This window comes from Ascaphus truei, chromosome 4 (genome assembly GCF_040206685.1).
Source record: "Ascaphus truei isolate aAscTru1 chromosome 4, aAscTru1.hap1, whole genome shotgun sequence".
Taxonomy (NCBI): Eukaryota; Metazoa; Chordata; class Amphibia; order Anura; family Ascaphidae; genus Ascaphus; species Ascaphus truei.
Window position 1 is genome coordinate 147353546 of NC_134486.1, and position 72089 is coordinate 147425634.

General features: G+C 42.4%; 1 protein-coding gene across 1 annotated transcript; it reads left to right on the plus strand.

Moving 5' to 3' along the window:
- Positions 1–33289: 33289 nt before the first annotated feature.
- Positions 33290–48349, plus strand: LOC142492330 (uncharacterized). The gene is made up of 3 exons (XM_075594983.1): positions 33290–33620; positions 46759–46836; positions 47202–48349. The coding sequence occupies exons 1-3, from the start codon at positions 33290–33292 to the stop codon at positions 48272–48274; spliced, it is 1482 nt and encodes a 493-aa protein (XP_075451098.1). The 3' UTR covers positions 48275–48349.
- The last annotated feature ends 23740 nt before the right edge of the window (positions 48350–72089 follow it).

Below are 72089 nucleotides of genomic sequence, written 5' to 3' on the forward strand. Positions count from 1 at the left end.
ACAAACTGTCCAAAAGCTGAAAACAAAAAAACATAAAAAACTTATTCTTAAGAGGCAGTGATACTGTATATGAACATTTATACTGATTGTGGATACCGTGGAAAACAAATCAAAAACCCATTGTGCAGTGAATAATTATTAATTATCACCACCACCTAGATGTCAAAGTCAATCTACAGTTTGTTCTTGTACAGTGTTTGTTACCGTGGTGACCAATTTATTTACATTTTAAATATTTATTTTCTAATACAGTTCAAGCAAATTATCTGAAAATGTAGTACAAGTTACAAAACATTAAATGTATTATTTTGCATCAAGAATCCGATCAAAGAGATGTACATTTAATTTTTTTTTTTTATCACTTAAAAAAACTAAAAATTCTTTCCAAGATGGCGGCTGCACCGATTCGGTTAAAATGTCTGGCAGATTTAAATTAGGATAGCAGAAAGGTGCCCTGAAAATTTCATCAGAATTTGTCGAGGCGTTTGTCCTGTAGAGAGAGAAACTGAACAAAATAAAAGAGACAAAAAAAACCACCACTCAAAGTGGCCACAAAGTCTAGTTAATGTCTTTGCTTTACTTGCTCATCCAATTATACTGCTTGGATTTTTTTTTTTTTCCACAAAAAGGTTTTTATTATTGGGTTACAGTACATTGCATACAGTGTCTACCAACCCGTTGTCTTTCTTTAATGTACCAAAAACCCAATTTTTCTCTTTTCCAACTTCCTCCGTTTCAACAAAGACATACTGGGTAGACTCACTTACCTAACAAACCATACAGACACAGAAGGGGGGGTGGGGGGAGGGGGGGTGTGGAGAGCTCAATGTCTGCTGTGTGTTCACCATCTCGACTCTGGCCTACCCTCTGAGGAGCAGCTAGTCGCTGCGGAAGCTCTATTACAGTCTATCCTACCTGTCCCCTTTTTACGCCCTGTCCGTACTGGCTCTTCGAAGGAGAATGCATTTAGTTATATTATGGCATGATGGTGGTGGCATTCACCCCCGGGATATCCGAGTGGTCTAGCCACTTGGTCCAGATTTTAAGGAAATTTGTGCCGGTGTCGTTGACCAGACTTGTCAACTGTTCCATCCGGCAAATATACCAGATTCTATTCCGAATTTTTGTAATTGTGGGTAAGTCTGGTAGCTTCCACAAAGCTGCGAGTTCGCACCTCATGGCTGTTGCAAAATGTGCAATCAGTTTTTGTGCCGGTCTGCCTATTCCCCGAGTGCGCCTGCCCAGCAGGAACAACCAAGGGTCCAGGGGGACCGACTGTCCGAGAATACTCGTTAGCCAATCTTGGATTTCCTCCCATAAAGGAGCCACTTTGGGGCAACCCCACAGCATGTGAAGCAAGTCTGCCTGTTCCCCACATTGTTTTGGGCACAATGGGGGGTAACCTTTGATGAACTTTGCTAATCGTGTGGGGGTGAGATACCACCTCATTAGGACTTTATATGCATTCTCCTTCAAGGTGGTGCATATAGAGCTTTTCGCTGCTGCCAGTACTATTGTGGACCAGTCCTTGTCTTCTAAAGTCTCCCCTAAGTCTGTTTCCCATTTGATTCTATAGATAAGTTTAGTGTCAATGCCCTGTCTAGGGCAGACCACCTCTCTGTATATCCGAGAAGTGAGTCCCGAAGTGTCCGTGCCTCTGGAACACAGCTGCTCAAAATTTGTGCGTTTGGGGCGTTTGGGAATTTTCGTATAAAATGCTCGCACCTGGAGGTATCTAAAAAATTCAGAATTGGGCATCTCTGTTTCTGATCGAATTTGTTCGAATGTTTTGAAAGCTTGGTGTCCCTCCAGGTGTAGTAGTCTAGTAATGCCTTTTGCTTTCCAGACCGCTAGGTTCTTGCTTAACACACCCGGAGCGAAATCAGGGTTCGCCGTAATCGGGGTCATAAGTGTGTGCTGGGTTGTCAGGGCACACTTGTGTTTGGTGTTCTCCCAAGTAGCCAACGAGCAATTCACTGCGGCCAGCGGTTCACTCAAGGTCTGATATATCTTTTTGGGTAGCCAAATTAGATCTTGTATCTCTACGGGGTCACAGCATGCCATTTCTAACTCAACCCACCTTCGCAGGCTGGGATGCATGTGCCACTGAATAATTTGGGTTAATTGTGCCGCTTTGAAGTACGATATCAAGCAAGGTACCCCTAGACCTCCTCTAACTGTCGGCCTAGTGAGGATGCTATTTTTTATACGTGGTTTTTTATTACCCCAGACAAATTTCACCATAGAAGACTGTAAAGGGAGGATGTCGTCTCTGATCACTTGTATCGGAAGGGTCTGAAATAGATACAAGATTCGGGGGAGGAGATTCATCTTAAGGCATTGGAACCTGCCGATCCATGAGATTGTGTGGCCTGACCAGATCCGTAGATCCTCCTTCAGAGTCCTAATTAGTCTGGGGTAATTGGCTTTATAGAGGGCCTTGTAGTCTTTGGTTATATAGATACCTAAATACTTGATGGAGGAGGCTTGCCATTTGAAATTAAAATTCAGTTCGATTAATTTTTCTGTGACCTTTGGCAGGTTGATGTTTAAGGCTTCTGATTTTGTCTGATTGATTTTAAAACCCGAAATCTTATTAAAATCGTCTAGCAAGCTGAAGACATTTGGCAGGGAGGTAAGGGGTTTGGATAACATTAATATAATGTCATCTGCATGCAGGGCCACTTTGTGTGACTGATCCTTAATCTGTATACCTGTTATATCGGGGGAGTTGCGGATATGTGCCGCCAGGGGTTCTATACATAATGCAAAAATAAGTGGGGACAGGGGGCATCCCTGTCTGGTGCCGCTCTTTATTGGGAAATCTGCCGATGGGAAGCCCTGGTGTCTGACCTTCGCCTTCGGTTCCCTGTAAAGAGCCAGAATGGTGCCCAACATTCTCCCCCCTATGCCAAACTCTCGCAGCGTCTCTGTAAGATAGGGCCAATCAATGCGGTCGAAGGCCTTTTCAGCGTCCAGACTCAATGCCATAGACGGGATATGTTTTCTATGTGCCAAATCGATTAGGTCTATTATCCGTCTGGTATTGTCTGTAGCTTGCCTTCCGCATATAAACCCTACTTGATCGGGGTGGACCAGCTTCGGCATGACTGAATTCAGTCGATTCGCTAATAATTTGGAAAAAAAATTGGTGTCTGAATTAATGAGAGATATTGGCCGGTAGCTTTTGAAATCTGCTGGGTCCTTTCCTGGTTTGGGGATCACTGTTATAGACGCTTGGAGCATTTGGCTAGGAATAGGGGCACCATCTAAAAATGAGTTAAATAATCGGACCAGGTGAGGTACTAAGGTTTTTCTGAATTTTTTATAATACAGGTTAGAGAAGCCATCCGGGCCTGGGGCTTTGGATGGCTTTAGTGCTTTTATTACCTCTGATAACTCCTCACCTGAAAAGTCCTTCTGTAATGCTTCCCTTTCCAATCTGCTCAGGCTGGGTAGTTTTGCCTCAGTTAGAAATGTCTTCAGACGCCTATGAGTGCTCTCACAATGGGAGACCTTCGCCCCGTCATACAGGGTCTCATAGTAAGTTTTAAATTCCTCCACAATTTGTTTGGGATCAGAAGTAAGGTCACCTTTCTTGGTTCGAATGGCTTGAATATGGAAATTATGGTTACTATTTTTGAGTTTATTGGCAAGTGGGGTATCTGGCTTGTTCGCTTTCTCATAGAATTGTCGTCTGGACCAGGTCAACTCCTTCTCCGCTCGGGAGGACATCAATAGATTAAGTTTTGTTTTAGTATCGCGCCAGGCCTGTAGGGTCTGCGCTTTTTTGTTAATTTTGTGTAGGGCAGAAAGGGCTGATAATTCGGATTGGAGAATCTTAATTTTGTTTTCCCTTGCTTTTTTCCGCCTGCTTGCTATCCCTATGAGCTCTCCACGGAGAGTCGCCTTATGGGCCTCCCACAGGGTGGATTGGGATGTCACACTACCGACATTCTCCTCGAAATAGACCCTGATTTTATCCCTTATTTCCGTTTCAATTTCAGGGATTTTTAGCAGAAATTCATTAAGCTTCCATGTCGCTCCTGGTCTGTCTAGTTTGAAGTCTGTGCACCGCAGCTCAATTGGTGCATGATCTGACCATGAAATATCATGGATGCCCGTATGGGAGATCTGTGAAACCATTCTGTTGGACACAAAGAGGTAGTCTATCCTGCTGTATCTGTCGTGTGGATGCGAATAGAACGTGTACTCCTTCTCTCTCGGGTGCTGTTCCCGCCAAATATCTACCAACCTATTTGTCCTGAGACCCTGGTTCCAAATTGCTCTGCTTTGTGTGTGCTTCTGTACCCTGGGTGTGCACCTGTCAGCCTTGGGGTCTAATGTAAGGTTGAAATCACCACCTAGTATTATACAGCCTTTTGCCACTCTATGTAGGGTTGTAAATTTTTTTGTGAAGAAGGTATCAGCTCCCTCGTTGGGAGCGTATATATTGGCTATTGTGAGGGGTTGTCCTCCTACCTCACCTACTATTATTAGGAAGCGCCCATTTTTATCCTTTTTTGTTAGAGTTATGTTAAATGCAAGGCGATTGTGTAATAAGGTTGCTACCCCTCTTTTTTTTACATTGGCTGATGCCGAGATCCATGTTCTATATCTGTTATCCAGAAACTTGGGGGAACTGGTCCTCGAGAAGTGGGTCTCTTGGAGTAATATTATATCGGGGTCCTGTCGTCGGTAGTCTGTGAATGCTAGTTTTCTTTTCAGGGGGCTATTAAAACCTTTTATGTTGTGTGATAATAAAATCCTTACCCATTGTTGTTTTCAGTATGAAATGCTGCGTTACCTCTTTCTATTTGGGTCACGATTTTCTTCAGAGTGTGATTCTGTGAACTGCTTTGTACACTGCTCATCTGTACAGGGGAGAAACATTGGGGTACACACATTGGGAACATGGGGGAGACAACAAAAAAACTTTGGTAACTTTCGGCGATCTCAGGGGACCAAGTCCTCCTGGACGCCTGAACTGCCCCATGCGGGATTCCGGTTCGGGAGGGCCCATCTCTGGCCATGCCAGGTTGAGCTTGACCCGTTTTCACCGGCCCACCGGGGTCTTGCATGGATCCCTTGGGGTCTAACCCCCAAGTATCCATGAGGAGACTCATGGCGACGGCAAGAGGGCAACCACCCCCCCCACCACCACTTTTAATCATTGTTTATGGCAAATCATTATAGCCATTGTAATCGTCCTGCATCTCCAGGGCCGCGGGCAGATTTGTTTTGTATGTACCCTATCTATGTGGGGAACTTTTCTCATTTCTCTGCTCTTGTCTGCCTTGCCATCCCTTTGTGTCCTATTACCCTTATGAGCCTTGGGGTATTCTACTCCTCATTTCTTTGTTCTTGCTATTGTAGGGAGTCTGCCCTCTAGGCCCCTATCTCTAGTGCGTGTGACTAGTTGGACCTTTTCCCCCTTTTAACTGCTCTCACAGCTGGTGCCTGCTGTGTGATAATACCAGGACCTATCTGGTCTTTCTTGGGTACTCTCCCTTTCCCTACCTCTTTTCACGCTCACTAACTTTGTGTCCGGGTTATGTGTGGGTCGTATGCCCCTGCGGTCTGCCCGGGCTAGGTGTTTTTGCCGGTCCTGATGCGGTTCCGGCGCTTCCGCGTGACGTGGGTGTTCGTTTCCCCATCGGGCGCCTCTACCAAGATGGCCGCGCGGCCATATCCGGTGACGTCCTTCCGGTCTGTGCTCTTTCGCAACCGGACGTCGGCGGAGGTGGTCGTCTTCCCGCGCTGGGCTCTTCTTCCGGCCGTGCAGTTTACTTCCCGCCACGAGTCGCGATGCCTCCATCTTCCCTGGGTGCGTACCACGCGCCGCTTCCGGGTTGCGGGGCAGCCAATGTCCCCGGGATTGCAGGTAAGTCTCTTATTTTTGCAGGTTTGGGCTGCAACCATGGGATAGGTTGTACAAGTCCCTCATTAGATAGGTGGTGTTGTGGCACTTTTGTAATCGTATTCTGCTGCTCAGCACTGCCAAACTCTAGCGGTCCTGTAAGTCCAAACTATACACCATAACTTGTAGGCAACCAAAACTGAAAACTGTACACTTTATTTGGGGGGAACACGCCTTGTTCAGTCCTTCTCCGACTCGGTGGCGGCTCGGGTCTGCCAGGATGTGCCGGCCTGTTGCCACTCATTGTCCGGTTCTACTTCTTTCCGGGGGCTCCTGGCTTCTCCGGTCATCACCCCCAGTCTGCGCAGGAATTCATCCCCCTCCTCCAGATTTTTCATTGAGGTGGCCCTTCCGTTCCTGATGACTAGTAGTCCAAACGGAAAGGTCCACCGATAGCGAATAGCTCTGTCTCTGAGGAGGCGGGTGATGGGTTGTAGCTTCAGGCGTCTGGCCAGGGTCAGGGGGGACAGATCTTGAAAGAGCTGTATGGAGATACCCTCAAATTTGCAGGCTTCTTCCCCCCGGGCTTTTGTGAAAATGGCCTGCCTGGTGCGGTAGTAGTGCAACCGGGCAATCACGTCTCTTGGTTGTGTATTTGCCAGCGGCTTGCTCCTTAGGGCGCTATGGCACCTATCTAGCATTAGTTCTGCCGCTGGGGTGTCAGGGAGCAGATTCGCTATCCATCTTGTGAGGAAATCTTCAATCTCCATTATATCTTCAGGTATGCCGCGGATACGGATGTTGCTCCGGCGGTCCCGGTTCTCGGCATCTTCCTGGCGCTCGGCCAATTCCGTTATTTGATTTTGTAGGTGGGAGGAACGTTTTTCAGATTTTTTAATTGTTGAGGAGACCGCCACCATTTTGTCCTCCAGGGCCCCAGTTCTTTCTCCCAGGCCCTGTACCTCTTTCCGGAGTTCCTGAATTTCGGCTCTAAACAACGACTGCATATCGTTATATAGCCTGTCGAAATCACAGCGACGTACGGGCCGCTGTTCTGGCCTCTCTTCCTGATCCTCCTCGGGTTACGACCCCGATCCTGGTGCTGAGCCGGGCGCCATTTCTGCCCTCCCGTCTCTAGATGTGGATCTGCTTAGATATCTTCGGAGATCCCCCGTATTCTTCTTTTTTGTGGATGGCGGGGCCATCTCTGTATGTTCCGACGTCGGAGGCAGTTATTTGTGGATGTGATCTGTGGGTTTGATTTGCCTTTTTTTTTAATATTGCTTTGGCGGGGGTAGGAGCTACTGAATTAGGCAGCTATTCCCCTCACCATCGCGCATGCGCCTCCACTGCTTGCATTTTTATGATCTAACTGTTTCTATATGTATTCTAATTATTTTAGTATCATCCTTTTGGCTATTGATTTATTAATAATTGACATTTTTTATATAACCGATTTGTAAATACGCTGATTGTTTATACTGATCATATTTTAATACAGTTTGTATCCTTCATAAGTCCACCTACGAGGCATTTTTTAGACAAGATGTTATACCTTTAATGGACTACTACTTAATCTAATGTGCTGATTACATCGTTGAAGATTTTGAGAATAAATATGAAGGAAACTTAGATGGGGAACATCTCTGAAGAATCCATCTAATGCCAAAATGCATTGGAATTCTGTGGTCAGCCAGCCCATCTGTGACTGCATTGAGCTCCGTTGACTGATTGGAACCTGAACCAGAAGTGACACCGTGGCACAGAAACACTGAGGAGGTCTCTGTCATCCTGTATTTCTCTCATCAAGGCTTGCTGCATGTTTATGAGTGGTACCATTGTTTTTAAACTATATGTCGGTTGGGAGAATAATTATTCATAGGCCATGTATGAGATGAGAGCAGAGGAACAACCAGGAAGACATAGATTGGGGAAATGAACAGTGGCATTTATTTAGCCCGTAGCTTCAAAACAATACAGCTTCATGTCAGCAAAAACAAATCAAACAGGCCTATCCCTTTGTAAGGGTTGGCTCACACTTTCCAGTCTCCATCTGCAGGGCTGGGAGGCTTGGCCTCTTGCCAACCTCTGACCCCAAAGTCCAAAGAGGTAGCGGTAAGCAGGGGGCTCTTTATATAAGTCTCCGGGTCGGGGTTAGTGTCCATGGGGTGCACCCTTTGGCGGGTTCCAGTGACTGCTGTGTCCTGGAATAGAGGGGCTGGGTCCTTCTATGCTCAAGACAACCCTGTGCAGTTTGTGCAGCACACCTTTAACCCTGCTTGATGAGCCAGGTGGAGACTGGTTAATTGACTCTAGCTGGCATTAACCAGCTTCTTGCTGGACTCATCAGCTACAGATAGGCTTTTGGTATGCTGCCTTTTTAAACTGAGCATTCAGAGGCCTGTTTTCTTTTCTCTACCTGGAAGTGTAAAATGCAGTTCTCCCATATAGCATTACTGAAGATCGCTGCACAATTGGGTTTCTTGTATTTGTTTTATCTTTTATGTCTTTGCCACAATGTTTGGAGAATTTGTTAATTCTATTTATCTCTCCTTCCCCCACAACTCTCTTTGCTAGACAGTTTCCCTTTTATACTCTCAAATGGAACATGGAGAAACAGGACCCCAAAAGGAGAGCACTCAGTCACTGTGTGATCACAGATACAGATGACACAGTGGAGATCAAATGGATGTATAATGAGTGTAAGTGGTGAGGAGTGAGGTGAATGAATTAAAACACTTTAATTGGAGTATTTCTCAAATAAAATAGAACGCTAAAGGTCCAAGTGTAGATGAGACTCGTAGAATGAGCCAAGATATGACAGCAAAATATTAAAATAACCGACCGGATACAGAGCGTGGGTAGTACCAGTAGGCTGTGCACATGTGAGAGATAGCTGTACCCGTATGATACTGTATAAGTAGTACATCTATGTGTGTCCTGCCTAGAACCTCAGGATGAGACGTCCCCTGTGAAGTAGTGAGCTCACTAGTAGTAAGCTCATAGATGGACCATCGGGTCACAGGGGATAGTGAGGGGCTAGGATGCAACTACTTGCAAACTACCACAGCTGGTAAGGGCTGGGTGATAAGGTCCGATCAATAGACAGTGCACTCACTCGGAGGTAAGCGCACTTCCGGTATGAGTGAGTGACTAGCCCATATGAGCTGCAGGGGTTCCCATAGAGGAGGAAAGAATCCTATGTGTATACCCCCGCTTCTATTGAGATCCAGGTGAGATCTTGCTAAACAAAGGCACAAGGCAGTGGGAGGTCCTCAGCTAGTGCTAATAGTGGCTTCAAGGTGCATCTAGATCAATACTAGTAGCCAGCCCATAAATGATAGATGGCTGACAGATTAGCGTTCTATTTTATTTGAGTAATACTCTGTAAGAGACGTGTTCAGAGGTACGCAATGGAGACTGTTTTTAAGGTGAAATTAAAATTAGGCTTTATTGCGCCTGTCCCTTTAACACAGCAAAACATATGAAAATAAGCGAAACAAAAGCTTATCTCCGCTTTGGAGACTATCTACACATGTAGCTCAGCCCTCTCTGACTGGGTTGGTTAGCTAAGCTATTTACAGTAGCAGCCCCAAAATATAAACATATATACAGATATATAACAGTTCTAAAAGAAAGTCTTATCTGTCTCCTGAAGCTGTAGGGGAAGTCCTCTCTGCTCTCTTGGGTAAGCACCTTTGTGTGCTACAGCAATATCTGTCCAGGTTTTGAGGTCTGGTCCCCTTGTCTTGCTATCAGCATACAGTTCAGTCCTTCTGCAGCTCAAGACAGCCGTTCCTCTGGGCATTCCCCCCAATTGTGAGACTCAGGAATCTCTCTTCCTGTCTCAAAGGCAGGCTTTTCTAACAAACCTCTAATCAGCCAGGTGGTGTTTGTTAATTGACTAGCAGCAGTTAACCACCACACTGCTGGATTAGAGGCACATTTTTGAACAGGGACAAGTCCCCTGTTACAATCTTAAAATTAAAGTGTTTTAATTCATTCACCTCACTCCTCACCACTTACAATCATTATACATCCATTTGATCTCCACTGTGTCATCTGTATCTGTAATCACACAGTGAGTGCTCTCCTTTTGGGGTCCTGTTTCTCCATGTTCTTATTGTATCTTTTACCCCTGATTGTAGCACCTTCACCTTGATATCCACATAGCAGTAGCGAGGGTTCCTGTCCCCTTCCCCTGTCCCACCCATCCCCTTGAGTTCGTATACTCTCAAATGGTAATGTTTTCATATTTGAAAATGCACGGCTAATTATAGGCTGAAACTCTGATATTAGATTGTAAGCTCTCAGAGGCATGGATTTTCTTTCCTATTGTCTGACTTTGTTTTGTTTATTATATTATAATCCCCCGTACTGTATTGTCTTTGTAAAGCACTGAGCACACTGTGGGTGCTATATAAATAAAGATATACATACATACTGTACATATATATTCCCTTTAGTCTGAAAGCTGATTGGCTGATTTCAGTGCATTATTCATCCAGTAATGCCTTGAATGTTTGGCACCTTTCCATGTTTTAACTTGTAGCCAACCAGCTTTGAGAGCACAGCACTTTTCATACAGTGTGTGTGTGTGTGTGTGTGTGTGTGTGTGTGTGTGTGTGTGTGTGTGTGTGTGTGTGTGTGTGTGTGTGTGTGTGTGTGTGTGTGTGTGTGTGTGTGTGTGTTTTATGTATGGAGAAAGGGAGCTGTATTCGTTTAACAGTTTTATTTTAATAAACAAGTAGAGTAAAATTTTAAAAGAAATGTAGAACGGTTTATCCCTGGTGCGCATTTGTGCATTTTTTATTCTCTTGTATTTCAGGGTGCCCTCCCCCCTTTTTTAAGGGGGGTTCACCTAGATTTGAGAGTTTCTGGGGAGACGCTTTATGTACATGCTGCAAAGGGATCATCCACACCATCATACAGCACGAGCGCTGAATATCCTGTTTTTTCTACCTTGTATGGAGAAAGGGAGCTGTATTCGTTTAACAGTTTTATTTTAATAAACAAGTAGAGTAAAATTTTAAAAGAAATGTAGAACGGTTTAAGATAAAAAAGGTTCAAGGAAATGAAGAACATCAAGTTTATAAAAAATAAATATGAATATACAAAATTGTCTATTAAATTTATGAAAAATAAAAAAAACATATGGCTAGTCTATAATAGTAATTATCCCGTTACCATAGGGTATTATTGGCCAGTATTGCCCTGTTCTTTGGGGATTACTTAACCCTTTAGTCACTACATCATGGGGGTGGCACTCTGGGGGCTGCATCACAATGACTACGTCATGCTCAAGGGACTTGCTTTTTCCAAGTTAGATCGTGTTCTGAGTTCCCGCAGAACACATGACATGATCCAACCAGTGAGAAAACGGAGGAGGCGGATCCTCCAAAGTGGCCACCGTGGTCACATGATCCCTGAAAGCTGTCATGTGACCACACAGTGCCAGAGAGGCCGTGGCACTCAGGCACCACAGCTCCTCCTGCACTCAAAGGGTTAAATAAAGCACTGTAATATCTGCAAGTTCAAGTTTTTTTGTTTTTTTTTTACTTGTAGTTTTTATTATTTTTGAAAATACAGCATTAATACATCTTATAACCAGTACTGCGTCATGCGCTATCAGTATCTCATGTGCATCTTGGCTGAACACAAACATTGCTCATTAACAAGGTAACATAGACATAGACATAAATAATAAATAAAAAATAAAACATAATACATAATTAAGGAGAAAGGGGAGGGGATGAGGGGGGGATGGGAGGCCACGACACCGTTCAACGCCCAAGGAACAGCTGTCCACGTGTTTTTTTGGGTTTTTTTGGTGGTGAACAATAGTAATTTATCTATTAGTCATCCTCTGGTATCCCTTTTAACGACGAGTGAGCTACCGCATCACAGGAGAACGCATTTACCGATTATTAAAGCAATATGGTGGATTTCTCAACCCCTGGGATGTCTGTCTGGGCCAGCCAAGGCGTCCAGACTTTTAGAAAAATTTCGCCAGTGTCATTAACTAAACTCGTCAATTTTTCCATCTGGCATACGTACCAAATTCTGTTCCGAATCTTGGGGATAACAGGAATTTCACTTTGTTTCCATAATGCTGCGATCTCACACCTCAGAGCAGTAGCAAAATGAGCTATTCGTTTGAGATCTGTTTTTGCGAAGCCCTGTCGTGCTCTGCCCAGTAGGAAAAGACCGGGATCGAATGGAATTTCGAGGCCCAAAATCCTCTGTAGCCAATCGTTGATCTTCTTCCATAATGGAACCAACCGGGGGCAAGACCACAGCATATGTAACAGATCAGCGGGTTCTCCACATTGTCTGGGACACAATGGGGAGCTTCCATTTACAAATTTAGATAGTCTAAGCGGGGTAAGATACCATCTCATTAGGACCTTATATGCGTTCTCCTTTAATGTTGTACAAATCGAGCTCTTGGCAGCAGCAGTTGCTATTTGAGTCCATTCATCTAATTCTAGGGTCTCCCCCAGATCTGCTTCCCATTTTAGCATATAACCTAACTTGTGGGTGACTTTAACGCCAGAACTGACCACTTCTCTATACATCTGCGATGTAAGTCCCTTAGTATTTGTCTCTCTCAGACAGAGCTTTTCGAATGTTGTCAATGGTGGGTGTGGGTTCAAGTTATTGTAGAAGGCTCTGATCTGGAGGTATCTGTAAAACTCTGAGTGTGGGATATTTTTATATTCTCTAATTTGTGCAAATGTTATGATTTTGTTGTCCTCCTCCAGATCTTTTAATCTCGTTATATTATTATGTTTCCAAATTTGAAAGTTTGCGCTATGCATACCTGGAGCAAAGTGAGGGTTTCCCCATAAAGGTGTCATCAAGGTATTTTTGGATGTAAGTCCACATCTAAATTTGGTAGCGTCCCAGATTGCTAATGAATTGGTCATTGAGGATAGCGGCCGTTGTATAGCATATTTTCTTGCTATTTTTGGGGACCACAATAAATTGCTTAGCTCCAGTGGGGAGCAAGCCTTGTTCTCCAATGCAACCCATCTCTTCAAATCAGGGTGTGTCTGCCATTGGGAAAGTTGGCATAATTGGGCCGCACGATAGTATGATATCAAGCAAGGTACTGCCAAGCCTCCTTCTGATGGTTGTTTTAGTAGGGTCTGTTTTTTAATTCTAGCTTTTTTACCCCCCCATATAAATGTGAAAATGGAGGCTTGTAGCTCACTAATTTCTTTCAGATTCAACGGCACTGGGAGTGTTTGGAACAAATATAAGATGCGTGGGAGAATATTCATTTTTACACTATATACAGTATTTTGCCTATCCAGGAGATATTGAATTTCGCCCACCGCCTTATGTCCTCCTTCAGTGTTTTGATTAACTTGGGATAATTTGCCTTATAAATTGATTTAAAATTGCTAGTGATGAATACCCCTAGATATTTGATCGCCGTATGCTGCCAGCGGAAGTTAAAGTTTAGGGAAATTAGTTTCTCATCTGGTTTTGGTATGGTGACGTTCAGGGCCTCTGATTTTGACTGATTTATTTTGAACCCTGAGATTTTGTTGAACCTATCCAGCAAGCTGAAAAGATTAGGGAGAGAGGTGAGTGGTTTTGACAAGACCATTAGTACATCGTCCGCGTATAGGGCTATTTTGTGGGCTTGATCATCTATTTTAAGTCCGGAAATATCCGGATTATCTCTCACTTGTGCCGCTAGAGGCTCCATGCACATGGCGAATAGTAGGGGTGAAAGGGGACAGCCTTGTCTAGTACAACTTTTGATCTTAAATAGGTTCGAAGGGAAGCCTTGGTGGATAACGTTAGCTGTCGGACCAGCATATAGAGCCATAATAGCTGATATTAATTTATTCTCGAAACCAAATGCTTCAAGCGTAGCTTTTAAATAGGCCCAGTCGATCCTATCAAAGGCCTTTTCTGCATCTAGACTTAACACCATAATTTGTACTTTTTGTGATTTGGCTATTTCTAGCAGATCAATGATTCGTCGGATGTTGTCTCCCGCTTGTCTATCTTTAATGAATCCGACTTGATCTGGGAGTATCAGTCTAGGTAGGATCTGACTTAATCTATTGGCAATCAATTTAGCATAGATTTTTATGTCCGTATTAATAAGCGAGATGGGCCTGTAGCTTTTACAATCTAGGGGGTCTTTACCAGGTTTATGAATTATGGAGATTGACGCTTGGAGCATGTTTTCCGGGAAGGGTTCTCCTGCCAACACCGCATTAAACATGTTAAGCAGGTATGGGGCCAGGGCTTTACTAAATTTTTTATAATATAGACCTGAAAAGCCATCCGGTCCCGGGGCCTTCGAGGTGTTTAGATTTTCAACAACTAAGGTTAGCTCTTCCATGGTAAAGTCATGACTCAGTCGCTCTCTCTCCTCCTCTGTCAGCCTTGGCAGCTTTGAGCTTGTAAGGAAGGACTCGCGAGCTCGTTCTGTATTCTGGTTATGTACTATTTTATCCCCATTATATAATTTCTCGTAAAAGGATTTAAATTCTTCCAAGATTACAGTCGGGTTTCCGGATATGGAGCCCGAGGATTTTCTAATAGCTGGTATACTATAATTAGGGGGTCTGTGTCTCAATTTGTTGGCGAGCATAGTATCTGGCTTGTTTGCCTTATCGAAAAATTTCCTCTTTGACCAATTCAGGGATATATCAGCCTGGGAAGTTAATAGTAGGTTTAATTCTATTTTGGCATCTTTTATAGGTTTGAGTAAGATGGGGTTATTGGACTGCTTATGGTTGTCCGTGAGGGCTTTTAGTTTGGATTGTAATAACCCTATTTTAACCTCTCGTTCTTTTTTCTTTCTTGACGCAGTGCTAATTAATACGCCCCTTAGAGTGGCTTTGTGAGCCTCCCAAAGGGATAGAGAGGAGTTCACCGATCCTTGGTTTAACTGGAAGTATTGATCTATTTCATTGGCTACTATTTGGGCGGTGTCAGGGCTTTTCAAGAGGGCTTCATTAAGCTTCCAATTTGCTCTAGGTCTGTCTAGAATTAGCTGGGTGCACCTTAGCTCTATCGGCGCATGATCTGACCATGAAATATCATGGATCCCAGTGTGGGAGATCCTCGGGACCAGTCTGCTAGAGACAAAGAAGTAGTCGATTCTGCTATACGATGAGTGAGGATGCGAGAAAAAGGTGTAGTCTCTATCATGGGGATGTTGCTCCCTCCAGATGTCTAGGAGACTATTCTCTTTCAAGCCTTGACGTAACGTGTGGGAGGTTTGTTTGGTGTACCGAAGCTGAGGGCCTGATCGGTCCATGTTAGGGTTGAGGGTTGTGTTGAAGTCCCCCGCAACTATTATTGGGCCCGGCGCAACCTTACTCAGTTTATTAAAAACGCATGTAAAGAAGTTGGGTTCCATATCGCCCGGAGCGTAGATAGATGCTAATGTTAGTGTTTGACCATTTATGGAGCCTATTAGAATTATATATCTTCCATCTTTGTCTCTGCTTGTCTTTTCTGCCTTGAATGGACATTTATTATGAAATATAATCGCTACTCCCTATGTTTTCTTTGTGGCAGATGAGAGGTAGAATTGTTGGAACCGTTTGTCTAGATATTTTGGGGAGCTCTTTATGCTGAAATGCGTCTCTTGGAGTAGTATGATATCAGCTTGTTTTCGCTGATAGTCAGCGAATGCTACTCGACGCTTACTCGGGCTATTTAAGCCTTTTACATTATGAGATATAATTATCAACCCCATTGTAGTTTATCTAACCGGACTGCTCTATCCATAGAGTTTAGTGTACAGTGTATGTGATTGTGCTTTACCTGCTCTTCATCTGTCCGAGACCTCGGTGTCCCTCTGAGGGATCCTTCAGCGTGTCGCGAGTCCCGCGGCCGACCGGGAGGGGGAGGGGTAGGGAGAAAAAACATAGGGTGAGACATACAGTAAAATAACTTCTGAGATCCTTTTGGAGTCTGAGACTTCAGTGGATCTCTTGCCTTTGGAGGAAAGCTTGTAGCCCATACACCGAAACCTGGTGCATGGTTAACCGATCTTGTTCGGTCCTTTCCTTTCCAAAGGGCTTGAGTGAAAGTTTTGCGACTATGCAAGACGTTCCCTTTCGACAACATGGCGAGGGCCTGGGGTGGGAGACTCCTCCCCTCGGCTCTGCTTAAACTAAAATGTAAAATAACACTCATAAACTTTTATTAACATTAACTAAGAGATTAAATAAACCTGATTTGCATGACTCTAGGAAGGTATGTGGCGACCATTCCGGCACATACCCCGCAACAGATTGTCCTAACCTGCAATGATCCCTGCTTTTCGTGGGTAGCTTTACGAAACTTAGTAAAGTCTTGCTTGGTCTATTCCCATGCACCCCTCTATACTTCCCAGCTGTATCCCCTCATCTGTTTGCTTAGCTCACCTCTGCCCACCCCATCCCCTATGATGTGCCTCTGTGTTGGTGTTTCCCCGCCTGTCTCTTTGTTGGGCCGCATTCCGTTAGTCAGTCATGCTGGGTAGCGAGTTTTAAGCGGTCTAATCTAACTATCTCTAGTTCGCTTTATGTATGGATGCGCTGAGAAGTGCTGTGCTGTCGCTGAGTGAGCTCGTGGTATTCCAAAGGAGGAGTTAGAGCCAGGGCGCACATAATAGCTGACATAGGTATCTCTCTATTCCCTCACCTTTCACCTTTATTTTTAGCTCACTTCGATTGACCCCCCAGCGCTACTCAACTATCTGACACCCCCCGTGAGCCTCTGTGTGGTTCAGGTCTAGATCCCTAGGAGGTAGGGAAGCCTCTAGGCCTCCATCCCCCGTATGCCACCGCAGCCCAAATAAAATAGTTTGGTGAGTGTATAGGTAGGTATTAGCAACCGCTATGCGCATTGCAACCATCATTCATTCCCCAACCAATCTTGTATATTGCACACACACATAGTAGTTATAAAGCTTCCTGCCGATGAGTTAGACAGCGGGAGATATTATGTAGTCCTGGGCATGATGGGGTGAGGCCGGTGTCTAGGGTTAGATACTATAAACAAGGGGCTAGGGTAGAAAAGGGGTGTGTGTAAAGGGGGGGTTGCAAGGGGGGGGCTTCTCCGTTTCTTATTGCCTCCACAGTCACTCCGACAACGGGGAGAGAGGGGGGGTGGTGCCCGGTTGTGCTGCCCCCGCTGTGTAGTCTGCGTGGCGCTTATCTGCTGGTGAATTTCCCCTCTCCTCCTCGGTATTCAGCTCCGCCGCCGGGTGCACCAAGATGGACGCCAAGTCAGTATGCAGGTTTGAATTGTCCAACTTTATTCATGTGGTCCGCGGACAAATGGACAGACCGCTGGTATCACCCTTTTAAGACTTAATTGATCCTTAATTGGTATCAATTAAGGGTCTTGTCTAGAGATTTTCGCGCCGAATTCGTCACTCTGCTCCAGCTCGGCTCAGGGGAAGACGTTCCTGCCTCCACCAGGTCAGTAGAATCTCTCCGAAGGCCCAATTTTTTCAGAAATTGGCCCTTTTCGTCTAGGGAGCGTAGAGTGTGGGCTGCCCAGTTCCTTAGCACCATAAGACCGAAGGGGAACACCCAACGGTACCGTACACCTTTATCTCGGAGCAGCTTGGTAATGGCGAAGAGGGATCTCCGTTTGGCAAGGGTTGTAGGCGACAAGTCCTGGAATACAGGAGCTTAACCCCATCAAATTCCACTGATCCCGCTGCCCTGGAGATTTGGCAGACTGCCTCCTTTATTTTAAAATAATGGAGACAAACAATAATGTCTCTTGGGGGGTCATTAGGTTGCGGCTTTGACCGAAGGGCTCTATGGCATCTGTCCAGATGCAGGGCCGAGTCAGGCTTATCAGGGAAGATATGGAGACAAAAAAACAGCGCACAACGCAAATAGTGAAGTATGAAAGTAACAAGTGAATATTAAAATAGGGTATAAATATTCTGCGTACATCAAGGTATTAGGACATAAACATTGAGTGTGTTAAACACCCAAGTTACCACTCGGGAGTATGTTTCCCTTGGCAGGCGTCTGGGACAGCAGCTGCGATGCTTTTCCTTCCTAGGAACACCTCTGCATTCGGTCACCGTCTCTGTGGGAAACTCCCCTCTGGTCAGCTGGGCTCCAGACGGATCGAGCAATCTGCAGCCTGCAGACGCACTGGGAGGGTCCCCGGATTGGTCAGTGAGGACCTGGGGGGTTCGCAGAGCTCTCCGTTTAGTGCAGCCACAAGCAGGGGTGAACTGGCTGCGAAGTGACGTCACAGTGGCGATTTCAAAAGTACACAGCAAAAGCGGAAAAAAGTCTCTAAAGTGCCCAAATTGCACACATAGGATAGAGTAGCAATAAAACACTTGGACCAATTACATCCTACATGTTTCGTAGTCACAACTACTTCACCAGGTCCTCACTGACCAATCCGGGGACCCTCCCAGTGCGTCTGCAGGCTGCAGATTGCTCGATCCATCTGGAGCCCAGCTCCAGTTGAGTAAAAATTAGAAGGGTATATGTTAATACACATTGTATCACTGATTATTAGTTGCGCACGATATATTTTGTTTATCATTATCAGGGAAGAGGCTTGTCAGCCATCATGTAATGAAGTCCTCAGGGTCTGCAAACTCTTCAGGGACGCCACGCACCCTGATATTATTACGGCGGTCCCGGATCTCCGCATCCTCTTGTTTGCATGAAAGTTCATTTATTTGAGTCTGTAAATTGGCTGAGGTTTTATCCTGTTTGCGGACTGCCTTGATCGTAGAGTACAGTTTTGATTCTAATTCGTCCGTTCTGGCGCCAATACTGTTAATGTCCCGCTTCAGGTCTTCTAGCTCCATATGCATGTAGGCTTTCATTTCATTGCAAAACTCCCTCATCATCCTCCGTGTGATCGATTCAGTGTCCCCTGGGTCAGCTCTTTCCTCCAGTGGCCGATCCTCCTCTGATTCTGACTCTGCGGACGGCGTCTGCATTCCCGCTCCATCTTTGTGAGCCGGGTCCGCTTTATTAAAATATTTAGTGAGTTACGTGGCCTGACGGCCCGATTTTGGTCTCGTTGGCATCCTGAGATATTCCTTGTCTGATTTGTAGGTTTTGTTAATGTCTTTTCTTGTTTTTTGTGTTATTTGAGTGCTTTTGAATTGCCGAGGGGTGCGGAGCTCACACTCTAGGCATCCATGCACCTAGCCCTCGCACATGCGCCTCGTGATGTTCATTCTTAATAAATGTTGAGGAAACATTTTGATTTCAAGTGTCTCAAGAGTTAGACAATGACAAGACCAGTCAATAACAATCAATTGTCTGCCTTGCCAATTCACAACAAATGGCCACACGTACAGTAACTTCATCTAAAACGTACCTTGTCAGTCCTAAATCATGATGTGTCAGTGGAAGAAAATTAAAAATAGTCATTTGTGCATGGAAAAAAAGATGTCTTTATCTGACATTATTTTATCCTGGAAAAGAACATTTTTATTATGTGTAAGGAAGACAAGAAATGGAGTATATTTGTAACGACAACATGTCAGAATGAATTTTGCTACAAGTAATTTCTATCATCTTTTTTTAGAATATGTTTGGCCACATGGCATAAATCCTCTCATTATTTATTGAGACAGATGTCCTGAAATTCATTGAGGCTTTTCTGCATCTTATTAATTTCATCAATGTCAAATTAGATGTAGTAAATTGAACTACTGTAACGTGACCTCTAAACCTAATAATTAGATGGAGAGAAGATTAACGTAAAAGGACTGCAATAAAATCTTTGAAGACAATGGAAATGCAAAGGGAATTTCAATCAAGTAAATTACCGTATAAACTGTGGGCTTGATTCACTAAGCTCTATTAAATCAGGGCAAAAGTAATGTGCAAAAACACAAAATAAACCAGCGCTCCGTAAATCAGGGAATAATATAAATGTGTATTGAGCAAAGACTAGGACAAGGGATTGCATAATATATGGGAAAGGCAGCTCATCAAGGAAAAACTAATTCCTAATAACAAATAGAAAAACAAAAACTGTGAGCGCACACTCCTTTAAATAAAATATAATAACAATTTAATAAATGAACAACAGATAATTATGACCAATTAAGCAGATGTATCAGATCAAAGGTATAAAAATATGTATATAAAAAGAGGGTTGAGATTGCTGCAGCAAAAATTAAGAGGATACCCAAAGAGACATATAAAGTTCCACAAGGGACCTGTTCCTTATATAGTCCTCCTTAGAGAGGAGTGTATGTCTCCAATGACAATAATGTTGAACAAACAGTTCCACTGTGAAAGATGGTATACACAATCTAGCACTGTGCCCAGATGTACACTGAACAGGAATACACGCTGCCTGCGCGCCTGTCAGCTGGGAGCCTCGTGGTTAGGGTTAATGGAACCGGTATGAGACAGCATTAGAGAGAGTACCTGTTCGGTCGGTGTCGGGACCCGTGTGTCTCACTAGAACACATGCAGTGTGTTCAGCGGGTATGTAGCCCAGCTCAACCAGAAGAAAGGACAGGGACACTCAACCCCAGCTTCGGCTGTATGTAGGTGGAATCGGTCAAAACCACAGCAACAGCAGAGTAGTTAGATTCTTCACTCTGAAGCAGTGAAGGCAGGAACGTGCTCACTGTGGAACAGCTGACTCCATCTCAGGGGATCGTCGTGTAGCTCAACCCCCAACGTGATGATGCAGCCTACGCATTTCGTCAGTGATTGACTGACTTCATCAAGGCATGTCACAGGGGGGGGCTTGGTGAATATTTATAGCCCATTTTTGTATCCGATTGGTGGGTATATGATTGAAGTAATATCAATACAGATGCATGATATCAATACAAGTGCATGAATGTGATATTTAGCTTTAATATTTTTAAAGCCTCTAAGAGTGTACCACGGTCACCCAATATGCACTTGAATGTTTGGGATAATGCATATAAAATGTTGAATATGATTATAATTCAATAATTATTGATATTAAAATATGTAATAAAGGGGGAATTAAATTAAAAAATAGTAGAATGGATTACTATTTCACAGACGTGACTAAACCACTCCAAGTCAGAAAAAGGAATGACCAGGACAAATACGAGAATCTGAACTTCACACTATAGTGCTAGTGTCCAGGTTCTCATTGAGACCTCCTGGAACTAAGCTATGGAACTGGAAGATCCAATATGTCTCCCTACAGGAAAGGGATTTAAACCTGTCCCCTCCCAATACTGATGTTGGGATAACTTTAAGTCCCATGGTCTTTAGGCCATCAATTTTCTTGTCATGACACTGGAGAAAATGCCTAGAAACATAATGATTAGTAACACCATTCATTATGTTTCTCCTGTGCTCCAAGAACCTGACATATAAAGGCCGTGTAGTGCGGCCTACATATTGAAGGCCGCAACTACAGGACAGCATCTAAATCACATGTGAAGTTTGGCAGTTAATAAATCCCTTTACGGGAAAAAAATATCCGGTAACAGAGGAAGAGAATTGTTTCTTACTGTCAATAAATGAACAAGTAATACACCTCCCTCTGTTACATTTATAATTACCCGTGGGTCTAGGAAGAGATCAAATACTGGAGATAGATCTCAGTATTAAGAATAAGTTAGCCCCTACAAAATTAAGATCTATCTCCAGTATTGGATCTCTTCCTAGACCCACGGGTTGCAAAAATGTTATACAATAATCTAAAATTAATCATCCCAGGAACATATCAAATACATTCCCTTGAAAGGTTTCAATACATGTGAGATAATACAGATGTTGCCAGATCGACTTGTTAACCTACAGCATTATGATTAAATTAGGTTAACTTAACATTACAGAGGTTAACATTCAAACAGGGGAATTTCCCTTCCAATGGTGTCACAAAACAAATGTTCTCATTTATACAAAAGGAACTAGAGTAGCTCGAATTAGTTTGTCACTGATTAAGGAAGCTCTCATAATAGAAAATAAAGTTAACATCTTAAAAAGATGATCATACTGTATTTAATGTCACTCATCAGAATATCCCAATACATATTGTCAGTCCACATACGCTATCCTATTGAAAGAACAGCTTTTACTCCCCCCCTAAGAAAATTGTCTTTAAAGATATTTTGTCTGATGTAAAGCGGCACCCCCTAGCCATAGGCGGGGGGGCTTCATGACCGGGGGGGGTCCGGCCTTCCCCTCGCTGGCCCGCCCCCACACCTCCCTCCCCAGCACAGGGGAGGAGTTCATGGAAGGCCTACTTAAGGCCAGGCTGGCGGGCAGCACATCCTCTTTGGCTGCCCGCCAGACGATTTGGACGTCCCTCTCCTCCCTGCAGGTTAAATTAAGGTAAGGCCCCGAAAGGGGGGTCAATCCTGGGCACTCCCCCCTCCTGTATAGCCGCGATTTTTGAATCGGCGGTGAGGGGGGAGGCGGGATGCAGGGAGGAGAGGGACCCCGTAGTGTAGCGGCCCGTCCCCATCCTCCATCTGCGGCGCGCAGCATGGAGCTGGGGGGGTCGCATTTAAGCATGTGCCACGGCGGCTGCAGGCGGGGAGGGGTTGGTCTCGGGGGACAGAGGGGGTCTGGCGGGCAGAGGGGGCCGGACGGGTTTTCCCCCCGCTTCTTCTCCTGGGGGGGGGGGGGGCTATCTGCTCCCGGGGGGGGGGGGGGCTACCTGCTCCCGCGGCGTTGTGCGGGCGAGTGCCTCCATCTGCATAGCCCCGCGGCGGCTGCCATGGGTAGGGGCACCCCGGCGGGGAGGAGCAGAGGGATGCTGGTTGCGTGGAGAGGGGGGTCCGGCCGAGGCATGCGGCCGCGTGTGTCCCATGTGGGCGGCTGCTCGGGGCCCGTTCGGGGGCTGGGGCGCAGTCCCACGTGGCACGGGCAGAGGCCCCTCCCCCCCCCCGGTCGCCGGGATAAAGCTATAATAAATAAATAACGTGGTGGTATATATGTGTGGTATGGGCATATATGTATATATGTGTGGTATGGGCATATATGTATATATGTGTGGTATGGGCATATATGTATATATGTGTGGTATGGGCATATATGTATATATGTGTGGTATGGGCATATATATATATGTGTGGTATGGGTATATATATATATATGTGTGTGGTATGGGTATATATATATATGTGTGGTATGGGTATATATATGTATATATGTGTGGTATGGGTATATATATGTATATATGTGTGGTATGGGCATATATATATATGTGTGGTATGGGTATATATATATATGTGTGGTATGGGTATATATATATATATATGTGTGGTATGGGTGTATATATGTGTGGTATGGGTATATATATGTGGTATGGGTATATATATGTATATGGGTGTGTATATATATATATATATATATATGTATGGTATGGGTATATATATAGATGTATATGTATATGTGTATATATATATATATATATATATATATATATATATATATATGTATGTATATGTGTGTGGTATGGGTATATATATGTATATGTGCGTGGGTATATATGTGGATGTACGTACAGGTATTTATGGGTGTTATGTGCAGGTATGTGGGTGTGTATGTACATGTGTATATGGGTATGCATGTATACGTAGGTGGAGATATACGCATGTATAGGCTAGTGCAGCAGCTCTTAGTGGTTGCGGCCCTAGGCCGGGGGTAAGCGCGTAGGGGTGGGCGGCCAAGGTTGGCGCTTCACGGTCTGCCCCCGCAGTTAAAGTTTCGGCGCGGGGACACACGCTGATGCGCTCGGGACGATTATGTGCAGTTATGTGTGTGCAGGTATATATATATGTGTATAAGGGCACGTTATATGTGTACATGGGTGCATGTAAATCGGTGCATACGTATGGGTAGGTAGGCATGTATACTATAAGCTATAAATTAAAAAAAAAAAAAAAAAAAAAGGGCACACGTGGATGCCCGCGGGTGTATGGGCACACGTTGATGCCCGCGGGTGTATGGGCACACGTGGATGCGCGCGTGTGTATGGGCACACGTATATGCGCGCGTGTGTATGGGCACACATAGATGTCAATAGAGCTTTATCTAGTGTCATTATAAACTATATAAATATACTGTAGTAATTATTAGAGGATAAATACTTGTTAATGGGAATCACAATGTTTAGCATTTATGCTTGGTTACTTTTATCGGAATTCCCCAATTAATTCAGGCGGAAGGGCGCGAGTGCGGATGGGTGCACGTGGATGCGCGCGGGTGTATGGGCACACGTAGATGCGCAAGTGGGTATTGGCGCACATAAAGGCGCATGTGTATGGGCGCACATGGAGGCGCGTGGGTATTGGCGCACGTGGATGCGTGCGAGGTTATAGGGGCGCATGTGTATATGGGCTCACGGAAATGCGCTCGTGTATATGGGCACACGGAAATGCGCGCGTGTGTATATGGGCATACGGAAATGCGCGCGTGTGTATATGGGCACACGGAAATGCGCACGTGTGTATATGGGCACACGGAAATGCGCGCGTGTGTATACGGGCGCGCGCGTATGTATATGGGCACATGCAGGGCGCGCTTGTGTATATGGGCACACGCAGAGGCACGCGCGTGTGTATATGGGTGACTGTGTGGTTATTGGCGCACGTAAAGGCGCGTGTGTATGGGCGCACATGGAGGCGCGTGGGTATTGGCGCACGTGGATGCGTGCGAGTAGATGCGCACGTGTATAGGGGCACGCGTAGATGCGCGCGCGTGCATGGGCACACGTGGATGTGCGCGTGTGTATGGGCACACGTGGATGCTCGCGTGTGTATGGGCACACGTATATGCGCGCGTGTGTATGGGCACACATAGATGTCAATAGAGCTTTATCTAGTGTCATTATAAACTATATAAATATACTGTAGTAATTATTAGAGGATAAATACTTGTTAATAGGAATCACAATGTTTAGCATTTATGCTTGGTTACTTTTATCGGAATTCCCCAATTAATTCATGCGGAAGGGGTGCGAGTGCGGATGGGTGCACGTGGATGCGCGCGGGTGTATGGGCGCACGTAGATGCGCGAGTGGGTATTGGCGCACGTAGATGCGCGAGTGGGTATTGGCGCACGTAAAGGCGCGTGTGTATGGGCGCACATGGAGGCGCGTGGGTATTGGCGCACGTGGATGCGTGCGAGGTTATAGGGGCGCATGTGTATATGGGCTCACGGAAATGCGCTCGTGTATACGGGCATACGGAAATGCGCGCGTGTGTGTATATGGGCACACGGAAATGCGCGCGTGTATACGGGCGCACGCAGGGCGCGCGCGTATGTATATGGGCACATGCAGGGCGCGCGTGTGTATATGGGCACACGCAGAGGCACGCGCGTATGTATATGGGCACATGCAGGGCGCGCGTGTGTATATGGGCACACGCAGAGGCACGCGCGTGCCTCTGCGTGTGCCCATATACACACGCGCGTGCCTCTGCGTGTGCCCATATACACACGCGCGCCCTGCATGTGCCCATATACATACGCGCGTGCCTCTGCGTGTATATGGGTGACTGTGTGGGTATTGGCGCACGTAAAGGCGCGTGTGTATGGGCGCACATGGAGGCGCGTGGGTATTGGCGCACGTGGATGCGTGCGAGTAGATGTGCGCGTGTATAGGGGCACGCGTAGATGCGCGCGTGTATAGGGGCACACGGAGACGCGCATGTGTATATGGGCTCACGGAAATGCGCTCGTGTATATGGGCACACGGAAATGCGCTCGTGTATATGGGCACACGGAAATGCGCGCGTGTGTATATGGGCACACGGAAATGCGCGTGTGTATATGGGCACACGGAAATGCGCGCGTGTGTGTATATGGGCACACGGAAATGCGCGCGTGTGTATACGGGCACACGCAGGGCGCGCGCGTGTGTATATGGTTGACTGTGTGGGGACTGCGTAGCGGCGATAGGCTTAGAACAGCTTGGCGAGCGCACACGCAGCGCTTGAATAGCTCAGGGCCCAGCTAAGCACCGGAAGTTAAGCGAGAATCCCCCCCCCCCACCCCCCACACAGCAGCATGGCATCGATGGCAGAGCAGTTCTGCCTTCAAGTCGAGGCGGAAAACCATGACGAGGCATGGTTGGATCGGCGGCTGCAGGCGTTGTTCTCTGCGAAACCAGCACGTGGCACTAAGGCTGCTCCCCGCGGGAAGGGGAAGCAGAGGCCCTCGGTCACGGTACCACGAGGCAGGGCGTCACAGCGGCCAGGTCGGGCCTCAGCAATGGTGGGGAAGACTTCGACTGCTGGGACGCAGGGTGTGGGCGCGCGTGGGTATTGGCGCACGTGGATGCAGGCGAGTGTATGGGCGCGCGTGTATAGCTGCTTCCCGCGGGAAGAGGAAGCAGAGGGCACTGCAGCACAACGCGTCAGGCGACAGTCTCCAGGCAGCATTGCGCGCTAGACAGGCGGCAGGCAGAGAGGCCGCGCTCCACAGGAAAGGAGCGCGGAGTGTGCTGCAGTGCAAGGCGGCAGGCGAAGTTCAGCAACCGCACGCAGGGCGGCAGCCATCGGTCACGGTACCGCGAGGCAGGGCGTCACAGCGGCCAGGTCGGGCCTCAGCGATGGTGGGGAGGACTTCGACCGCTGGGACGCAGGACACGGCGGATCGGCACGCAGGTCGGCCCGCGAAGGAGGGGCGGCGACTTCCAGCCACCGTGACGCAGAACAGGGCGTCACGGCACGCCACACGGCCGCCCGTTGCTGACGCGGGCGGTGTCACTGTCAGGATTTCGCCTGCAGAGTCGGCAGGGCCAAGGAGACCAAGACGGCCAACCGCAACCGCGGTTGGTGCCAATGTGTTTCGGAGAGCAGAGAACCCAGCATGGTTCTACTACGCGGAGCTGGCATCGGGCGAAGGGCGAACCAAGTCGCGGCCCAGGTCTCTTCCTCACGAGAGGCCACAATGGCCACGGCCGGATGTCACTGGCACCGCGAATCCCACTCCAGTTCCATCAGCCGGACCCCGGTGTCTTTCAATTCTTCAGCCACGGCCGGGGTCAGGGGCACGGTAGCGGACCCACCCGGCAGCATCACGCACTGCACAGATGGTGGAACAGCCCCGGCGGGCGGTTGATGGGGACACGCCGTGGAAGGTACGGCATATGGCGTATCGGGTAATGGTAAGGAGTTGCGTGTAGGGCGGCATCGAGGAGATAGGGCAAGGCGTCAAGGCTTGCAGTGTGTGACACAGAGCGAGCAAGGGAGGAGGCGTGGCCCAGTCCACTGCCAGGGTCTATTCCCCAGGGGTTGCTGAGGGCGGGTAAGAAGCCTGCAGCAGTAAAAAAGGCGAAATCCCAGATAGCGCTGGGCAAAGGCGGCCTGCGGCTCCGGAGGTGGGTATGTCCGGGACCGGGTGAGGGATAGTGCAGCGAAAAAAGCGATTCTCAGGGCATCTTTAAAAACCATGGCAAGTTGAGTAATTACTTCTCCCGGCGCGATTGGCAGCCCCAGGTAAATGGTAAGGACAGGCTGGGCTGGTAGAGGAGCATGGGTCCCGCTGCTAGGCGTACCAGGCGGGATAGACTTATTTCAGTTTCCGGGAAGGCTTCGAGAGGGTCTGGAGGGTTGGCGGTACGGGCCTAGTTTAAGGGGGGTTAAATAGGCCCGTCGGTGGCGGCTCTTGGGGGGTAGGTGCTTGTTCTTGCCAGACTGGGAGCTGGGCCGTTTGAGCCCGGGGGGAGTACGAGTGGGCAAGGTCAGTTATCCATGACCTCGAGAGCCCGCTCGCGTAGGGGACACGAGGTCAGCGGTTCGAGGGCCGGCTGACCGTCCCCTCCCCCTCCTGACAAAGGAGCACACTCTGGCAGGGAGTGCATTTACCCCATTAGGTTTTCTGTATAAATAAATAGCCGCGGCCATTTTACCTCCAGCTCCCGTTTCCTGTCTTTATTTGTACGTTGCATGTGGGTACAAGGCGGGGGGAGAGGGGAACCGCCTGGAACCTCCCTGGTCAAGCGGCACCCCCTAGCCATAGGCGGGGGGGCTTCATGACCGGGGGGGGTCCGGCCTTCCCCTCGCTGGCCCGCCCCCACACCTCCCTCCCCAGCACAGGGGAGGAGTTCATGGAAGGCCTACTTAAGGCCAGGCTGGCGGGCAGCACATCCTCTTTGGCTGCCCGCCAGACGATTTCCCACCCACCCATCCCCTTAGTTAGTGATTGCAATCATGTAATGAACTGCAGTAGAAGGTTGAGCAGGGCAGGGTATTCCCAGGAATGTGGACATATGCATTGTATGCCGTGTTAATGGTTCTTTGTTCCGTTACAGCACGAACAGCTGATAATGTGCTGAGTGAAAGGACGAGGTTCCGAGCAGGAGGGGTCATTGTCCAGTTTTGCCTTTGTCGCGGCGGCTCTTGGGGGGTAGGTGCTTGTTCTTGCCAGACTGGGAGCTGGGCCGTTTGAGCCCGGGGGGAGTACGAGTGGGCAAGGTCAGTTATCCATGACCTCGAGAGCCCGCTCGCGTAGGGGACACGAGGTCAGCGGTTCGAGGGCCGGCTGACCGTCCCCTCCCCCTCCTGACAAAGGAGCACACTCTGGCAGGGAGTGCATTTACCCCATTAGGTTTTCTGTATAAATAAATAGCCGCGGCCATTTTACCTCCAGCTCCCGTTTCCTGTCTTTATTTGTACGTTGCATGTGGGTACAAGGCGGGGGGAGAGGGGAACCTCCTGGAACCTCCCTGGTCATGTCAGTGGTGTCTTTTACTAAAGCAAGAATTTTCGACATCAAAGGCTGTGAAAAAGTATCAGCAAATATGGATAATGGCTGGAGTAGCCAAATGATTCCGTTCCACAACAGGTCTTCCCTGAGGAGAAGGGTCAATTCTTGTGGACCATTGGGAGATAAGAAAATACTGGTGTAAGTAAGAGAGGAAGAGCAAGGAAGGGAGATTTCTAACTTAATAAGTGTCTCCAGTTGTATATATATCCCCTCCATCGACCCTCCAAATAAATATTCGAGGCATGCCTGTGCTGAAAAAGGAGGAACCTGGCTGTTAGACAGTATATTTAAATGAGTCCCATCCTACACTTCCTAAAAGGATTTCCATAACAACTATATAGAGTTGATAAGCCTAATGACTGGAATGGTGTCAGACCAAACAGGGCTAGAACCCTCAACCAGTACTTTTCTACACCACAGCTCTAGGAGTGTGAGCTAAACCTGCTGATGGGTAGCCTTTCTGTCACATACAGTAGAAGCTAGTTGTTGTCAACCATTTACCTTGCAGAACTCGCAATGTAACCTCTAGCATGTCGCGAGGTTCCAGCGGCCAGACTAATGGCCAATCGGATTAACAAAGTGGGGGTCCCTGCTGTGTGAATCCTAACGGGCTTCACCTGTCTGTCAAAGATAGACTGAATCAGTTCCTCTACCTGCGCGCCTCTAACAGGTGATCGCTGGGCTTTTATTTTATTTTAATTACACAGAATTGTAGGAGGGGGGCTCCGGACCTGAATCTCATTGATTTCAGGTCTGGTGACCATCTACTTCCCAAGATACAGACCCCGGTATGGGGTGCCGCTATCCCTGCAATGTTACAATCCTCCCCGTTGCGTGACCGTGGTATTTAAATCCTGCAGGGGGATATGGCACCGCTTACTGGGGCTTGTATCTCGGGAAGTAGGGGTTTAGTAGGGAGTTCCCGAGGCTCAAATCAAAGCGGTTCGTCTCAGAAGAACTACCATGGTAGTAACCTCTATGGAAATGAAAGGGTTAATCCCTCCAACTGCCCACCTTTTTTTTAATTAAAATTGAATGTTTTTTTAATTTGGTTGTTGGGGGTACAGGGGGTGGGTGGGTTGTGTATTGGTAGGTAGTAGGCATTTGACGGCCTCATGCAGTAAGTCACTTATCGACCACTTATCGCTCAAAATGCCTACTCCAATTCAGTAAGTGTTGATAAGTGGGCGATAAATTCCTGAATCGCAAAAAAAACTTTTGAACAAAATCAAATTGGCGACTGAGCGGCGATAAGCCACTTAACGTTTTTTGGAATGTTCATAAACGCGCAATTCTAATAGTCGTGATAGGTTATCGCCATCTATCGTTGCCTATTGCGGCACTAGAATGGCGATTTTCTCCCCAAATCCAAACACCAGAAAAAGTTGTCAAAGTGGGGAGAGCCTTCGATAAGGCAGCGATACGGCACTTAGATGGGCATTTTTCCTGCCTCGGATTGATGCCGGGGGTCTCCGGAGCTGATACCCATTAATACTACCCCCCGATGCAGGAAAAATGCATTTACAGCCCACTTCATTACCTTAGCGGCTAACCACTAAGGCAATGAAGTGGTTAACCACCCATGTCAGACTTATTGTTGGTAGCGTGGGTGGGTGAAGGGGTATTTGGCCCTTGGTGGATGTTTAGGCCTTGTAGGGGGGGGGTTGCGGGTGGACTTAACGGTTAATACTGCTACGGTAAGAAAGGGGTTAACACTCCCGCTACCCACCCGCAAGGCCTAAACACCCATCTTTGGAGTTAATACCCCCTTCACCCACCCCTGCTACCCACAATAAAAACAATACACACACAACAGCCCCAATACCCACCTCCTAGGCCACAATAAACATAGCAATATTTAATAAACACCAATACACCACCCACCCCCTGTACCCCCCGTGCCCCCCCATAATGTAAAACCATGATTTATTTTTTAACATACAGGATTCATACCCCAGACCAACAGGGGTCCCCGGTGAGCCCGACAGGTGTCTGCAGGCCCCACAGTGCACCAGAGGGGGGGGGGTAGCAGAAGGGGTTAACTCCTTAATTACCATAGCGGTTATCACCGCTATGGTAATGAAGGGGTTAACTCCTCCCACAACCATCTCGGTAGGCCAAACCACTCCCTTCACTCACCCCCTTTGCCACCAATAAACCTGGTAGTCTGCCTTAACCCCTTCATTGCCTTAGCGGTTAGCCACTAAGGTAATGAAGCTGCTTTTATTTTATTTTGATAACATAATATTGCAGCTGGGGGTCTCTGGAGCTGAACCACGTTGATTTCAGGTCCAGAGACCCCCTGATTTCCAAGTTACAGGCCCTGTTATGGGGTGCTGATATCACTCTGATTTGATTAAATCCCCCTATCATGTGGGCCATAACACAGGAGAATTTAAACATGGCACCAGGATACCAGCACCCCATAATGGGGACTGTAACTTGGGAAGCAGGGGTTCCCCGGACCTGAAATCAATGCGGTTCAGCTCCGGAGACCCGCTGCTACAATTCTGAATTATTCAAATACAATAAAAACCCCGCGATCGCCTGTTTTGAATCAGTAACTCAACCTGTGCGCTTTTGTCTCTCTCTTACTGCCCGTCTCTTACAGACAGGTGAAGCCCGGTAGGATTCACACAGTGCGAGTCCCATTCAAATGCAGGGACCCCCACTGTGTTAATCCGATGGGCCATTACAGCCTGCTGTGTTAATCCGATGGGCGTTTAAATCTGCTGCGGTCCATCTCGCGAGATATTTGGAGATTTGGCCATGATTTTGTTCCGTGATTCGGTTGACAATAACTAGCTGCTACTGTACTACTTTTGAGCTGCTCACTGCTCATATGTGTCTGGCACTCTGGCAGATGTCAGAGTAAATATTTTTGACCCTGTTCTTATACCGTAGCCATCTTTATGCTTATCCTTCATGTAGGACCAAAATTAGTGCATATACCTGTAGATTCTCACTCGCCCTCTCCTTCTCTCCCTGGATTTTTTAGTATCCAATTAATGGATTTTAGTAGGTGGAAAGGATTTTATCAAATTGATCCGCCAGATTCCGGGAAACGTATTTGGGCTGTTCTACCCATCCCTACCTAGAACCAGTTTTCTGCAAATTTCCTGCCACGTCAGCACATGTACCAACAGGATTTCTATATTGCAATGACCAGTTGCATGTGGGCCCCTTGTCTTAGTATTCATGCGCAGGGGCCACAAAATAGTACTATTACGTCTGGCCACCTTGATCATCATGAAGTAGCTGGGTAAGTGGTGTAAGTGGTATTGTTGCTTAAAAATCTGCACAATGAAAGACATGCAAGAACATATGTTATGGTCATGTCCTGTATAGTCTATTGAGATTGATTGATCAGTTTGCCACCTACTGTACAGTACTGTTGAAAGTCACAATCAATTTTGCACTAGAACAAAACTGCTGTAAAACATACATATACCCATCTATTTTATTGGAAATTATATACGTAACAAATTTTTTTTGCTTCCCATATACTGTAATAAATGTTTCATAATTTAATTAATACCTTTAATTAAATAGTTCTAACAGCACTTTGTCCACACGTGCAGTAGCAACATCCATACTTCTTGATAAGCCATGGGGCCACGGTCATAGTATATGAAAATAAATGCATTTATTTTATGAAAAAAGAAAGCAGTAGATGCAGAAATCCATACAGAACTTCAATTAAAATGCCAGATTCCACATAACAGCAAGGTATAAAGTTATATTTTTCTATATAATGGTTTATTCTGCTAGTAGGCGGTTAGGTATCTGACTGCAATCCATTTGGGTATGTCTGTATAATCTCCATGGTACGCATGGCAGGCTTTGAAGTAATAGAAAATTGATTTTTGTTTGTGTGTGTGGAATAGATGGCACATTTTTAGAGTACTCTAAGGCTCCATATAACTAGGCTGGCACTAGCTGTAACATTATTTAAAAGTAGGAAACATTGAAACTCTGCATCCTTAAAAAAAAAACAAAATGATTGTTTAAAAGATGACGGTAAATTTAATTTGCTAGTGGTAAATTGAAATCTCTGATTAAATTACATCTCTTGTTAATACATTCACTGAAAGAAAATTCTACACAGCAAGTGCCAAGCACAGCACAGCCTGAAGGCACAAATAAAGGTTATCTGATTGATTAGGTAGATAACTCGGGTAGGAGCTTGTGGCTTCCACTTAATTCATAGCTTGTTATAGAAACTCCTGAGTTAATAAAGGAGTACGCATGACTAGGGGGCTGGCTATCCAGCTGGTCATGTTAGAGTTAATTGGGGGCAGGCGTTAGAGTATTTGATGGGAGGGGGAGACACCTGCGTACAGAAATGGAGGAGGAGAATTGCAGCATGGTGGAAGAGGAGCAGGAGACTGAGCGCATGTTGCTGAGGCTCCATGAGCAGGTGCGTCGGCATGGCATGGGCTGGCTGAAGGCCCAGATTGATGGGGGTGGAGCTTTGGCTGTCATGGTGACAGAGGATGCAAAGCAGCTCCACAAGGCAGAGAACCTGGAAGTAAGTTCCGGTGGATGCTGCAGCAGGGCAGGAGCCTCTGCAGAGCTCAGCAAGATGGAAGAGAGACCAGTTTCAGGTCTGAAGATGCAGTGGAGGTGCTGCATTTCTGCCCTGAGAAGGAAGTGGACTTCCAAGAGGATGTAGGTCTGTGTTAGAGGGGGAGGGGGCCTAGAAAAAGGTTGGAGGGATTCAAGGGGAAGAATGTGTAGACCACCTTCAAGGTATACCCCAGACACAAAGAAGTGGGAAAGTCAAGGAGGAAGAGTAGTGCGGTTGGACCCTAGCAATAAGCAAGCTAGGAGGGAGAAGGTGAGAGATGTGGTCTCAGCCGGCAGAAGAGGCAGGCCCAGGAATGAAGAGCTGAATCAGGAGCAGAAATCTTCATCAAGGCCAGTGGGTGAGGAAAATGTTTCCTTGGTAGATTGGATGGAGGGGGGTGAAGGCCATATAGGGTGGATGGATATTAGATTAGGTAGAGAATCTTCAGGGGAAGAAAAGTTTGGGTATTCCATAACTGCTCAATTAAGAGAAGGTAATCCTGGCAGGAGCAGGCCCGGCTTGAATTGGAGACAATAGGGTGTGGCCAATTTAATGGCTAGGAGGCTGCAGAGCCAGTTGCTTGAGGAAGGACCACAGACAGGTGCGGGACTATATTTTCCACATGATTGTTTGGTCAAATCAGCTAGGATGTTGTAAGGGCAGGGGTCACTTTTTTCAGTGGCTAAAGAAAAGATGGAGGCTAAGCAACAAGCAAAACAGGACTTGTTACAGCCGAGAAGTTTTTTTGATAATTTGAAGTCAGATTCAGGTCAGGATATTAATACAGAGGAGGAGGTAATTGCAAGGAGAGTATATGGGGGATCAAGCCAGATTGGGGGAAGAGTTGGGGAGTGTGGTTGGTCAATTGTGGGTAACTCCAGAAACGATGTGTTTTGGGAAAAATTGGGAGGGGTTAGGTATGTATGGGGGGAGAAATAGGTATGTCAGTGTTTGGGAGTATGTATAATGCATATACATGTGTGGCAAGTCCATTTGACTGGAGCGGTGAAAGAAAATATGGAATCGGGAGTGTGTGGATCTGATGACATTTAAAGCAAGTTATAAGGCAGTGGGTAAGGTGGAAAGGAAAAAAGAGGATAAGAGGGAAGATAAATGATCTTGGAAACCTTCTCCATCAAGTGAGGATTGGTTGGAAGTGTTGGTTATCTTGGCTAGTATAATTAGGGAGAGGGATGCACAGCATTATTCCGCTTTATTTAAATAAGTGGAACCATTTGGGCAGCTTGTAGGGCAGTAGGGGGTGTAGTTTTGTGGAAATATGATGAGGGTTTCCAGAAAAAGCAAGCAATGAATAGGAATGTGACTTTGGGATTTTAATATATGAATTTGTGGATGTCTCTCTTGGCGGCACCGAGATCCATGCCCTTTCAGGGGATATTCAGTGTCAACCAGCACTTAGGGCAGCCGGCTGGTGTGTCTAAAGTGGAGGTTGCTGGGCATTTAATGAGGGGCGTGTGATTCAGTTAGAGGTGCAAAATTAGGCCTGAATGTAAGGTGTGCAGTGGAGGGCATGTGGCAGGAAGTTGTTTCAGGAGAGGTATGGGAATGGGCAGTAGAGTTTATGGTAGGGAGTTTGGCCAAAAAGGGGAAGACGCCGTGGTTTTAGGTGAGATGGAAAAATGATTATGCCCCAACCCTTATGTTAGGGTGGTAGGATTTTTGAGGAAAGTTTCAGGGAAGGGTTTTGGATCACCTATGTGGTGTTTGTCCACAGTCGCGAGTACAAAGGAATTTGCTGTCTTTATATAGTAATGAACAAAAAATAGAAGGAGCACACAAAAGACTTTGGTAGTGTCAAAAGACTTCCAAGTGTATTAATACATCAGAGTCAATAATTTATTGACTCTGATGTATTAATACACTTGGAAGTCTTTGACACTACCAAAGTCTTTTGTGTGCTCCTTCTATTTTTTGTTCATTATTATTACATAGGATCCAGATTTGGGACGCCGGGATCAGCAGGAGGTAACCACCAAAGTTAATGTTTTGTCAATTTATTTATTTTCAAACAGTGGTGTGCCATTTATACCTCTTCTTGTACTGTCTTTATATAGCACATTGAGATGACTAGACTTAAATTGGGGAAAGAGGTAGCTTTGGGGTGGATTTTACGGTAACCCCATCATCTCATTTAAGGGTTTTACCACTGCGAGTTCCAAAGAAGAAGTTAGGGGCTTTCAGGTTAATTCATCATTTGTCTTTCCCTGTAGGGGATGCAGTAAATGATAATATTGAGAGGGAATTAGGCATGGTTAGGTTTGCCTCGTTTGATAAGTCTATGGATTGGGTATGGCACTGTGAGATGTGGGGCACTTATGGCAAAAGCAGACATTCAATAAGCATTTAGATTGTTCCACATTAACCTGGCATGTTTTAATTGTAACAGTAGGTTATGAAATAGAAAACGAAGGTAATTCATATGGGAGATATGTTTAAAAATGGGCTGTGCCGTTTCTTGTAAATATTTTGAAACTTTTCATTTTTCTTTTGGAGTGGGTGTTGTAGAAGAAGACAGGGTTGAGCAATGTTTTTCAAGATTTGGATACATTTTTATTTATTGGGCCAGCGGGATCTGGGTCTGTGTGAAAGTTGTTATTTGAATTCCAGCAGGTGGCTAGAAAATTTGGTATAGCATTGGCTCATGACAAAACTGTGGGACCAGCAAGAGAGTTACTGTATGTTTTCTGAGAATTGAAATTGACACAGAAATAATGGAATATACTGCAGGTTGCCAGGGAATAAACTTGAAGGAAATTCGGTGGGTAATTTTCAGGGAAGATGGTGTGGGGAGACATGGCCTAGGCAATGGGGTAAGGCTGGGTTACAAGGTAATCTAGTGCTTCTTGAATTATTTCCCCTGGTGGTGTTGGTGGTGGTAGCTGTGGGGGAACATCTGGCTAACAAAAAGGTGCTGTTCAGATCAGACAATATGGCAGTGATCATATTTGAGATTTGTGTTCAATTTATTTAGGTTTTTTCGTGTTACAATATATGAAGATAAATATATTTTTTAGGGCACATCATGTCCCTGGGATTCATGTTATGGTAGCCAACACATGATCTCATTTTAGGTTTGCAGAGTGTAGGAGACTGGCTCTGGGAGCAGCGTTGGTAGGCCAATTATATCCCAGGTAGTTGTAGAAGCTAGCACTTTGAGGGTGACGGAGTTGGTGAAGAACATGCATATTTAAACGCATGGGAGGAGTGGTGTGGTTTTTGGCAAGAATGGAAAGCAAGATGAGGGGTGATCAGAGGTGACCATGTAAAAGAAATTGGCTGGTATCAGATTATTTTTAAACCTAATTGAGAAGGAAGTGGGTAACCGGTGCATCAAAGCATAAGAGTTCCAATAATATTGTAATAATTCTTCTGTGAGGAACACTCCAAAATGATGGTGAGCAATGATAACATACCCTAATAGGGCAAGGGACTAGTACCTAGTGCTAACCAGCACAATGAACAGTACAAAGATTGTCCCAACCATGATAACTAGGCATAGTATGTAAGAAAAAACTCACTTTTAAATCCAGAGGAGCAGTCCCATCAGGTATCCTGAGCAGCGTGCAATCTACCAAGCAGGGAAAGTAGAACAGGTGAAAAAAGGCAGTGCACTGCCTGTAATGAATGGAGGAGGCTAATGGTAGCAAAAACAACCTATTAATGAATAAAAGGATTAAACATCACCCCTGGGTCATCCAGAAAACGCACACCTACGCGTTTTGGGCCGTGCGCCCTTTATCAAGGTGTATCGACGCGGCCTAAGAGTGTGGTTTGCAGCGTGAGAGCAGTTTAGTTTTTGATTTTCTCAGTAATATCGTCACCTAGTCATGTGTTTGTCTACAATTATTTACAACTTGTATAAAAGTCTTGAATGGTACAGGCTCAGCTGCACCAGAAACCTTGGCAGAAAGATACTGTACTTGCCCTTCCCCTCTTTTTAATTTAATATTTCCTTGCAATCGCCTTTTTTTCCCCTGCTGTTGCTCTTTCATTTTTTAACAGGATCCTGGGGATTTTGTTCCCTTCATTACTCATCATATTACAGTCTTGACATGTACTGTAAGCCTCATTGGTTCAGCTTTTTCTCAAGTAGGTGCTATTCATTATCAACAACTACTGCCATACTAAGCCTATGTTATGGACAACATATTTTATTCCTGCATTATTTTTCTTTTTTATTACTCTGAATATCCTCTATTTATAAAATGTATTAAAATTAGATCTGAACTAGGTAAAGATAAACACATGTAGATTGATGGAAGGCAAGGCAAGAAGATTAGTAGCAGGTTCTCTTAAAGATGTGTAATGGTGTTTCCCTGGGCCCTTCTGATCCTGACACCTATGTGATAAAAAACCCCTTTACATGGATGTGTAGTGTGGTGCACCTGCTGGCTCACAGGACTCCTGAGTCTCCCGCTTGATGTTGTTGGGGACATCACCATGACAGGCGTCTGAGGTAGTGTGCTGAGTCCTACTCACATTTGGTACAGCGCCTCCATCCCATCCAGATCCCCACGGTAGCAGGGAGGAGTTTCTGAAAGGGAACTCCCGGGTGCACCTTCTCCCTGAGTAACTCCACTCACAGGCAAGAAGGGTCTTTTCATGGGCATCATTATTAGCATGTCATGTGGCAGACTGCCCATCACAGGGGCCGACACTTAGCCGCACATCTTGTAGTGACACTCCATTCAGAAGGTTCCTATTGTCCTCTAATTAAGTTGTCTTTCCACCTCTCCCCTAAGGGAGACCACCAGCTGTGCCAGAGCCCTAGACACAATGTGTATTCAGCTTGTCACTTGACTCTCTGACAGACAGACTTGAACTGCTGTAGACACTCTTAATCATCTCCTGCAGAACCACCAACTTTTGGCAGTTCTGTGCAATATATAAGCTCCAGAAAGACCCACCTCTGTGTCACTAACAGTGGACACAAAGCATGCTGTCACTTCCTTTGCTACTATCTTACACATCACAGGGTTTGAGGGCAAACCTCCATGATGACTACTGGCAATCCTGCCTTCTTACCAGGAGTTACTGCTCAGTATGAGAGAGATCTGTACACCAATTCTACACATGGCTACAGATGCAATACCACATAGTCAACCAGTTGAATTTAGGGACATCTGAATGGGAAGTGTTTGTCAATCAAGTTTTTACTTTGCCCTTAATACACCCTGTCATTATCCGAGAGCCCATAAAGTTAAGGGCAGGGAGGGCAGACTCTGGCTGTACAAGCGCTTGATGAACACACAGTGACATCACACAAAAGGGAACAACCAAAGCAAATCAAACCACTCTACTGTAAGTGTAACTTTTACAAATAATTATAGGCATCAGATACAGTATAGGTAGGAAGGCATTATTTATTGAAATGAGACTCCTGAAACATATCACTGGATTTAGTTCCCTTTAGCCCAATGATAGATTCCCCTTATTAATGGCTTTGTGTAAGTGGAAAAAGTGAGGGAACCAAATGGACAGAAGGAAAGAAAGAGATATCTAACTGAAAAAGTTAAAAAGTGCAATTGCTTAGGAGTGTACTTCTTTATTGGTGTATGTATAAAGGGAGTATGTGTGTGCGTGCGTGTTTGTGTGTGTACGTGCGTGTGTCTGTGTGTGAACTCAGCATAGCCTTATTAGCATACATTTAATTTCATAAAAAGTAGGTTTGAATCCACAACCTCCATGTGTTACAAATACGTTCTGAAATCAAGAGAAAACAAATGTGCATGATCCCTACATTGTATTTATAACAATAGAAAAAAAAATGTATTCTTCTACTTCATATTAAGTAGATACATATTTTGAAAGAGGAAAATACAAAAGACACAAAGAACAGTTTGTTCACAGCTGCATTGAATCTCAACCAACCCAGCGCACATCTGCGTTGCCCCAAAGGTGGACAGCCTGATGGGGCTCCCCAATAGCTGCTCCCCTCTGCACAGGACCAGCGTGCTAAGGGTTAACATTTGCTTGTACTTTGTGGAACGTCAACCCCACCCACTAGAATGTTAATGAGCCAAGAGGACACAAGGAACAGTTCGTTCACAGCTGCAATGAATCTCAACCATCCGAGTGTACATCTGTGTTGCCCCAAAGGCGGACAGCCTTTGGCGCAGCTGCTAGAGGGTGTTAGCCATTTGCTGCCATTCGCTGCTGTTTGGTGATGTTAAAGTGATGTTAAAGCGGCTCTATTTCAATCTGAAACCACCAGCCTTTTTATCCCATGTACCAAATTTTCCAACTCTATCTGTTTATGAAATATCTGTGAATTGACTGTAAAACACTGCTCTTTTAATGTAACCATGTATTTTTTATAACTCTGTGCCCAGGACATACTTGAAAAGAGAGGTAACTCTCAATGTATTACTTCCTGGTAAAACATTTTTATAAATAAATAAATAAAAAAGAACCACTAAACCACAGTGCAGCATAACAATGACAGTCTCTATTGATGACGAAGTCTGTACACTGTAAGGATCATGTTTCTAATATTCCTTTTATTGTAGATTATCTTGTAGGTTTCAAGTAAAATACTAAGGGGACAAGGTCTTGTGTGTGTGGAATGATGTCTCTGCACTGGGATCACTAGCTGATGACAAGGTTACTAAGTCACTCTGCTTTGCTGAGTTGGCACATTCATTAAAATGACACCGGACAGCTTTGGAGGGCTCCCAAATGTGACGCTTTTCATCACAAGTAAATACTGATTTGACAAGTATGACAAAGTATAATAATGGGATGAGAAGAAAAAAAAATTGTACCTTAATGACAGGTCACAGTAAATAAAACAGATGACATATAACCAAACAAAACAGAATATTTAGGATATCAGGAGGCATATATACAGGCATACCCCGGTTTAAGGACTCTCACTTTAAGTACACTCGCGAGTAAGTACATATCGCCCAATAGGCAAACAGCAGCTCACGCATGCGCCTGTCAGCGCGTCCTGAACAGCAATACCGGCTCCCTACCTGTTCCCGAAGCTGTGCGCAAGCGGGGAGATTATAGAGCCTGTTACAAATGCGTTATTTACATCAGTTATGCACGTATATGACGATTGCAGTACAGTACATGCATCGTAAAGTGGGAAAAAAGTAGTGCTTCACTTTAAGTACATTTTCGCTTTACATACATGCTCCGGTCCCATTGCGTACATTAATGCGGGGTATGCCTGTATTTCTGTTTCAGCTACTCTGACTAAAATGTATAAATAATGTCAATATACATACCATATTTAATTTTCTTGATTACTAGGTATAATTATTGCAGGTTATGTAGTAATAGAATAAAAAATAGAAAAATTGTTTCAAGTTGTTCAGGTAATTCGGATGCATCTCATTGCTATAGGCAGCAAGGTTTTGCATCACAAGCAGAAAGTATGCCAGGAAACATTCTGTATTAATCAATCATGATGTGAAATGTGAAGGGAAAAAGTAATGTCTATTCATTTGTGAGTAGTTTTCTGAAACTGCTTGCAATTTGACACTGAACAACTCTGCATCCTATCATTGATTGGGAAAATGATAAACTGTCTGATACACATTTTTATTTTTTGACTGCAGTATAAGATATGAGTTGATAAAAATTATCTGAGATTTTTTAATAAACTACCGGTATTTTTTACTAATAGATTCAAGTAGAATTAAAGAAAAAAATTATATAATTATTATATAAAGTGTAGATATATACGGTTGACTTTTGGGTCCTAGAAGAAATATGTGTTTCTATCTATTTTTCACGGTTACATGTACAAAAATAAAACAAAATACAGATATTGGAGAAACTTGATTCTCATTTATAGGAATCATCTCTGTATTGACAACTGCTCCCTGTGGTATTGCCATTGTTAGGGCTGTTATATAGTGGCTGCGTGCACTACGCCGTGTGCGCGTGCAGCACTTATAATTGGCTGAGGTTAGTCAGCCCTTCTATACAAGGGCTGCGCGCGTACGGCAGTCAGCGTGCATCCGGACGACAGCGGGGAAGACAATGAAAATAATCTTTTTGCGCCGATACCGGCACTTAAATGTATGTATGTGTGTCTGTATGCATGTGTATGTATGTATATATGTGTGTGTATGTGTCTGCACGTGTCTGCACGTGTCTGCACAATGTTAATAAATATTTTATTTTTACCAAAGTATTTTTTTTTTTAATAAATAATAAATTACACATACATACACACACACATATACATACACATACAAACACACACAAACACACAGTACCTTCTCACAGCTCACAACTCAGCATACACACAAAAAGCGTGCGGCACGTGCATGCGCGTTCGCACAGGCACGCGCGTGCGCGCATGGCCACACACTATAGAACAGCCCTATGTGTCATAATAGTGCACATGCTTCCTAAAGTCCCTTTCCCAACTCTCTTTTCTTTCTCTTTTGGGAAACTGAAAATATCATGCGTAGCTCATTTTTTCTAGAGAAAAAAATATTCTTTGCATGTTTTAAAACCCTTTTTTGGACCTCACAAACATGACATGTATATTTTGCTGGTTCTGCAGAAGACCTTTTGAAATCACTTAAACGAAGTCTGTCCTGCATCTAAATACGCCTGTTAGTTTACGGTTGATTTACATTACATTTTGAGACTAAGTGTATTTTTGTATTCAATTCCAAATAATCACCGCATGGAATTAATGCAACATATCCTCACATATTGACCTTTAATGCTTGTAGTCATTTACAAATTTACAAACCCTGAAAATATACTATTTATAACAGTGAAGCAAATATACTATATATATATTATATATTATATATATATATATATATATATATATATATATATATATATATATATATATATATATATGTATATAGTGTGCAGATGTACTTTAGTGCTCATCATCTTTCTCCTTTTTCTATTCTCTCTTATTTCTTTGTTCCTTTTTAATACATCTGGTTTAATCTGTGCTCACTGTGCTTATTACACCTGCACCATCACTGTGCCCCACTATACTTTTTCATTGCTGTTTGTACTGTACACCCTCCATATAAGGCCACACTTATAGTGCCGGCGACGCGACCGATGACGTCACCCGTCGCCACTAACGAAAGTTGTCATTCAATTTGCAGCGATGTCGCAAGCGACAGGGTCATTAATTGGTTTACAGACAGTCACGTGTCGACAGTCTGTAAAAAAATCAAATTTAACCCACTTCCAAATTTTTGGTCGCTCCATCGTTCCGACGCTCCGTCCCCATCGCGCTTCTATAAGCGCTGGCGACGGAGTAAATTGTTTTGTTTTGGAGCGACGTCGCATCGCCGTCGCGGGAACTATAAGCGCAGCCTACGTCTTCTCTCCTTTCATTTCTTCATACCCACCTCATTGGAATTTTTACCTGGAGGCATCTCTATTGAGGCTAGGAAGGCAGAACGAACTGGTTAGGATATTGCTGTCCTTAAGTAAAGGAGGGGAAATGATAGCTGGATAAAGAAAGTGAATGGTTGAAATGTCAACTGGAGACTCATCTAAATTAAAATGTTCCTACTATATGTGACTAGAGGGCTTGCTTAACCCAAAACACTGTAACTTTAGATGTTTCTCTATATTTTAAACTCAATTATGCATAGTCTTAAGTGATCTATCATTATACTGTACATCAACATTTCTAAAATAGTGACTGGGGTGTGGGTGGTTTTTGTTATCCTTAGTTCATATTAGAAACAAGAGACTGTTCCATGAAAAAAGAAACATAATTCGTACATTTTATTACAATTTTTAAACAATAGAGGCAGCAAGGTTGTTGGAAAGTCTGTTGGTCAGTAATACAGCAATGATCTTATAACAAGTCAACATGTGGCTAAAATGTAGCACACACACCAATTATTTAGTGGCACCAAAGCTCAAGGAAAAGAGAAATATTTATCAAAGGCTCCTATCTACACAACTGATGCAAAACAAATAGAAAACGAACATGATCTCATTAAAAACATTGGAATTTTTTTTCTTTCAGAAATGTTAAATATTTGCATGAATATTCCACCAATTTTGCAGCCAAGAAACTTAAATAAATGACCTCTATAATATTAACTAATAACCCATTCGAGGACTTAATATTTTGCTTATTTCAACACTTTGGGAATGATGTTGTGAGTGGAGTACCTCAAAGATCGATACAGGGACCCCTGCTTTTTAACATGTTTATTAATGACCTTGAGGTTGGCATTGCTGATGACACTAAATTTAAAATTAAGCGTTTCTGGTAGGTTGTTCCAGTCTTTAGGGAAGGTTAGATTTAGATGTAAGGGTTAGATTTTATAACCACAGTTGAAGAAATGAAAATGTGGTTACAGTTTAGCAAATGCTGTCTGCATGCCCTGAAATACATTTGTAAAATTAGCACAGAGCATTTTCTGATAAACAGGAATATTGATTGATAATGCCTACTTCAGAGTTCGTCTAATTTCAACCTTAGTCTGAATACAAAGAGACTATGGGCCTCATGCAGTAAGCGTCGATTAAGTGAAATCGGCAAGCTTACCGATTAGTCATGTTAATGGCGATTTTTCCTCTCCGTATGCAGTAAGTGCCGAATACATTCAAAATCAACCCGAAAACAAATCCGCCCACTCTCACGATGATTATCCGATCACACACAGGTGTATCGGCGTGCGTGGCGGGGTGCTGATAGGTTGCCCAATCACAAATCTTGCTGAATCAGGCGAAACAAGCATGTATTGGATTGCGCGCCATATTTAAAGGCAACGTGTACTGCTAATCATTCTCTGTGTTGTTGGGAGTGAGAGAGAGAGAGACGCACAGAGCTGGCTGATTGAACATTTGCATATTGACGGAGAGACTTGTTGTGTATTGGGTGAGCTTTGTCCATTGTTGTTTTGTTTACATCTTTGTCTTGTTTTATATGTGGAAGTGTTTCGTGTGATTGGCTGTACATTAGTTGTCTGTTTTTTGTGAGTGCTGGAAGTATGCCCGCAAAGCGTGGGAAGAGTGATGCTGGTGGGAGTGGGAGTGCTACTCGTGCGAGTACGCGTCGGAGTGAACGTACTGTTCAGGGGAGTGATGTTGCTGGTGCACCGAGTGGTGTTGCTGGGAGTGGGAGTGCTGGTGCTGGGAGTGGGAGTGCTGTTGCTGGGAGTGGGAGTGCTGTTGCTGGGAGTGCTGTTGCTGTGAGTGGGAGTGCTGTTGCTGTGAGTGGGAGTGTTGTTGCTGGGAGTGGGAGTGCTGTTGCTGGGAGTGGGAGTGCTGGTGCTAGGAGTGGGAGTGCTGGTGCTAGGAGTGGGAGTGCTGGTGCTAGGAGTGGGAGTGCTGGTGCTGTGAGTGCTGCTGGTGGCGCAGTTGCTGATGGGGTGGATGGTGGTGGCGTGCTTGCTGGTGGGCAGCTTTTGGAGGCTCTTCCATTGGAAGAAGGAGAGTCCAGTCAGCACCAGCCAAGCTCTGACCCTAAACCTGCTCAGAAGAAACGTGTGGAGAAGCCACGTAATCCTCGCTTCAATGACCAGGAAAATACAGCTCTTGTCACTGGCATTCTGGAGCACTATGACAGTATATATGGACATTTACTAGGTAAGTGTACCTTTACATTTATTATTCAAATACATGTGATCCTAGGTCATCTGAGTTTTGTTCATATGCAAATATGGGTTCAGAATATCTTTCTTTGTTAATTAGTCTGGAAACACAGCTTTTTATCATGCCTTACAAGGACAACTAAACACAGGCGGTCAATTTGCCATAACTGCATACAATATGAATGCAACCTTGCTTACATGTATAGGTTTAGTAGTGAATGCTCATGTGCTTCACATATTACACATAAAACAGCATGTTTGCTATCTCTTGGAACAGCTAGCAGTGTAGGAAACTGGTGCTTCTATTATTATTAATTTACCTCATAAATTTTATATGTTTTTCAAGGGCGGACAAGTTCAGCAAGCAGAAAAGAAATGTGGGACACAATAGTCATTGGTGTCAATGCGTGTGGGAATCATGTGAGGGACAAGCGGAATTGTCACAAGAGATTTGATGATATTAGGTCCAAATTGAAAAAGAAAATACAACACCAACGCGTGCATGCTACTGGCACTGGAGGTGGGCCGACACCACAACGTCTCATATTAAGTCCATTGGAGGAGCTGCTTCGGGCAAAATTACTTCCCGTCGTCGTGGAAGGCTTACCTGGTGACCGTGATATAGGAATTTATCCCTCACAATTTCCACCAGGTGAGAAATATTACTGTACTAGGCGTGTCGTTGCTTACAGTTATTTTGCATATTTACACTGCTTTTTATACTGTTTTCACAATATAAGCATACCTGCATCTATATATGTATATGTCTGATTCTGTATATATATATATATCTCAAAATAGACATATATGTTGTAGTTCTACTAAAAGCAGTAACTAATATAGCACGTGCCATTGTGTGCTCATTTACATGTGAATTCCCAAAATGCATTGCTGCAGTGGAAGCAATTGATGGTGGGCGAAGATGGGGAACAACAGGGTAGTACACATGTGTAACACATGTTAATCAGAAATTATTACTAGCTACAGGTACAGAACATAAATATGTAGAATATTATTGTGTATTTTATTTAATTTACTCCGACAAACATGACATTACTGCCTATTTTAAGCATGCATCAAATATATTGCATGCAACGGCCTACAAACATCACTTGCACTAACACATCTATAGTTGTTTATGAAAAGGTCCATTTTTGCTTTAAGTCATATACAGACAGCATAATGAGGCACACGTATCATATTTTATGTCATTGTTTTCATAACTTAAAAACTGCACACGACTATTTAGCTCATCTACCATTGTGTTAAAGCAGCTGCAATTAATATCTCATCACAGCATACACTTCAACAGAGGGGGCGGGGTTCAGCACACACACTAATTACAGCCTCATTTTAGGGTCAACTTAGTTCACACCATTTTCACCTGTTTCAAGTAATTGAAAGGTGTGGCTGATTAGGCTTTTTGGGGAAGTGAATACCGTTCTTACAACCTGACTAGCACAACTGAAGTTAATCACACTCATTTGAAAGCTTCACTTTAGCTACTAAATGCCCCAACAACTCATTACTTATCAAAGCGTACCTCACACATTAGTTCACTCATATCTATAGTTGAACTACTACTATCAACGACACATTATCACACACTGCATGTGTTGTCTTGTTGAGTCACAGCCACATTCAGGTGTGCCACATCTTATATTAATGTACCACACATATCCTCTACCAAAAACAACACTTTTTGCAATATGACCACCTTCATGATAACCATTGTGAATGGTCATCTCATGATAGTTATGTACATTATGATACTGATATCACTACACAACATATGATTTTTATGTTCAAATTTTATCTATTTATCCTCACGCATTACTGCAGAAACATAGTATGTTTTATGTTAGGGAACTCAAAAGTTCTAAGTACACAGGCATGTACATTGTTATTACAACTATTTATGTTCACTTTCACACACACATTTTGGGTTAAGGAAATGATGCTGTTAGGTACTCATAAATACAGAACATACAATAACTGTTTGTTCAATATTTACACATGTAAATGTAAAACTTATGTTATTGTTATATATAGTTGCCCCTGAAGGACATGTGTCACCTGAGAGGGAACAAGTGTCTTCACCTGGGTCAGCCAGCTCAACACACCTAGAAGGTGAGTGTATCAGTTGGTGGCCATATAATATGTGCTCTTCTATATGTTATGTTGTCATGTTCATTAATTGTTTTGCACATGTTCTTTAAATACGATTACTTAGTGTATGTGAAAATGAAGTGTAAGGCAACATGTATTGTGTTAGTGATGTTAACTATCATGTAGGAGTTGTGAGTTTACAGCAAGTTTTCATTCACTCATATTTCATACTGAGTCCAAACATTATTCTTAAGTCAAGGTAGTTTTTAATGTGAGGTTATAAAACGTATGGAAACATGTTAGTTGTTTCTTTTGACACAGTAGAATTACATAGTAACACAGCAGAGATTAACATGCCATTTAATAATGTGTACATTTATTTGTAGAACATGATGAAGAGGATTATGATGATGATGATGATGATGATGATGATGATGATGCCGCCGCCGCCGCCATAGACACACAAATACAAGCAAGTGACCATGAAGAGGTTCCAATTGAAACTGTTTTACCGCCAAAACGTCCAGCAAATACCACATATGATGCAATTGTAGCTTCTGAGGGAAAAATTGTGGAAGCAGAAAATCGTCGCCATTCTGACCTGATGACAGTGCTGGAAAGGATGATTGCACTGCAGGAAGAAACAGTTTCACAATTGGCACATCTCCACAGAGTCTTCATTGAAGTGCCTAAACAGTTGCAAAAAATCAACACCTCATTCGAAGCATTAGTTGTTCAGCAAACACAAGCTAATTACTGGAGAATGACTAATGTACCACAATTCAACACCTCACAGGCAGGATCTGTTCATGCAGGTCAGTTTTCACCACATTCATCTGATATTCATTCACCAGGCCCAAATGTTACCGGTCAAGTAGCAGACATTGCTGTGCAGGTTCCTGATGACATCCTACCGCTGCCATCTGTACAAATTCAGCAGCAGACACCTACAAAGGAGGCGACAAAAACAAAACAAGACACACATGAAACAGACCAACCATCACTTGTGCAGTGTCTACCAACTTGCTCACATGTGTCAGTGGGCACAAGCCCTGTCCGTGAACAGTCAGTACCCAAAAGCCCTGTAGGTGAGTCACTGCCCAAAAGCCCTGTAGGTGAATCGCTGCCCAAAAGCCCTGTAGGTGAATCGCTGCCCAAAAGCCCTGTAGGTGAATCACTGCCCAAAAGCCCTGTAGGTGAGTCACTGGCCACAAGCCCTGTAGGTGAACAGTCACTACCCAAAAGCCCTGTAGATGAGTCACTGCCCAAAAGCCCTGTAGGTGAATCACTGCCCAAAAGCCCTGTAGGTGAGTCACTGGCCACAAGCCCTGCCCGTGAAGTGCCAGAGGCCACTCAAAGTGGCTCTGTTGTGCCTAAAGTTGGTGGCAAAAGAAAAAGGAAAATTCAAGAGACAACAAGCAGGCCTGTTACTCGCTCGCAAAAGGAACAAAAAAAATAAATGTTATAATTCTCAAAATATGTCTTTGGCCTTGTTTTGTTGACTTCAGATTATCTAATTACTATTGTATGTATGCTGAAGACTGTGTTGTTTCCAAACTTTCAAGTATGTTCTTGTACACGTGAAGTTTTGGAAATGTTAACACTCCTAATTAATGAATAGTGTTATAAATATTTATGTTTTAATCGTCTGTTCAGTAATGGTCCACCAGGAGCCAGTTGCTAAGTTTAGAGAAGCTGCCATTGACTTTGCAGCAAAACATTGCATTTGGGTGTGTTAATTGATGTAATCATTGCATGTGCATATTATTTTCATGCAATTATAAAAGCACCTATTTAACTGCAAACATCTTTCTTGTACGTGTACAGCAGGATTTTGTGTTAAATATTACTTACCTTTGGTGGCCATTGTAATGTTGTCCTTTAATCATTTATGTGTTCTTGTTTCAAGAACATCTCTGAATTTATACTAAAATATATGTAGTATGTATTGATATATGCACACACACACACACACAGGCACACACTGTGTGTGTGTGTGTGTGTGTGTGTATATATAGTACTATCTAAACTGGTATAGATGTATTTACAAAAAACATACACTTCATGCTTCCTTGTGAAAACACACTATTTTAAGAATACAGGCCTAATGTTTGACAACTATACTAAGTGTGAGCCTCTAACATTATTGGGTGCAAACAAATGTTTATTACTTAATTCACTTATGTTTATCACCATTTAAATAGGTTTCATACAAGGCCTACTTACTGCCATCAATATGTTGTGTGTACTCCTGCAATATAAAAAAATAAATAATTTTTTTTATATATATATATATATATATATATATATATACATATATATATATATATATATATATACACACACACACACACACACACACACACACACACACACACACACACACACACACACACACACACACTATACATATAGTACAATATACACTTTATATATATATATATATATATATATATATATATTTTTATGAGAGAGATATATTTATATATATATAGATACACACGTATTTAAACTCATGCAGACAGGTAGTTAACCAGAATTTCAAATACACACAGAAATGTATGTGGGAAAAAAACATTTCATTTTGCAGGTGTGTGTATTTACTGATATGGCTGTCTAAGCACTATTTTCACACAGTGCTCTTTGTTATTTTTCTAGAAAACTCAATGTTACTGAAATAAAAGTGTAGGAATGTTTTCACAAACGAGATAAAAAAATGATACATGTTTTTCCCACATTCGCCTATCACTAACCACTAAAGTTAAACCAATTAAAAGGACACATCCAATTGGCGTTTGAAATAAGGAGTAAAAGTAGTTACTTTTGTTGACCTTGAAAACGAAATACAGGAATTTGTTAGCCATTGAGCAGAATCATTTTGATGAGCAAAGAACACAGAACTGCACACATCTTTTGTGCTACTCTGACATGGCTGATGAATTCGTTAACCATATGAATCCCCTCTTAGGTTATAAGTACATGGTTTCAGAAGCAATTTTGAACAGTCGCGGACACAAAGCAAGCACACGCCAAATCTATGATTTGATTCGAGCTAAATATCCTTATTACCAAGACCGTAGGCATGCGCGGAATTTTAATTCCTCAATAAGATTCACTTTATCAACTAATGACTTTTTTGAACGTGTGCAGGATAAGCTAGAACACACCTATGGTTTCTGGAAGATTGCAAAGGAAAAGCATTTTACCCTGAAAGAGGGCACATATATTGTTGTGAAAGGCATATTTATTCCTAATGCCAATAGCAATGGATCCGCTACTACTGTTCCGTGTGAATCGATACCTGCTGCAATATCTGCACCCTCCATTCCTGAAACCCACATTGTACAACAACAAAAGTACTATGATTATGTACCAAGCCTTTCAGCTGAAAATGCATTGGAATGGGTACCCGAAGAAATGAACCTACCTCCCGACCAATTGTTTGAAGAAAGCAGTGGCGATTCCTATGAGCGCTTCATGGAGGAGATGTGTGTCATACTGGATTCAGCGGGTGGGTCAAGCGTGGATGAAAATGCCTTGCATTTCTGGAGCGAGCAGTTGCAGCCAGACGAAGAGTTAATTCTAGAAGAATGGTAAATATAACAACCGTTATGCGTTGACTGTGCGTTTAAATGTTTTTTTTTTTAACCACCATTTTCCCTTTCAATGCGTGGATACAGCGTAACATTGCAGACTGCATAACATGTAGCGATCACAAAGAAATTGTTGCCGAATACAATATAGTATAACCTGAAAGAGTAGTACACATTGCTGACGGAATAAATATACGTACTTTCCTATCCCTTTAACCATATTAGCAACATTTTAACATAACTCTAACACATACCTGTTTTGTTATCATGCAACATTTAAAAGCGGGTCCCCCACGTATGACGTGGGACCCTTGTCATGGCCCAAGGCGTCCTTAAAAAGGATTACGGATGTAAGTCCCGCCCCCAAGCGACGTGCGCGCCTCAAAGCCTATTGGCTGTCATGTTTTGTTATAGTAACGGTAACTGCAGTGTGTCATGTGTGCGGCTCAGTGTTTGTAGGCGTCAACTGGGCGTTAGCCGAATGTTAATTGAGTGGGAGGAGTGTTAGCGTGCGTTTCACGCTGGTTTAACATGACGTCACACGTATTGCATTTGCGCATTGTGTTATCGGCCGTCCTTTCTGTCCAAACACGTCTGTTTAAAAAGAATACAGATGTACTCGTTTAGAACGAATGTAGTTTCGTATTCATTGTATTTGAAATAAAGATTTTATGTTTAATGGTATTTTCAAGATGTATTGAACGCACAACGTACGCTTTGTTTTGCGCATGCGCTAACAGTTAGTGCAGCCAAGCGTGAAGTGCGTGCGCACACTAAGATGTGCGCGCACATTTTTCAGTATACAGGCAACGTTCACATCATATACATAGTTATGCCTGCTACAAATTTAAAGAAACATTACATACTGATGTACACTTGTACTTCTAACATATAAGTGAGTGACGTGTGTATGTACACAATCATATAGAGCTGTGTAATGCGTTGTCACGGATACATATATAGTAAGGTGCCATATTTGACCATCATGTGTTTGCTGTATTTCAGAGATGTCGGGGAATATACAATCGGATCAATGTATGATTTCAGAAGAGTCTACCTTTATATGAGATGATTGTGAGGAGGAGCCACCGACTACTATACTACATATGGAACTAATTTTATATTGCTTGCAGCGCTTATTAACAAACAATTAAAAATGTGATACCCTTATGCCTATATTGCATAAGCACTTAATTAACATAATGATGTTGCAAAATAGTGCCTCATGAATTTTTATTGAGTGTTCTTTAATGACTACTATCATTTTATGGCATGGTGTGTTTTATATATAACAACCATTCCCACTCTGCTAACACATTTGTGAATTCTATTGTGTAATGGAACGTATGACTGTCGAAACTATGTAACAATAATAATAATAATTATAATATGAGCATGTTCATGTATAGCGCTGCTAGTTGTACACAGCGCTTTACAGACACATTTTTCAGGCTGAGGTCCCTGGCCCGTGGAACTTACAATTTATTTTTTGCCGCCTGAGGCACAGGGAGATAAAGTGACTTGCCCAAGGTCACAAGGAGCCGACACCGGGAATTGAACCAGACTCCCCTGCTTCAAAATCTCAGTGCCAGTGTGTGTCTTTACTCACTGAGCCACTCCTTCTCCCAATGTAAAGGACACTTACAACCAACTAGCCATTTTTTGTTAAAAATCTCTTGTTACATGGGTATGTTGATAAAATGGTTTGGGACAGTAGCAAATAATGTTATTGGCCAGATGTTGTGGTCCCCTACAATGCATGATGTTCTGATTATGACATCAACATCATGTAATGAAGTACGTTTCTGTGTATATTTCATTAACCTAACTAACTATAGTTTACTGTGTTTATTAAACGTTCTAAAAATACATAGTATAGTCAATATGATGATATAAGCTACCATAATAAAGCTGGTGTTATCATTTGTCGGTGTTATACATGGATCCTACACAAATTGATACAGACACAAACAGTTGTGTTACAAAGTGTGTCTATGCTAATGTGCACGTGATTGACGTTACAATTGGGAGAATACTTGATAATTAACATCATGATAATGATGAAGTGACGTGATTTATATTCCAAACATATTACCAACATTGTCATATTGGTAAATTATAAATGCTAAATGACAGTAACATTAGCGACAAATTTGTCTTCTCTGTTAACAGTTTAACACTTGGTACATGTAGGACACATCCACACACGTGTGACTTATACATACACATGTCACAAATTTAAATTAATGTTGACTATTAATTCCTAGCATTACAAAACACCAACATTGCTAAATATAAGATGTAGTACGCATTGTTGTGATTGCAGGCATTCATGCATGGAGTTTTATGATCAGTCAATTTCATCCGTGATGAATGATCTCCCGTAAGTAAAGAAATAACTACAGTTATCCCCTTGTCTCCAAACACCTCTATATTACATTAATGGAATTTATAAGGAAACATACATAAAATGTGATGAAATGGGAGTAATCATTTTCTAATACAATGCACATGAAAGCTCAAGAGTAGCTAAATAACATTTGTGTTTAAACCAATATGTTGGGTTTTTACTACAAATAATTATAGGAAGATTGATGTAGGCACATCTTATGAGAGATGTCAGCAAATATACATACCATGATCAGTCATACTGGAGATATACCTATAATGCAAAGGAACAATATATAAATTGCAAACATTGACATGCCATCTTCAGTACCGTAAACAACACAGCAAAGTGTGTATTTGGTGTTAAATGTGCAACACCATGTATATTTCATGACATTCGAAATGTAAATCAGGCTGGTGTACACATCATATGGATGTACATGTTACACTGCACCAATAACATTGTATGTAAGCATACTAGAAGCATGAATGAGTATGGGCATAATATGTGTATTGTGTTAGCATAAGGAACAACACAATGCTAAAATATTAGTGCTTTGTTACCCCAGTTTTATTCACATACACACAACTAAAGTAAAATTGAAGAGGGATTATATAACCTGTGCAACAATAACATACCGGTGCCACATCCCTTTGTGCACACAGCAGAGAGAAGAAAGGTGTGCAACCCATATTCATCTGTGTCCTACCAGAAGGGTATATAAAAAAACATTATTGTTAAGATAACATAATGTAAGTATAAAAGTATAACTTGGAACATATATGTTTTTACTTACAAGAAAAAAATGAATTGATGAGATTCTGGCGTGTCTGGCCACCACTGGCTGTTTGTTCATTTTCAGCAGCTACATGGGTGGGATGCTCGTCTACCACAGGCTCAGCTAGGTCTGACTGTACATTGTGCCTCAGTGCAACATTGTGCAAAATGCAACAGGCAAGGATAATATCAGACACTTTTTGAGGCTTGTATAGAAGAGCCCCACCAGTTCTGTCCAGACACCTAAATCTGGTCTTGAGTAGGCCAAATGTCCTCTCTATAACAGATCTTGTAGATATATGGGCTGCATTGTACCTGTCCTCTGCTTCAGTTTGAGGGTTTAGCACCGGAGTCAAGAGCCACGGCCTAATTCCGTATCCTGAGTCACCTATAATGAATGTAGCACACATAAGCTGACATTAGTGATCAAATTGTACAATGCCAACATTCCTAAATAAAAAAGTGTTTTGTGTTAGAACATGTAAATGTGTACTCACCCAGCAGCCAACCATGTTCAAAATGTCCCTCTTCGAACGCATGGAAGACTGAAGAGTTCCTCAGGATAGAGGAATCGTGACTGGAACCAGGGAATTTGGGTACCACATGCATTATCCTCATCGTCGCATCACATACCACCTGTACATTGAGTGAATGGTAGTGCTTACGATTGCGGTACACATGCTCACTCTGACTAGGTGCAATCAAAGCAACATGTGTGCAATCGATTGCACCCAGCACACATGGTATCCCTGCTATATTATAAAAGCCAGTCCTGACTTCCAGCCACTCTGTCGCCTCTGTAGGAAAATGAATATAATTCCTAGCGCGTCTATTGAGTGCATAGAGAAACTGGGTCAAGGCCCGCGAGAATGTAGATTGCGAGACCCCGCCCACTATGCCCACAGTTGTCTGGTATGACGCGGAAGCAAGATAATGTAATGAGCACAGCATTTTAACAAGCCCAGGGACTGCACGACCTCTGGCTGTGAAAAAATCTAAATCTCCCCTTAACTCCTGATAAAGAGCTAAGATTGCTGCTGAACTCAAACGATAGCGACTTACAATCTCCTCCTCACTCATCCCATCTAACAGGGTTCTCTCCCTGTACAGACGCGGACGAGGCACAACTTGTCTCCTCTGTCTTCTCCTCTGATCTCCTGTCCCTCTACCTGTCCCTCGGCCTGTCCCTCTCCCTGTCCCTGTCGTATCCGCGTGACTGTCCCTGTCACTGTCCCTCGGTGTGTCCCTCCCTTGCCCTATATGATTCTCTTCATCATCAAGCATGTCATAGAAAAGAATGTTCCTCCGTCTCCTAAACAATCTCAACATTTTGAAATGAGTAGCTGTGAATGAGCAGGTAATGGGCGTCCTTTAAATAGGTATGTGATGATGTCAGGTGACATAGTAAAATGCAAGGTGTTACATTAACATAATAAAGTACTTCTGTGGCAAGCTGTGTGCAGTTCTTGTTATAAGTATTTGTTGTGTGTATTCTGCAGGGAATGATGATATTTGGCAATGATGTGACGTGAACCTTTGTAGAAACGTTGCTTGCAAATAAATAGTTGCATGTGCAATCAATGTAACACTTGTGAACGCAACAGTCAGTCATGTAATTAGGCAAAAAGGCTGAGATTGACGTGGGAAAAGTTTTGTGTAACATGTGTAATTAGGCATGTTATTGTGACATGTTGACAACAATGAATAGTCGTGTGCATATGCATGCATTTGTGTAATGAGGATAGTTGCTATAGAATGAGTTTACAAGGTGTCCCAATGCTGAATTACTGTACATGTGTGTATAAGTTAGGTTGAAGTGCTTGTAATGCTACGGTTACAATGTAAACATGCAATGTGATTGAGCGTCCAATAAGTGACGTCATGAAAATAGGGAGGACCCAAAACTAGATGTAAACATGAGAAGACAGATGTACATGAACGTTTAAAGATGCGTGTCACATTACAAGCATTGTGTAATGTAAAGGAAGATGAATATACGGTGTATGTGTGACATGTGTGACATGTGTAACATCATGTAAATAATTGTCGCTCAGTTCAGTAAAATGTGTGATATGATGTGAGGTTCTCCTTTAAGAGTTGAGTATAGTATTTTCCCTTGGCACATCATCACATGATGAGTAATGTGACCCGCAAATGCTGCAAACATGTAAAAGTATAATGTTATGCAAATAATACACGTCAGCTGTGACACAATGCTGGGAATGCCCCCACACTGTAATGCAAATGACGTTTGTATTGTGAGCAATGAAACGTAAACAGTACTATACTGTTATACGTCCCCGCTCCATTGACTCCATTGATGTACAGAAGATTTTTTTTTTCTAAGTGCCGTTCCGGCAGCCTTAGCGATCGTTCTCCCCTCCAAACTGCCAACTTTAGTTGGCGGGAGAAATTGGCCATAACATCTCAATTTCGTAGTGCCGATCAGGCCCGATAAGCTGTTTTTTTTTGTTGAATCCAGCCGATTTAAAAAAGTGGCGATCAGTGGCGAAAACAGTCTTATCGGCAGCCGACTGGCCATAACAAAATAATCGGCTCCGAAACCTGGCGAAATCAAGCACTTATCGGCGCTTACTGAATCTCAAACCCAATTTTGCCTATAAAATGGCGATAAATCCCTTATCAACGCTTACTGCATGAGGCCCTATGTTTTAATGTCTCACGCAGATAAATGATGAACATAGATTTGCAGATACATTGGAGTTAAATTTTTGTGTCTCACCACTACAGCCGAACAAAAGAAACAAAAATATTGGGAAAAAACAACAGCTATCTCAAACACGGTAACAATGGAAAGACCTTCAAATGTTCCAGTCACTCAGATATTTATAATTGATTATAATACTTACTTACTAGTCATAAAGCTCCACACATGGATTAAGGGAACAATTTGACAAATGTTAATGGTTCCCACAGTGGCTAAAAAATGATGGTCATTGTTCTATCATTTGTTCTGTAGGTCATTGTTCCATAATTTGTTCTATAATTTGGTATAGGATACCAATTACTGTACATTTATACAAACGAAAACACATTTTCACATTCCTTTTGTTATTTTAGATGCCAAATGTTTTTTCCCCTGTGCCCTTAAACATACTGTATGGGGCCATATTTAGTAAGTGGTGGTATTAAAGGTTACGACACCGTACTATTTAAAATAACTGTGTTCAGTAAATATAGACATTTAAATTAATAATTTAGAAAGATGTGGTACCTGCTCAATGAAACTTATGCTGCCAACTTTACTGCTAGGCACTATTTAACAGTGAATCAGGCATACAGTACTGTACATTTTAGATGAATACATTGCTTACTTATGAAAAAATGGTAGTTGGGCTTCTATAGCTCTTCTGATTAATGTAATCACTGGTTCTATGGCACACCAGTGTGACAACTCAATGTAACCTGCAGTTATTACAGGAGACACTGGTGACATTTTGCATAACAATACTACAGACTCCTTCAAAGACCAAAAGGCTCAACATGAAGCATTCACAACCTAATTATTAGGGGAAGATTTTCTTTGATTAGCTGACTAACTAGATGGTCACTTGAAACTAGAATACATTAGACTTTAATGCATGAGGATTATTGCACGGAGAACTGTTACTCTTATACATTCTGTTTTTCTTTGATTAACATGTTCTAGTCATCAAAGGCACAACTAAATCCTATGACCCGCAGGAGCAGAATTAGTGATTGCAATCATATCCTACTAATCAGAACTTCTGAAAATCTGACATACAACGTTTAACATACCTTTCACATTTCCACATCTGAGAACAAGTGAATTATGTTAAGTAGAACCTAAAATTACAAAGATCATTTGTACAATAAAATGCACACTTAAGATAACATTATGTCAGAATATCATCAGGGCTATACTTGTAATATTTTTATGTTGTTTGTCCTTTTCCCATATCCCCATATGTGATATCAACTTATCCATAACATATGTACTCCCACAGATACTCAGAAACACACACAGACACCGGTGTGACCTCTTCCAGCGACCATAATGATCGCACAATATATTGCAATATACCGTACAGTAACTGCAGTATCAGACTTTCCTCATGATTTTTATGCCAATGATAGGACAGCTTATCATAAAAACACCACCGGCATGTCATTCTTCAAAATGTCCTTGTTGTGTCAGACCAGCCAAAGTAACGCAATCTTCTTATCTACAATCTTTAATCTAGTGGTCTCCCTAACATGGCTCTCTTGATTCAATTCATATCTTTCAAAAATTTCCTTCAGTGTTTACTTTGCTGGTACTGTACCTCCTCCTCTAAATTCCCACTTTCTGTTGTGGTCCCATAGGGCTCTTCACTAGGACCTCTGCCTTTCTCTCGCTGTACATTATCATTTTGTGAACTTTTCTACGCATTAGGATTTCATTATCATCTTCACACTCCTCCCCTCTCTCCAGACCTGTTGATAACTGTTGCTCTTCTATCTCCTCCTGGATGTGCCACAACTATCTTAAAACATAACTTATTACAGGGGCGTAGCTATAGCCGGGGCAAAGCCCGGGGCCCGCACTCTTGGGGGGCCCGCTCTCCCCCTGTCGGTGGCACTTTGCTGGAAGGAAGCACAGAGGGAAATCCCTTACTCTGCAGGTGGGCGGGGCCCTGAGATGCAGTAGGAAGGACAAAGAGGAAATTTCTTCCTCTGCAGAGCCTCCGTAGATGGACGGGGCCTAGGTCAGGGCCTCAAGTAGTGCAGCGTGGGGCTGGAGCTGCAATCTGAGAGACAGGCTGGGAAAGGTGAGAAAGAGGGGAAGGGTTAAATCACATGGGTAAACAGACATGAAAAGGAAAGGATACAGGAAGGAAGAGACATAAAGAGAAAGTGAAGTACAAGAGAGAAATACATAAGAGGGAAATGAAAGACATGAGGGAGAGAGAGCAAAGAGAGAGAGAGAGAAACTAAAAAGAGAGAGGGCAAAGAGAGAGAGAGAAGAGAGAGAAAAGAGAGAGAAAGCAGCGAGAGAGAGCAGAGAGAGAAGAGAGAGAGAGAGCAAAGAGAGAGAGAAAAAAGAGGGAGAGAGCAAGAGAGAGAGACAGAAAAGAGAGAGAGAGACAGAAAAGAAAGAGCGAGAGAAAATAGCAGAGAAAGAGAAAAGAGAAATGGGAGAGATAGAGCAGAGAGAAAGCAAAGAGAGCAGAGAGAGAAAACAGAGAGAGAGAGCAAAAAGAGAGAGAGAAGAGAGAGAGAGAGAGAGAGAGAGAGAGAGAGAGAGAGAGAGACAGACACATGAGGGGGAGAAAAGAGAGAGACATGAGGGGGCCCTGAATTTTTTTTAGCCCGGGGGCCCGCACAGGTCTAGCTACGCCACTGACTTATTATCTTCCCATCCACAAATTCTCACACCCACATTTACAATAAATATCAATGACGCCACCATTGTCCTAATACCCCATGCCTGTACCCCATGCCTATTACAGAGGAGTCATCTTTGACATACAGAGGCCTATTCAGGTAGCTTTGATAAGTCTTATCAACAGTTTTGAGCACTTTTCAAGCAAGTTTGCATGTGTAGCTGTTCAGAGAGCTCCGATAACATGGCAAACTCGCTCGAAAATTACTTCTTCCCAATTGGTAGCAATCTCGCAATCTCAAACCAAGCGGTAGCTCAAAAAATGCTGAAACGCATTTTTTTGACAGATCAAGCTATTCAGATAGCTCCGAGATTCACATCATGGCTGCAACTCGCATATTTTGAACTCGCCACCTAAAGGGGATCCGCGATGTGACTTTGATGGAAAAATATATTCTTACTGCATCGGATTTAAGCTGGGTGTCTCCGGAGCTAAGGTAATGAATGGGTCAAATGTTAAGTGCCCGGTTTATTGGAGATAGAGGGTGTGTGTGAAGGTAGTAACCACTAAGGTAATGAAGGGGTTAACCCCTCCTGCAACCTTCCCTGTAGGCCTAACCACCCACCCTGGGGCAACTGCCCCCTTCATCCACTCCCTCTAACCCCAACAAACCAGGTACTCTGGTTTAACCCCTTTATTACCCTAGCGGCTAGCCGCTAAAGTAAATAAGTTGTTTTTATTTTATGTTAATAACACAGTATTGAAGCAAGTGGTCTCCGGAGCTACCCCCAATTAATTTCAGCCCCGGGACCCCCTGTTTCCCAAATGAATAGGCCCTGGTAACTTAGTTAAAGACACTGCTAACTTGAGCGGTATGGCATTTTCCTACCTAATGGTATCTGACATGCGAAAACTGTTTCTGAATACTGTGATAACCCAAATATCAGACCGGACGGTAGGAACATGCCAAACCTTTCGATATGGCAGTGAGATTATCGAAGCTATCTGAATATGCCACACAGTCTCACAAATCTTGCCACATCCACTTTTATAATATGACTGGAATCTACCACTCTCACCCAAGAATCAACCAAAATTCAAATCCACTAATAACATCCTGCGTTGACTACTGTAATCTCTCCAAGCCATTGTAAAAGTTACTGCCAAACGTATTTTTCTTACACACCACTCACCTTCTTCCTCTTCTTTATGCAAGTCCCTAACACGCCACTCTGCCTCTGCCTCCCTTTTATGCAAGTTCCTATGATAGGTATCAATATCTTCCAGAATGCAAAGAAGGTTGAGTAGCCGTGTTGATCCTTTCTTCCATGTATTAACAAAGGAGGGTGAGGGAGTAGGTGATATGATAACTTTTATTATCTTCCAGAATTAAATTCAAGATTCTAGTACTCCATGCATACAAATCCCTCCACAATGCAGCCACTTTAAAGAGAACTCATCTCATAAATGTGGGCCCTCCTTATATTAGACCCTTTAATGTGAGAGACACTTTCAATGTAGTCTCTCTCAAAAAAAAATTCCGATGGCCTTTTGAGATTGATCTGAGGAAATCCGTGGAGCATTGGACCGGCTGATCCAAGACAAATTCAAATCCGCCCCAAAAATTGCGTATCTCTACTAGGAACTAATTTTCTTACTTTGTTAGACTGCATTAAATGATATATAATCTAAAACATTTGTTTCCTCCATCACTGTTCATTTTAATAGGGCCACTGAGGAACGTTATGTATTTTAAAATGTTGTTCTTCTAATAGGAAGGTAGGAAAAACTCAATTAATGGACATAGAGCAACAACAAATTATTGACAAAAAATTATGTAGCAGCAAGTTTGTGTAATGAACAGTATCCTAAAATTTCACAGTTATTGCTTCTGGTTTACTGAGCTAAGTAGAGAAAATGACACTGGTTAATATTACTTAATTTATATTTCTGCTTATGAGGTTATTATAATTTTTATGTTTTATGAATTTGTGATGTTTGTAAATATTCTACTTTAACTACTAAGCTGACATAGCACTAAAAGTAATTATTTTCTATACAAAAATAAGTGATAGTACTTTATAATGTTAAAACCTTCATAACCTTTGGAGTCCAACCCTGTACTTCAATATTTCTAAAATGTCTTGTGGTAATCTGGTTTAAAAATAATAATGTACAGTCAGGCGGTAAGTGTCACACAGGGTGAATGGTGGATTTTTGATTTGGAGCTACTGTTTTGGAGGAACTGAGTTGAGACCATCACACTAATTTCACTTTGGTCCTTTCTTGCTTGACTGATCAGAATGATTTTCAGTCACTCAAGTCTGGGCTGAAATCCAACTATGGTCTCAAAGGTGAAAAGTCCGTGATTAATCCATTTAGCCACCCAATTCTCCAGTTGGAATTTTGATAACCATCATAGCTAAGGTATTTTGCTTCCCCTTAGCAATAACCCCTATTTGATGGGGGAATGGGAAGTTTTTGCACGAAAGCATTTAGTGTATGTCCTCGTGGGCTTGATTTAAAACGACATGGTAGTAGCTGTTCTAATAGCATTTTTAAGTATTTAAGCAATACTAGTAATACTAATAAATAGTATTTAAGTAAGTTAAGCAATATGAAATTGTAACATTGCTGTATAGCTATATAGATATTTAAAGCATCATTTACTAGGCACTCATATTCATTTTTTAATTAACATTCCCTTTCCTTTTGCTTTTTCATCTTAAAAAAACATACATCATTGTAAAATGGCACAAACTAGTATACCGTATGTAATATAACATCAAACAATATATACACACAATATATTCTCCGGAATTCGATATTCATTAATGTACGCATGAAACTTCTGTACTGTTCGTATTTACTTACTGTACACATCGTTTCAAAAGCTTGATATTTTACCTCTCAGAGAATGTTTTAAAAGTGTCCTGAGACCCTTAAAGCTGCAGTTCAGTCTTTTTTTTTTTTTTACATTTATTTTTTTACTTCAATAGTTTCATGTGTGCAATCTCTAATTAGCTAAAGAACTGTATAGCTGCAGGTCAATTCGTTTTCGATGTATTGATAGGTCGAAATTTGGTGACATATTAAAAGCTGGGATTTGTTTATAATCTGCTTGACTGGCAGTGGAAGCTCATGAATAGTCATGAGCATTCCTGCACTGACAAGTGCTAGAGGGAGGGCAGGGCTGACAAAGGGGTGTGCCAGAGCTTATGACAGGACATGAAGGGGCAATGCCTTAGCAAATGGCTGTTAAAATAGAATACAAGAAAATTGGTCTTTCAAAGTTGTTTTTTTAAAAACAGAAAATGCTAAAAGTATTTTTTCTTACTACAGAACTGATCTATTAAAAAAAACACACATGCAGGATATTGACTGAACTGCAGCTTTAAGTGGATTTTATTATTAGCAGTCTTTATTGCTCCCTCTGGTGCAGTGTGGCTGGATATGTTGTGAATATGTCTGTTATCATTGCCGTTGAATCCTATGGAAACTCTGAGATATTCTAACTGGATATTTTGTGTTATCAGCAGGAGCAATAACCGTTGTGTGCACAATATTAACTCAGCAGGGTTAATCCTTCCTGTGTATCAGCTGTCGACTATTCTTCAGTGCCTGTGTTTACTTGCCTAAACTACAGTATACAGTAAGAAAACATGACAGTGCATGTCATGTTTTCTTACTGTATACTGTAGTTTAGGCAAGTAACATCCACATTCAGTAACCACACAAGTGTCTTAACACGTCACTAAAGCAAATGGCTACAGTGTGGAAAAAATGCATTAGTTACTGTTGACCTGTAGTCATCCACAGCTACATGTCTCATTATTCCAACTAAGGACGTTTTAATTGTGCAATAACTGCAACAAATTATTTAAACCTTGTTAACTTGAATTAGAAAGTGAGTCTTAAACAGCTCACAGTAAACTAACTGATCAAGGACTCAGACAAGGCACTAAGCCATGTATTCCATGTACTATGCCTCTTCCACATTCCACAGGAGGATCTCTTTTGGGCTGGCTTTTTTTGGGGCTAAACCAGAGGCCTCCAGCACCTAGACAACATGACAACAAAGTCCGTTCTTCCCTTTATAATGTGTTAAACTACACACTTGTAGCCATACAGTACTTACTAAGCATTGCCTTCGCTGGAAAAAAAGACATCACATGGCCCATTCAGTTGAATGGACCATAACGTATCTTGTGGTGCTCTTTGATGTTGTAGCTCGCTTAGTAAATATGGCCTTTTAAGACTATATACGGATCCAATGATTTGCCCCTTTCTGAAATAAACCCAAAATAGATCCTGATAGTGCATAGTAAATCTTTCATCTTTAACTTTCCAAAGATCTAACTCTAATTCATAACCCATAAGCACAATTTCCCTATGATACAATTGTCACAGTGAGACCGTCATTCTAACTACGAAACTTACGCCAGTAAGGGGTATCGGAGCTTGACTTGTATGGAAGCTCTGATACTCTTTATCGGATCTACTTTAAGTGAATCGTGCCCCCAAGAGTCCCACTATCTTCTTCATAGTCCCACCTTTTCACCTTGAAAATTCCCTCACACCAACCATATCAAAGGCTACTTGCCTCTCACCCCTACCTCAACAAGTGCTAAGAAAGAGGGATGATTAAATCTTTAAATCATACCTACCTATAAACAGATTGACAGTAGACTGCGGGTACAGTTAAATCCTGGAAAGTCTTTTATTACAAGAAACCAAATTCATAAAGTTGCAAAATGTATATTATGCATCAAACCTAGTCTGGTTATATATGGATGTGTGTATAGAAAAGAGTAAGGGAAGCGCAGAATCGGATGTGGCATCAATATTCAATCCATGCAAGAGAAGGAGCAGTTCAATGAGTAAAGATACTGACTGGCACTGAGTTTGCAGCAGGAGAACCTGGTTCAATTCCCGGTGTTGGCTCCTTGTGACTTTGTGAGTCACTTTATCTCCCTGTGCCTCAGGCACCAAAAACATAGATTGTAAGCTCTACAGGCAGGAACTGTGTCTGCAAAATGTCTCTGTAACGCGCTACGTAAACTAGCAGCGCTGTACAAGAACAAACAATTATTATTGTTAATTATTATTGTTAATATTATTAATGATGGACATACAGATACAAATTGTGAGAGATACAAAGATATATACACATAGATGCTTGTGGTGCAATAATGAATGTGGAAAGAATTTATCGTGGTGATAAATAATAATACTTACACGGCCATGTGTAAGTATAGGAATTGTTTTGGTTTCTTTAAGATGTTCCATTTGACTGCTGTATCCTTGGATCACAGCTGGTATCCTCAGTGTATGGAGTGAGTCTGCCCCTCCAGTCACATGGGAAGTCCCACAGTATCAAACAGCACGACGGAGAGATAATAGTTTAAAAGTAGATAGATTTATTGTGCAAAAGTAATATGAACTCACATACTGTATAAAACTCAGTCTGGTGGCGACAGCAGTTCCCAAGATCACCACGGTACAGCCAGGTCCATTCTACCGCGTCTGGTGTTCACTGCTGGAACGCAGCACCTCCGAAAGCTATGGTGGCCGCCAAGCATCAAAATTCCCACGCAGTATAGAGCAACGTGTTTCGCAGATGCTTCTGCTTCCTCAGGCTAAATGATTCTGCGTGGAGACAGTCTTTGGGTTTATATACCCCTTGGTAATTAGAAACTTTGTTCAGATGGAAAAATAAGTTATTGGACCACTAATGATTCTCTAGTGTCAACGGAGCCCTCCAATGCAGGGGGCAGTGTTCAATTTACTCCTCAACATTACAATTGACATGCATATTTCTTACAGAATTGGAATCACATTATAGACATTGATTTACATAATGTCCCATCTATAACCATTGCCAAATTCACTCAAATGTGGAGCTCATGGCTTTTGCCAGCATACTCTATCCTAACGTGTCAATCGTCTAGAGGGGGCATATACATAAGCACACATTTTATTTGTGCATCACTGTTTATGGGTAGCCTGGATTTAGGGCTATAATAATGCTAGCATTCTAATTCAGTCTAAATAGAGTGCATCTCCAAATTATATGAGAGTTACAACAATCATTTTATGACAAAAAATAAACCGGCGCCTAGCAACAAATGTTCAGTGAAAAAACCTGACCATATATAAATGTCCAGTCCTGTTGAACTAGGATTCTTCTGATATATCTTGATTGTTGTCTCACACCATGTGGAAAGAAAACCAGAGACCAATCATAGTGTATAACTGTTGAGTAATTAGAATCATAAAATCTAAGATGCATAAAGCAAATGGGCACAGTATAATTAAGGATCCTTGTTTGAACCCTGCAAACAGCTTTAAAGCACCTCAGAGTCAACTTCTACAGTATCTGATGTGCAGTTCCCAGCATTATCTAACTAAGCATTGAATCATCACATGCTTAGTGGTGGAGGGGTGACTATACCCACCCAAAGAATTTAGGCTGTGCTTCATAGACCTTTTGAAACAACACTCTATTAGTTGGTTACTTACCAAACATTTTGCAGAGCAGCTTCAATTTGGCCAATTCCTGGCATTCAGCTGTGTTATTTAGTATTTCTGTGAGAGGTGTATTGTTTATGAGAACCCACTAACACTAGGGTCTCTAGCAATTTAGGGAATTCATTTTCCCTTGTAGGACAACTGTAATATAAAACACACACAACAATATTTTTGTGGGTAGATTTTTATTATATTATCTTCCAAGTGTTTCATTAATTAACAGTTACCCTTGTCAATCACACTCTGAATTATTAATATATGTTCAAGTGTTTGTTTTGTTTGTCCATAATCCCTTACACTTTATTTTAATTACGCTAATAAAATAGAGTTTTAATTTAGGTGTTAACTGTGCCACAACCAAAGGGAATACTTTTTTGTCTCACTTTCTCTTTATTTTCAAAATGTCTCAGAGAATCATTAGAACTTCTTCCAGAACATTTTTAGTCTCATATACATAGATAGTTAGATACAAGTTAATATAACTTTGGAACAATTCCATATGCAGTCCTAGAAGTGAAAAAAGGGGAAAGCAGACCTTGCTCACCCTTCTTCCCTAAACAGACATTGCTCCCATTAAATTCGGCCCTTACAGTTGGGTCGAGTTTCTTACAAATGCTTTTGAGCACCTCCATATAGCTCACAAACACTGTCAGAGTATCATTTTATAACAGCATTATTCTAAATATTCCAAAATACAGTGTATGTATCCGTGTATGAAAACGAATGCCTTCTAGCGATGACGATAGTGATCTGTGAAAGATCAAATAGTGATGAGTACATAAATTCTGGTGTAAAATTGCTGGTGTAAAAATACAAGTGTAAAAATACAGACACAAATGTTATTGGTGGTCATCTCAAAACAACCCATAAATAAGTGTACAGTACATTGACTATTAGAAGAGCGATCATTATTAGACACCAAAATGCTCTCAAATACACTACATATGTGCTAACTGAAACACCTATGCATAATATCAGAAACCTTAAATTTGATTCTGATCTGACCTCGGGGTCTTATCACTGAAGGCAACTGATTTAGTACATAGTTTAAAAGTGTCTAGATAAATGCCCCTATATCGATATCTACATTTAATCTATTCGGCACCAAAGTCTTCAGGCAATATATCCAGAATATAATATAGTCATGCGTGGTGCTATAGACTGTTAGCAGAACAATTTATATGGATGACAAAGGTTGTTCCTGTGTGATGCCTGGAATATATATGTTGAAGTGAGGAAAGGTACTGGGTGTGGTAACCTGGTTGGTAAAACAGCAAACGTGGCACTCAATAAGTCCAGGAACCAAAATGCTGTGTGTCACCCCAATTGAGTACCCAAATTCCTTATAATCACAATAAACATGTAGCAAGCAAAAACTCAAAGGTCTGCTGCAGCATCCATGCGGATCCAGGTTCTAGGCAATTTGGTGTGCCTCCGTCCGTGAGGATAAAGATACAATAGAAAAAAGAAATGGCAGAGCATAACAAGGAATATCCAAAAAATAATTAGAAGGAAGGTGCGTTATCCATAACAAGATTTAATGGTCAAAGATGAAAAAAATAGCAAGGCATTACCCTACCAACATGTTTCATGCTGCAGAGAACTTTATCAAGGCATACATATCCCATCATTACCAACATATTTATAAGTAAATGTTTAATTAACTTACCAATCATAGGGCATAACTGGGATCCTCCCCACAGCACACTGATAGTAGTCAGGTGTGGAGATGGATGCGTGCAGTATGTGTTTGGGTAGCCGCTGGTGTGGTATCTCAGCCCCTTTTTTTCTAAAAACACTTGGTACAAGTTTTGTTTTCAAACTTGCAGCCTTTTAAAAAATCACTTTGGGGTGATCGGGTAGGTGGCCTCTCGGTACAAAAAGATCCAGTACTAAGTGCCAGTGTTTATCTATTAAACTATGTTCTTGATTTTACTCGTGTCTCTATTGTATTTGGTCACAAATGGTACACTGTAATCGTTATAGCTTAATTTGGGCTTAGAAACCAGTAAGTCTTCCCTTTTCAATGCGTTCGTCCTAGCCACTGCTTTTTCTCTTAGGGCTGTGTTGTAGTTCCTTTCAATAAACCTATTCCTAAGTGTGCCTGTTTGACTCCTAAATACACTGTCATCCGAGCAGTTTCTGCGTATTCTCCTAAACTGTCCGAATGGAATATTATTGATCCACTTAGGGTGATGGCAACTGGAATTTAATAAATAGTTATTTGAATCCACTTTTAAAAAAAAAAAAGGGTTTTGTCTTTAGTGTGTTCTCTTCAACATATATTTTGAAGTCTAAAAAGTAAATTTCCTTTTGGCTCCATTGGGATGTAAATGCCAAATTAAAATTGTTATTGTTTATATATTGTAGGAAGGCATTTAGATCAATCTCGCTTCCCTTACAAATGAACAAGATGTCGTCTATATACCTTCTCCATAGGACCAGGTTCGCACCATAGGGATCATCAGACCAGATGGTGTCTATTTCCTAATTTGCCATAAATATGTTCGCATAGCTAGGTGCGAACCCTACCCCATTGCTGTCCCACATTTCTGGAGGTAGTATACATCATTGAACCAAAAAACATTGTGGTTTAAAACAAACATTATACCTTCTAATAAAAAATCATTTTGCTCACTTTGAATTGTGAGGTCTCTTTTTAGAATCTTACTCACCGCTTCGCACCCATCCTCATGTTTAATTGAGGTATATAGCGAGGTGACGTCACATGTCTCTAAAAAGTAGTATTCCTGCCAACTAATATTGGATAGCAAATTGAATACTTGTGTGGTGTCTCATAAGTGTGATCGCAACTCCACTACGTACTTCTATAGATAAAAATCGATAGATTAGATAAATTTGAATTAAGTGAACCTATTCCTGAGATGATCGGTCTCCCTGGCAGTTTCTCCAAGTTCTTATGGATCTTGGGTAAGAAATAAACCAACGATGGCAGTGTTTTATCTCCCATTAGATACCCATGCTCTTTTTCTTTGAGTATACCCAATGACTTCCCTTTATTGAGCATGAGGGAAAGCTCGTTCTTAAACACAGATGTAGGGTCATTGACCATTATTTCATATGTTATTTGGTCACTCAGGATTCTATCGGCCTCCTTGAGGTAATACTCGGTATCCATAACTACCACTCCGCCCGCCTTGTCAGCTGGTTTAATCATAATGGATTTGTCTTCCATTAGTTCCTCCAAGGCCAGTTTTTCAATTTAGTAAGATTACCATTACATTTCTTACGGGTTTTGGTTAGTTTCTCAACATTTTCTATTATTGACTTGTTAAAAACTTCTAAAAAATGTCCCTTACTCCCACTTGGGTAAAATTTGGATTTCTCCTTTAGAATGTGTAAAATTATCAGTTGCTATGCTGATATGTCCCGGTTAACTAGTATTATTTGAGAGAATATTAGTCTCTCTGCTGATTGCATCCTTACTGAGAAAAACCTTTTAAGCCTCAGTTGCCTGATATATTTATTGGCATCTATAAATAAGCGAAGGTCACTCGATCCAACCGATGGAGCAAAATTGAGCCCCTTTGCTATTAGATTGCTTTGCGTCGGTGTAAAAACCTTCTATATGGAACTATACATTTATGAAGAATATGCTAGTTTAATACAGAATTATTACATTTCTTACAGAGCACAAGTTGAACTTTTTCCACAACCGCTAGAGCTTTTTGTCTGATCAGTCCATAGCTTTCAGGTCTAATTTTGGTCTTTTCACTGCTTTATAAGTGACAATGCAGTCCATTCTTATTGCTTGCAGTTTCACACAATAGGATATGGCTCTTGGATTGAGAGGCACTCCTTTTAAAGAAGATCATTCAGATCCCAGGACATTTAAAATCACAGGAAAATTAAATGTTGGCTCTATATCCATTTCCTGATCTTGACTAAACTATTACCTCATGTAATTCAGGATATTTACCTTGCTTATCATAATATAGTCAGATTTGTCTATTCATCTATCAAACATAACCAAAATTGTTCTAATTTTTCAAATCCACCACAACGAAAGAGACAATTAATTATTAGCTAATTGTCAGTGTGGATGATAATATAGCAGAGAGGAAAACTGACTAAGCTCTGTTCACACAGCTGCCTTGTGTTATCTGAAGATTAACTACAAGAATTCTTGGTAGAGCAACAGTACAATGATTTAAAGCTGCAAATTGTGATCAATATTCAATTATCAGTCTTATACCCTGGAAGTTAGCATACTCATAGCTTTATAAACTTAATAATTCTTTGATTAGAAGTTTTGGGAGTCATTATATGTCAATATTGATTTAACCCTTTTGATTTGCAATTAGTCGGATAAAACAATTCTAATAATGAAAAAATATATAAAACAAACAGATCATATTTTGGCCCCAAAAATGTCTCAAGATTCGGACAAATATGGTTACAGTGGAACTCCTATTTTATTAGGAACTCGACCTAGATTTTAGGGCTCTGGTAAATATGCTTAATTACAAAATAACATAGTAATAGTATATATGACTAATACAGGATTCAGTGACTGAAAGCTTAATCTTAATGACCCTGTGAAGTTCTGAACTATATGTTGTTTTAGAGAACGTCAACAATACGGTGTAGCGGCCAATGGTCTTCCTCATCAAACGCTAGCAGTCAAAAGTCCCCTCCCAATACTAAGCACCTATTACTAAATAGTGCTAATTCTGAATAAATACCATACAGCATGTCAAACACTGTATACTATTTAAAACTAGGGGCAACCATTCTTTGACCATACAAATTCTGCGTGGAGGTCATGAGTTGCTTCTTTTGATGTGTTGTGTGCATTTTATCGCTTTGTATTTATATTCTACAATAAAGGGTTGTACACCATTGGAGCATGGTCTGTGTGCTCTTGTATCTTGTAAGTTGTATTTTGCCCTGTAGACAATACTCAAAGAAGCAGCATATACAAACACCTCAGGTCTCATTTTATTTTTGATCATCTGATTTTTTATTATATCATCTCTTACTGATATTGTTAAATATGTAATAATATCACTAAATATCAGCAAAAGTCTGACTTATTATCAAAGTGCAAATCCATTTTCCACAATCTACAGTAGTAATATGCCACAGAAGGAAATGTAAATGTCCACTCATCACTAGCCATAGCATGCGCTATTCCCAAGAAACCTTTACCCACTTTACAACCATTTTCAGCAGAAGTTATTTCCACTTTTCATCAATCTTTGTACTTTCATGTTGTACAGGTACTTTTTTTTTAATTTCACAAAATAACAAAAATTTACGTCATTGCAAAATGTTATGTGGAAGAAAGGTAGCCATGCAATACACAAACTATTGTAGATGATAAAGCTGCCTTTGTAGGTTTAATTCCATGTATATGTTACTTTTACCACGTTGAATAGGCAGGTCCTGTCAAAGAAGCACCCCACATTGTGGCATATGTAACCAGGTGATGTTGTGATGCACAGTACGACTACTTTAAGAAATTTAAACTACTGGGAAAAGTTACCATTATTCATTTACATTCCACAGTTTGAGCAACTGCTGCTGTATTATGAATTAAGTATAAGTAGCCGTGTTAGTCGTGCTGCTGTATTACAAATACAACATTAGTACCTTGCAACGAATTCTCTCTTCCAAAATACATTGCAGCTATTTTGTATTCTTCTTTTCTCTTTGTGCATTTGGAGAATGATTTAGCAAGGCGACACTTAATTAAACTCCATTTCCTCTCTTTATGCTTCAGGTATTCTTCTGCATCTCCCTTCACAATGTAATTTGCGTGCTGTTTATTGAAGCTGTGAATTTATTAATTTCACCCCCCTGTTATTTCACTGTGGCTGTAATGAAATGTATTGACATTTATTATGTGCAGACATCCTTCCTCTGTTGAGATGTTGGTTTGCAAGTAACACAAATCTGTTCATCATACAGTAATAGTCTGTTACTTTTTCTACTTATAGGTATGTATGTGTTATCTCATACAGTAGTATTCTCATATGCTAGGCTTCAATGGGGAAATTATTCTTGTTCAGTCTAGCTTAGGTTTATGCCTGTCATTAATTTCATTGTAATATTACTCCATTTATAACAATGTATCTCTTTATTGTAATAGATTCATTTACAAATAGTCCCATCTTTTACTGTCAGCCTATTTTTTTTTTTTACTTTCAGGGACAGTATTTTTCACCTAACACTTTGTTGACACTACACTCAGCCCTGTGTGTTTATGTTTCCACATCTTGTTTGATCTTTCAGACATCAGTAACATACTGTAGTTATAAAGCTCTAAAGTTTTTAATCTTACTACTCACTAGTAATTATTCATTTCCTGAACTTACTCCTTCCCCTGCACATACCACTTAGGCCCAGATTCACAAAAGGGTGCTAAACTTTAGCATGCCTTTACTCCCATTCATATGATTGTAAGCTGAGGTATGCTAAAGCTTTGCACCCTTTTGTGAACCTGGATTTTAGATTGTAATCTCTCTGGAACAACAATTCCATTTGATATTGTCATAATCATAACACAGTGTTAACCCAAAGCAAATAATGTGACGTTAACCAGGACTTACTCTCTTTTATAAAATATATGCAAATGAGCTCAATATAACCTAAAAGATATTCATCCCATAT

Bases quoted from the DNA above. Each gene is read 5' to 3' on its own strand.
- LOC142492330 (XM_075594983.1), top strand. From the start codon at position 33,290: ATGTGTAGACCACCTTCAAGGTATACCCCAGACACAAAGAAGTGGGAA. The intron at 33,621-46,758 runs GTAATCCTGGCA...TGTTATATATAG, and splicing joins AACTGCTCAATTAAGAGAAG to TTGCCCCTGAAGGACATGTG. The intron at 46,837-47,201 runs GTGAGTGTATCA...ATTTATTTGTAG, and splicing joins CAGCTCAACACACCTAGAAG to AACATGATGAAGAGGATTAT.